Genomic DNA, 51,208 nt, shown 5'->3' on the forward strand with positions numbered 1-51,208 from the left:
TGTAGATTTATGTTGGGAGCTAGGTCGTCACGCCCCTGTCTTACCTCAGCCCAGTGGGACAGCCTGGTGGTTAAAGCGTTCGCTCGTCCCGCCGAAGACCCGGTACAATGGGTACGGCCCATTTCTTATATCCGGCTGTGAATTTGCCGGTATATTGTAACAGCGACGTAAAACCATACTCACTCACCCACACTAACTGAAAACGCGACATAACAGAGAATCGGACAGGCACATCAATAAAGAGCTGACAGTGTCTGGCTGCATTGGTGAGAACCTAATGACCACGGTCATCCGCTTGGTCAGCTGACAGGGATCCGACCAAACTCTACAGTGATATAGCAGTTTATTATAGTCAGCTTTTGTGGTCAGAATAGGTCCCCTGCAAGCTCTGCTGGTCCTAAGCCGCGATTTACTGGACCGGGTGGTCAGGACTTGCTAAGTTGTAGTTCAGGGTAACCCGGCAGCGCTCTTAACATCAATCACGAGTTTGTCTGCTCCAGACTCGATCTTTTACAGGCCGTCGTTATATAGCTGGTATAGTGCGGTGTGTGGCGTGACACAAAAATCAAGCAAATATAACTTATTACTTTTAATTATTATGCATGTCATAAGTCGAAGATTTATTTCTATCACAGACATACAAAGAGAAAGATTCTAAGGAGCTCAAATATGATGTCCACTTCTGGATTGGAAAAGAGAGTACACAGGTAAGTGGGCGGATATGTTTGTCCTGTAGTGTACATCAGTTGAACACACCGTTACTGCTGTTTCGTTTCTCGTGACTCCTACACGAGCATAGCCGAAAGGTATTGTTTTGCGACACAACACTCAATATATTATCACATTGTTATTAACTTGGCGTTTCATGAACATAAATAAACATGAGTTTATTCAGGGCCCCGCTTCACAAGCGCTAAGGCTGTCGTAACTTTCATACTTTAACACAGACTTTTGACACACGTACACGTGGACCTTGTTAACTCGCGTTGTAGTTATATTGGGGTAGCCAAGAGGATAAAGCACTCGCCCGTCACGGCATAGCAGGTGTACGATTCCCACACCAGCACTCTGTGTCCAATTCTTGGTACCCTCTTTCGTGATATTTGTTCTTTTTTCCTTGGGGAGGTGGGGTAGCCTTGTGGTTAAAGCTTTTGTTCGTCACCACGAAGGCCCGGGTTCGATTCTCCACATGGGTACAATGTGTGTAGCTCATTCCTGGTGATATCGCTGGACTATTGCTAAAAGCGGCGTAAAACCCCACTCACTCTTTTAACTTAGCTCAATCATTCTTTCAGGACGAGTACGGCACAGCAGCGTACAAGACGGTGGAACTAGATACCTTTCTCAATGACGCCCCAGTCCAGCACCGAGAAGTGGAAAGACACGAATCCACAATGTTCAAAGGTTACTTCAAGAGCCTCACGTGAGTAGTAGTAGTAGTAGTAGTAGTAGTAGTAGTAATAGTAGTAGTAGTAGTAGTAATAATAATAATAATAATGATGATGATGAAGATAATAATAATAATAATAATAATAATAATAATAATAATAATATAAGGCATATTTCCACGCCACACAGGTGGCATGCTCAAAGCGTTATTATTACCCCGGTCACTGGATGAGTGTGCACTCAAAACTCATTCTGGACTCCTTGGGGAGTAAACAACTCAAGCTGCATGAACTGCATGAACTACAGTGAATTCAGACATCATAGATTTACATATTCCTTGCGATCATACTGAGCGGGCTGTCCCGTCTCCATTACTAGGTTGGTTGCGTGTCATCGTATACATCGATGTGCCGTCACGGTTTAGGTTTCCATTGGGAATTCTGAATGTAAATGGGCGATGTTGTCTTTTCTTCCAACGCTTGGATCATTGTTCCCAAAATACATGTTTTACCAAAGTGTACATTGAACTTGCAGCTACTTGAAAGGTGGCATTGCTTCCGGCTTCCGCCACGTGAAACCAGAGGAATACAAGACCCGGCTCTTGCAGTTCAGGGGAAGCAGAAGACAAGTCCAAGTTACAGAGGTGGGCGTGGTTTCTTGGTGCCAATCTGCGAAAATGGATAATGCTTAAACTTAATACAACAGCATACTTTCATATCAGTTACATCAACAGCATCCTTTACAATTGAAGTGATCGTGAAACTAGTCATGGTCTGGGACACCTATAACCAATATTCAATAGTCACGTTTAATCAAATCACTTATGCTGTATCATTTTGGGGTTATTAAATGAAAATTATGATCTTCCTCATCTAGTGCCATGACAAGAAAATACAGAAAATAACTTCCTTAACATCCTTTGCCAATGTGAGTTTGAGAGAAGACAAAGGACATGCATATATTATTAAAGATGACCTCTTAATTGAGATTAAGAATTAAAAAAACATGTTCTTCGCACGTATCTGAAATAAAACTGAAAATGAAACGTGGTATCAGAAGCAATGAGACTCTTGTTCCTTCTGGACTTGTATTTGGACTTGTCTTCAGTGAACATAATAACATTGTTAATTTTTCGCTTCTAGATGTCAGCATGCAGAACGAAATTAAACTCCAACGATGTCTTCATACTCGACACAGGCAGGAAGGTGTACCAATGGAATGGGAACGGATGTAACAAGGACGAGAAATTGAAGGTTTGAGCATTAAAATTATTGATTTTTTTTAAATGTATTACGCTTCTATCTTGTTTGATGTTTGACCAAGAAGATTAAAATAGTTTTCACCCTATTCGAATGCGAATGTATGTTTGACCAACAACTTGATAATAACGTTTCATCTTGTAAAAATATGTTCAACGCATACGAGTGTTTGACTTGAAATTTCCGAAACAGTTTCCATAATGTTTGACTGTTTATTTGCGAATGCACGTACGAATGCGGGAATCGATAATACATAAGAAGCACATTACGAGCGATAAAACAAACCGTTTCCTTACTAATGAAAACATTCTATAATGTGCTTAACATCATGCTATCGTTGACCATTCTAAGACAGACTTAATTAGAGATATATATGCCCTTTGCAACATGTTTTAGTTCATGTGGGTTGCGGAATATCCACGAGTAATGAATAGCATGTGATAGGAAGTGTTCTTTTTACTGCTATAATGTACCGTACGTAAAGGGCAGTTACCTCAAGTTTTCTCAAAATTAAAGGGAGATAACTAGTTTTTCAATAATGTAATCTCCAGACAGCAAATATGGTTGATCAAAATTAGTTCGTTTTAAAAGAATTTCGTTTTTTCGCATGAAGGGTAATTTTTATTGCAGCTCCCTTGAAAGATATAGTATGCTTTCTTTGCCATATCCGACTTGGTTATAATCGGATTTCATAATAATATTTCAGGCGGTGCAATATATCCAACAGCTGAAGTCGGACAGGCATGGCAAGGCAACCAGCGAATCGGTCGAACAAGGTGATGAAGATGTAAGTGAGGGCAGTTATTTACAAAGTACTTTCTTCTCAAATTCGAGGAGGGAGGTATAATTCCTTTTATTCATTTTTGAAAATGAAAGTGTTGAGAGAGACACTTTTTGTTTTTTCCACACCAAGAATAAACAACACAACTGATCACACATTGAACTCGCCCCTATAATACAATGTCAGTTGTCAAGCTTGTTATTTTAATAATATTCTTATCATGGCAATAATTAACGCTAAGGATTTATCTTAACGCGCTGATGACCGAGTCACATTTTATTGTATTAAGTCCAACTGCTTTGACCTTTCTGAGTTGGGGAGAGCTGCAGCAGTGTTCGTACTAATGCAGTGGGTAGTCAATAGGTCTCCAGTAGTTATCCATAAATTGATGTGATTGTTACAGTAGTCGATAGGTCTCTAATAGTTACCCCTAAATTGATGTGATTGTTACAGTAGTCAATAGGCCTCAAACAGTGACCTCTAACTTCATGAGAATGTTACAGTGGTCAATAGGCCTCGAATAGTTACCCAGAAGTTGATGTGATTGTTACAGTGATCAATAGGTAGCCAACAGTTTCTCCAAAGTTGATGTTATTGTTGCAGGAGGACTTCTGGAACCACTTCACCGACGAGGATGATGATGATGATGATGATGATGATGCAACAGATGACGGCACCAAACGACTTTACAGGTGAGAAGTAAAATATTAGATTTATTACTTACATTCTCGGCAGAAATTCCTTCATATTACTATAGTTAATATGACAGGTTAACGATACTAATATGAAAGTTTTGGGTGATCCTTAACTTTTTTTAGTTGTATATATTGCCTGTTATCGTTCGACTGATCATTCAGGAATAAACACTATGTATGTTGTTCGCCAAGACTCACTGATATTTACAATCCCAAAACACAGAAGCATGATCATGTCTGGATATTGATTATGAAAATGCACAAAATGGATTTCGGCGATTAGAACATCTGGACTTTGCAAATGCCTCCATCAACAGTCGATCATAGCGAGAAATTTGTTGTTTTACTCCTGATATCTTGCCAATGGGAAGATGCGTTTCTCTCCATTCCTGCCATAGTATGGTGGCAAGAAAACCACGTATCTGTATACATTCCGTCTTAAGGGAAACCTTTAGTCACATCGGTATTTTTCTTTTTCTTTCTAGAGTCACAGATGAGGGCGGGTCAATGAAAACGATTCTCGAGAAAGAAGGCCAGATCTTCAACAAAAGCATGTTGGATGTCAAGGTAAAAGTATACTAGATTGTAAATGTACAGTACTGCCCAGAAACCAAGTCCCCTCAATCACAACCAGGACGTTTATTTGTGATTGGTTAGTCAATACAACGTCATCGCGTTCAGGTTAGGTTTGTTTGTTTGTTGTTTAACGCCGCACTCAGCAAAATTCCAGCCATATGAAGGCGGTCTGTCAATAATCAAGTACAGTGATTGACATCATGAGCATCGATCTACGCAATTGTGATCGAGCCTGACCACCGGACCCAGTTAGTCGCCTCTTACGACAAGCATAGTTGTCTCTTACGACAAGCATAGTTGTCTCTTACGACAAGCATAGTTGTCTCTTACGACAAGCATAGTTGTCTCTTACGACAAGCATAGTTGTCTCTTACGGCAAGCATAGTTGTCTCTTACGGCAAGCATGGGTTGCTCAAGGCCTATTCTCAACCCGAATCTTTACGGTCTCGCGTTCAAAGTGTTCTGTCCTATGTATGTTTAGTAAAGTTCCATTTATACCTAAATCCTACAATGTGTAAACTTCTCACCAGAATTACATATATCTTTTATGGACCCAGTCGTCTAAAACGCCGCAATTCTATTTGCAGAGTTGTGTCCCTTAGGCGTTTAAAAAACCTGTAATCACGGATTCGAATCCCAGATTCGTTCTGATTATATTTCTAGGGTTGTCAGTACCATACCCATACTCGTGGGGTTTTACCTACGTCATACGCGTATAAGACCTGCATCACATGACCCGGATGCATTCCTCACACGTGAAGCTGACACGCCATAATATGGCTGTAATAATGTTCAAAGAAGCTTCAGCCTAATCTCACACACATATCGTTTGAGAATACCCGTATAGAGGATAAAACAAGCGAAACCGACACTGATTTGTTTTGCTTTCAGGACGTGTTTATTCTGGATACCTCAAAGGAAGTGTTCCTGTGGGTCGGCAGGAGGGCGTCTAATAACGAGAAGAAGAATGGCATGGGATATGCACATGTAAGTAGACTATGTGGCGTTCGTGGACCGTCACATTGGTAACTTGTGTGATGCGGGGTGTGCAGTCTAAGAGACCAAACCGAAAGAGCCAGTGACTGTCATCCACTATGAGAGATCAGGTCTGGTGGTTAAGGCCTCAATCACAGAAAAAGACGTCGGTTCCATTCCCCAAATTACACTGTGTGAATGCTGGCGGTAGTGATATTCTTAAATGTGTTGAGTGGAACCAGCTGGATGAGAGTATGTGCACGAGTCTGAGTCTGAAGCCTAAAGAAGGCTCACGGTAGATGTTACTGGTAGCAGTCCCTAGCGTCTTAATACCAGAACTCTGTTCTATCGCCGTATTCATGTAGATACAGACACAGATGCTGTTATAGAGCGGCATAAAACAGCATCGCCTCACTGATTTGTACCCGGTTCTTCCCCGGTTGTAACTTTCACATCCCTTCTTTCTCATCCGCCCTTCACCACATACAACAAAATTAAATAGCATGCCACGTGCATAATGTTTGTTTGTTTATTTGTTTGTTGTTTAACGCCGCACTCAGCAATATTCCAGCTAAATGACGGCGGTCTGTAAATAATCGAATCTGGACTAGACAATCCAGTGATTGGTACCATGAGCATCGATCCACGCAATTAGGATCGATGACATGCATCAACCAAGTCAGGGAGCCTGACCACCCGATCCCGTTAGTCGGCTCTTACAACAAGCATATTCACCTTTTATGGCAAGCATGGGATGCTGAAGGCCAATTCTACCCCGGATCTTCACGGATGCATAAGCATAACGAATGTGCTTAATGATTGGTTCGAGATCAGAATTTGACAAAAAACTTGTTTGTTTCAGAAATACCTGCAAACAACATCTCACCCTCTTATCCCTGTCACAGTTATCAAAGAAGGGCAGACGTCACAGGGAACATTCAACAGCCACTTTTCAGCTGCAGCATAAAATGTTAGTATCATCACCTGAACAGCCAGCAAGCGTAGGACCTGATGTGTTAGATACTTACTATGGTCATAGCACTGTGGTATTTACTCACAGAATTTTCTAAATTTCAAAATGACCTTGACCTATATTTTATGTGACCTTTAAATTATGGACATACAGGTCAAGGTCATTAACGGAATCATATCCCACTGCTTTGTCTTCAATTTTGTGTCAAGTCACAAAAATATTTTCAGACCGTTTTGTTGAAGAAGGAAGTGATAATATTGATGAGGAATACAGCTTTTAGTGAAATATAGAGGTAGAACTTGTTTAGTGCAATACTTTATTATTTTACTATGTTTAAATCAGTACACTTGTAATGGTATTCACTGTTATCTCAGCTCATACAGTATATACAAGTGGAAGCAATAACAAAATGAGACCTATTTATAAGGCTCTTGGTGAAACACTTATAATGTAATGGACCGCTTTTTATCTTTCCAATTTGATAGTAACATAACATTTTATTCATTCTTCATTTTGTATGGATTTGGAATTTGCACTTCTTCTGATAATATCACATATCACATCATAGTATATCATAATCAGCGAGTAATATCATAGGAGAATTTAAACTCAAGTAAACATGTTTGTTTTTGCGATGCCTCTGTTAGCTATGGGTCGATTTGAAGGGTTAATAATCTCGAATCTAATAATATATTACGGTACAGACTACTCCATATCATAGTGTTGTTTTTTTCATTGTCTTTATAAGAATTTCCAAGAAAGGCAAAAAGTGAAAATTATGAAAAACTAATAATTAATTGGCCCTCATGAAAATAGGTTTCTGAACATGATTTGTTTTGTGGGTAAGCGACATCCTTCATTTGTGTATTGTTTTCATCGTGCAGTACGGTTTTCCCAATAATGATAACTCTGCTATAGTTACTAGATTGACGCGACTGTTACCATGGATACCTACATGTTGCACGTGCCACAGCAATGTAATAATGTGTATATATTTAACTTTATGATAATATATGCATTTACATGCGAGACTTTTAAATTAGCGATAGAGAAACATCACACAAATGTCTATATATTACAATGGTGCATGCGCTTACAAACTGATATTTTGTCAAAGGTTTACTTGTCTGTCAACATATATTGGGTCAGTAGGGGTTGTGTCAAAGGTTTAAATGGATAAGGGACTTCATATGAACATTCCAATATCAAGACTATATGTCCTTTAACAGTCATGTTTATGGTTTTGATACAACCCCAATGATACTTTGTTATTGTATAATATATCGTTGTTCGCATGGTTTAATAATTAACTGCCTTAAGATTATAGAGCTGTGATATGATATGGGTCTCAACATAATAATTGTAATAAATTAAATTTGTGTATGGCTGATATATTTCATTGATGCGTGACAGACTTCAAATCACCAAATAACAATTTGTTGTGTAATCATTAAACGAAGGCTAAGTTGCTATGTACTTCTGTTGATAGAAATTACTGTTAATCTTCCTTGATATTTCTATTATTAAAACATAATCATCTCATGGCAGTGTGTCTTACTTGTATCACACAATTTTTTTTTTCAAGTTTTTAAAAATACAATTGTTTGGTTCTTGGCCCTGTTGGTGACTTTGTCTGTATTTTTGGTTATAAAATACTTTGTTTATCCTTTCTTGATTAAATCGCATTTTGGTAAGAATGCAAAGACAAGTAATGTGAGATTAGTTTGTGGAGATTTGTGTGATACTGTTCATCTGTTTGTTGCAATTAACACCAAATAAATAATGTAATCCGCATATTTTCATATATCTTCTCAATGATTTCTCATCAATAAAAACATTAAACAGCTACGTATGTTTTATTTTCTGTTGTTAAGATCTGAAGCGATGATGTCGCTAGATTTTAAAGTGGTTATGCCGGGGAACGCATACTCTATATCTTCAGGGCTCGCAGCTCGATAAACCTACACCAACCCTTGAATCCATTACCATGGTTCTCTCAATCTCAAATTACCTGCCCTTGATTTTCATTAGCCCATTTGATTTGCTACACTACCCTGTCTAACGGACCAATCAGAATACGAGTTACAAACCAGCCTCACTGTTTGGTTAGCGATATCAACAACATGGCGGCCGGTCAATGTTTAAGATAGCATTGGAAAAGTGACACGCGAAAGAAAACCCTCTATTATCATTTCGGTTTCTAGGTAGTACGAGTTACCTCCCCTACCCAATTTGTTTTTTCCCTTGTATCGACGTTTGAGAGATCGGTAAAATGTAAATGAACATCAAGGGCAGGTAATCTGAGATCGTGAGAAGCACGGGAATGGATCAGGGGGTTTGTGTACGTTTACCGAAATGCGAGTCCCGGAGATATAGAGGATGAGGGGTGCAATAAAACTGCAGTACTGTGTCCACGTTGACAGACTGACATGTGGACCGTTTGTTTGTTTGTTTGTTGTTCAGCGCCTCAGTCAGCAATAGTCCAGCTATATGACGGCGGTTTGTAAATAATTGAGTCTGGACCAGACAATCCCGTGATTGATATCTTGAGCATCGATCTATGCATTTGGGATACGATGACATGCATCAACCAAGTCAGCGAAGCCGACCACCGGATCCCGTTAGTCGCCTTTTACAACAAGCAAAGTCGCCTCTTACGGCAATCATGGGTTGCTGAAGACCTATTCTCTACCCGGACCTTCACGGGTCTCAAGATAATGAATAACTGAGTGTTTAAACAATAGAATATGACGTAACATGTGTGTTTTAGCTGTGGGAAAACAGACGTTCTCATCTGCAGCAGGATCAGCTATGTAGAGAAAACGTCATCGTGACCCGACGTTCATACTTTCACCCACTTGTTTGTCGGGTCAGGATTCGATAACTTACAGGCTCTGTGATATGCCTGGACTCATTGGATAAAGGGATTCTGGATTTTTCTACTGTAAATTCAAAATGAGACGCTTCTGACTAATTAGAACTATGTACATACACACTGAAGGTAAGAATTCAAATGTGACCACCCTCTAAAAACGTTTTCTTGAAATTATGAATTGTCCATCCAGTAAACTACATTCATTCGTGCAATTATCTCAAAAAAGAAATAACGAAATGATATTCGTTTTCAAGCGGACATAAAATATATTCACAAACAATCGAGTGGAAGTAAGGATAAGAATTTATGGATGGATCACTTGCTTGATAACGGTGTTAGAACCTACACCGAAACGTCGCTCCTAATTGTAATATAGAAGTTGATCACCCATACAATCTTATCCTTACTTAGTACTCCAACTTCTAAATGCCTATCAAAGAAGTTAAATCGAGTGAACGTGTTCCCAGTACAGAGTTCAAATTGATCTAAGAGGTGAGGTGAAATTGGGTTTAACGTCGCGTCCAAGATTACTGCACTTATATAGCGACGTCCTTGCACGTGTGTGTGACTGTTTGCACTAGGAACTAGTAACTAGACTGATAACGAAATATACCATGCCGCAGTTTAACATGAATACCCCATTCAAACACAGTATACTGACTCCGAGCCGACCAGTCCTTGTTTTAGCCCCTTCATGTCGAACGCCAGACAGGGTAACAACAAGTACCATCTTTTAACGTCTTTTTGTATAACGCGGGGGATCGAACCTCGGACCATCCGCTCTCCAGGCGGACACTCTACCTCTAGACTACGGAGGCGGTCCTTGATCTAAGAAATGGCAAAATCCCTTTCACATGGCAACAATGGTATTTCGCTCTGTAACGTTTACTCGATATTTACTGATACTGTGATCGCAAGTTCGATTTTTAGATATTAATAAATATGTTTCGAATTTTGTTATATCTAAAAATGATTTGGTGATAAAACAAAAAACAACTAATGCGTGATATTAATAATTCCTTCTTTATATTACTAAGTATTTATATCTAAAAATAATTCGGTTTTATTGATGTCTAAAGGTCGAATGTGAGATATCAATGAAATAAATATATTTATTGATGTTTATTTAAAAATCGAATTTGTAATAAATTAATTATTGACATCACAAACATAGGGAATAAATAGCAAAACGGCGCCCCAGACACGGCGGGATACACGAGAAATCGGCTTCATACATGGCAGCCATGTGGGGAAGTGAACCCGGACGAACTTGACGAACTAACGCACCAGCTGTTTCATCTTGCTGACCCAACGCATTTTATGAAAATCACATCATGACATTTACATTTTGTAACATTCAAAAACAATAAGTGGTATTCTTAGGGACCAATTCAAAAGTTTGATGTCAAAAGATCTAAATTTCTTAAGTTAATGGACCTGCAAGTTTACCATCCGACAAAACGAACTTAGCTGATTTCTCAATGTTTTATACAGTAACTGAGCTAAGCCGATCCTGCTTTCATTCATAGGCTGCTAGGAGTTGTCATACATCCAGGTTTTCCACCAGGTAGGGTTTATCGTCGCCGGCAATAGTCCACCCAGTGCAGTGCGTAATATATGATGACAGATTTGTCCTATAAAAACCCTACAAATGATTGTCAACACCTAGGAAATAAACTTCGTTCGATAAAAGTTCCGAATAAAACAGATCAAAACACGAGAATGCGTGACAAAAAAGGCTAAAAAAGGCACTAAACATGGGAATTTAACATTTTCAGAATAAAGTTCATTTGGTGGTATGTCTCATATCTAAAGAAATTACGTTTTTTGTAACCGACATGGAACTTTTGAACTATTCCCTAAGATAATGGACAACATTAAGGATCGAAAGACAATCAGGAGAAAATGTCTACAAGAAGCGGAATCCTGGCATATGTGACATTACCATGGAAACGAAGGACACCCATAGTGGCTATGAAATGGATACTGCAGAAATGCGTTGCTGACTCTGCGCTATTCGGCACATCGTGTCCTCGTTATCGAGCAGTACGCAACGCACTGTGTTTCGTCTGGCATTGTTGCTTGTATTCTTTCATATGCATGAAGTGTTCATTTTTTCGATATTAGGAGTATCAAGAATCTGGAAGCTATTCTGGCACGTGTTGCTACACGCTGACACTCCGTCTCATGTCTTTTGAATTTGTCAGAGACCATAGTACTATAGAACCTCGCCAATACGACCCTTGGGTTTGTTTGTTTGTTGTTTAACGCCGCACTCAGCAATATTCCAGCTATAAGGCGACGTTCTGTTAATAATCGAGTCTGGACCAGACAAACCAGTGATTGACATCATGAGCATCGATACTGTATAGTAATTGCGATACGATGACATGCACCCCTGACCATCCAATCCCTTTCGTTGCCTCTTACGACAAGCACAGGTTGCTGAAGATCAATTGCAACCCGGATCTTCATGGGTACGGCTCTTTGGTAAAGTGAGTGAGTGAGTGAGTTGGGTTTAAAGCCGCTTTTAACAGTATACCAGTTATATCGCGGTGTGTCAGCTTAATGTGGGAAGAAAGCCCGAAGTGATGCATGTCTCAGACCTTTACCACTTCGGTGAAACCCACGAGAACTGGTATGGTGCTGACAAACCTAGAAACATAATCGGGGCGAACCAGGATTCGAACCCACAATCATAGGTTTCTGGCGTGCCCAAGGGACGCAACTCTGCACAGCGAATCGCGAAGCCTCCGACGATTGGGCCACGCGTCTAAATTCGGACCGAGTGAATGCCTAATGAATGTCTTGTGAATGTATACGCCAATATATTGTTTTATGTCGCGTTCAGAAATATTACGTACATCTGTTTCGCATCGGCATGCATGTACAGTATTCAATGAAAACTCAGAAATCTGTTTAGTCCTGGCGTCCAATGTGGCATATGCATGGTCCTGTGGTGTAAGTCGACCGCCTCCGTGGTCTAGTGGTAGTGCTTCCGCCCAGATAGCGGAAGGTCCGGGGTTCAATCACCGGCCGCGTCATACCAAAAGACGTTAAAAGATGGTACTTGTTGTTACCCTGTCTGGTGCTCGGCATTTAGGGGCTAAAACAAGGACTGGTCGGCTCGGAGTCAGTATACTGTGTCTGAGTGGGGTATTCATGTTAAACTGCGGCATGGTGTCTCAGTGTGCTAGCACTATAAATCAGCATCAGTCCGGACTAGTACAAGCACCACACACACACACGCACGGACATGGACGTCGCTATATAAGTGCAATAATCTTGGACGCGACGTTAAACCCCATTTCACCTCACCTCACCTGTGGTGTAAGTCGCCACCCTAACCATGCACAGTTCTATGTACCAGAATCCGCTGGCCGTGATTTTCAAAGTCAGACTCGAGCCCTGATCATGATCATTTGTTTGGCAGCACCATCCTATGGTAGTTGTTGTACTTGGATGATAACCATCTTCATCTTGCGTCAGGGGGAACGGGTGGCCCAGCCGTCTTAGGTGCCGCTATTCGCTGTGCAGAGTTGCGTCCCTTGGGCACGCCAGAAACCTATGATTGTGGGTTCGAATCCCGGTTCGCCCCGATTATGTTTCTACGTTTGTCAGCACCATCCCCGTGCTCGTGGGTTTCACCGAAGTGGTAAACGTCTGAGACCTGCATCACTTCGGGCTTTTCTCCCGCATTAAGCTGACACGCCGGGATATAACTGGAATAGTGTTAAAAGCGGCGTTAAACCAAACTTCATCACTCACGCACTCATCTTGCGTCACTCAATATGGACTCTGGGATATAGTTCAATGGATACCATCAACAAGTCAAACTTTTTCTTTTAAATATATGTAAACGGTTTGAGCATGGGCGGCTACAGGGGGGGGGGGGGGGGCACCCCCCCCCCCCCAACACACACACACACCCCACACCCCACACCCCACACCCCACACCCCCACACCCCCACACACACCCTTTTATTTCGAAACAAATCTTTATTTCTGTATAAATTATCACCAAAGACAATAAATAGATCTTAATTGTGCACCCCCACCCCTCCTTTTCAAAAAAGCTGTATCCACCAATGTTGAGTGTTTGTAAAGTTATTAGAACTAGACCTTGGAAAAATATATTCAAACTTCCCGCCACTTGTCAATTTTGTGCTATTTACGTACCACGTGATCTAGCCGATAAAAAGCAGGAAGTATTTCGACATCGACGCGAGCGGCCCGAGAAGATCGTGCGGCTGGTTTGTGTTGCGTTCACTAGACTGATTACACTTCCTCGTTGCGTCGACTCCCCTCAGACACCTTCCAACGTTCTCCTCTGTAAGTAGATGTTCAAACTGACAGCGACACGTTTACACTGTAATTTTACTAGGGCAGCTTATGTTTACAAAATGTGTCATGTTTCACAATCAGGCTTCTGAAACTCTTGTAATGGATGTTAAGAGGAAAACGCCATGCTGGGGCCATTTCTATTGTCTGGAGTAAAGGCCGTTTAAATGTTGGGCCAGTTAAAACACCATTAAGCAATTAAACTGTTAATCTTGTAACAATATTGAGCTAGGTTTTATTATTATTATTATTATTATTATTATTATTATTATTATTCCTGAAATGTTAAGCTTCATGACTTACATGTAGGTAAGCCTTCCATGGTATTGAAACTGAATGTCCACCTACAATTCAATAAGCACTTATGTCTCTTTGAAGATTGTTTATTCTAACATCAGAATACATTAGTTCATACCATTTGGTCAGTGGTGAGTATGTAATACTCTTTAATTTTTGACCCGTGAAGATCCGGGGTAGAATAGATCTTCAGCAACCGATACTAGCCGTAAAAGGCCACTATGCTTGTCGTAAGAGGCGACTAACGGGATCGGGTGGTCAGGCTCGCTGACTTGGTTGATGCATGTCATCGATCCCAATTGCGTGGATCGATTTTCATGATATCAATCACTGGATTGTCTGGTCAAGACTCGATTATTTACAGACCGCCATCATATAGCTGGAATATTGCTGAGTGGGGCGTTAAACAACAAACAACCACCTTTAATTTTGAGCATTGTTTGGGATTAACTGCAGTTATGTGTAGCATCCATCGTCCTCATGTTTTAATGCTAATCCCGGAGATCTATCCAGGAAATACTGATGTCACCTTGTCCCTGGTACATGTCTGATGAGGTATATTACAGTTTACATATATTATACCAACGATTAACACCTTTATGTGAAAGCTTGTTGGTGGTCCCTTCACAAATACAAGTCTGTGGCAAGACTAAGATTACATACAGGAAGGAAACTGTGTGATAGAGCTTCATTCTCTATCCTGCTTTTGGGAGGACAGTTCAAAATGTCTGTATGCTACTCAAATTTGAGTAAAGTTATTCCTTTATGCACAGCCACAATTATGTTATATAATTTATACCCAATTAAACACGGCCCTTTGGAGTTGTGGCTCAGAATTGGTTTTCATTACCTTATGATTGTCACAAGGGTATCGGAGGATCGGAGGATCGGGTGGTCACAATGGCCATCCTGATGCCTTGTGTTGACAGTGTGGGTCATTGATCATGCCACTGGTTTGGACAGGTCCCTACAACTTGATTGCTGGCTGTAAACCTCAGGACCCAGTGGTCAGGCTGTGTGGCCTGGCTGATTGTGTTAGTCCTTCAGATATGTTGCTGACTGTCAAATGAGTTGTTTTGTAACCCATTCTGTATTAACATGATTAAGGAAGCAGTTCAAAAGTTCGATGTCAGATAAAAAACTTCATTTTGAGACATACCCCCACCCACCTCTTCCCCACCCTGTGTGTCTGTGTATAATATATACCCATATTTTTTACCCAAATTTGCCTTTTAGGGGCACTTTTAGATTCCTTGATAAATCCCTGCTCTCCTTCCTGACCCCCCTCTCCCCACCCCCTTCCTGACCCCACTCTCCCCACCCCCTTCCCTACGATAAACATATCCTGTTGACAGTCTTTGTCTGAGAGTCTGGGTCATGAAGCTCTAGTGATGTAGTTATCAATGACATTGAGTCACCATACATAATTGTCAAGGGAGCAATTAGGCTGTACATGCATGTATGGTCATAGCTGTGTCGGTGGTGAATATTGTACTGCTAATAACTCATATCATTACTGCAGTGATTATGAGAAAGTTCAGGTGACGGTTCCATGTGCCTAATATCTGCAGGGCATTGTTCAACGCTATATTTTAGAACTTATTTTAGCACTTGTTTAATTAAGCCTTTTAAGGAAACATGTTTTCAGCAACATTGTCCTTTTTTATCAGCATATTGCACAACACTTTTGAATAAAGAGGAGCATTTAACTTCCTTAGGCTAAACAAACTGGACAGGTATTAACTGACGCATGCATCACAGCTCTGAAATTGTGAATGTTATCAGTGTCAGGAACCCGAGTAGTAACATTCCTAATCACAATGCATTCACAATGACTCAAGTCATGACTAAACGCTTGATCAGGATGTACCTTCAACAGGAAGTATAGTGGAGACTAAGAAGGGCTTAAGTTTTCTTTTCATATAGTTTTTATATAGAACACACAAGAATTAGTGTCCTTCTCACAATGCAAACTTATTTCTGTTTTGTAGGGTTACTAAGTTGTGACAATCCTGACTTCTAGTGTACTTTTTAGAAAAAGGCATTATTATTATTGCTGGAATCATGTGAAGAGCAGTACTGTGTACATCGACATTCACTCAGTGTCAATACAAAATTTGGTGGTTTTGTTTTACAAAACTAAAATAGCACCCCGTTTCCAGGCGTTACTAAACAAAAGTAATAAATATATCATTACTGTAGAAAAACATTATTCATCAAACCATCATGATCAGGCAAACAAAATAATGGAAATGAGAGACAAAAACAATGTGCAACACTGGTTTATTTGTAAGACATCAATTTGTTGAGCAGTTGTCCCTTGGATGTGTCATGATCCTATGATTGTGTTTTCGAATCCTAGAGTCGCCCTGATTCTGATTCTTGGTTTGTCAGCGCCATACCCATGCTCATGGGTTAAAGTGGTAAATGTAAGACCTGCATCAGGTTGGGCTTTCCTCCTACATTAGCAGTCATGCCATGATATAACTGGAATACTGTTACCCAACTAACATACACTGTATGATAGTTTTCTTTGGAAGATGACTAGAACTCTACAGATGACAAGTACACTACAGATCACGAGTGCTCTACATGTCACGAGTACACTACAGATGACGAGTACGCTACAGATGACAAGTACACTACAGATGACGAGTACACTACAGATGACGAGTACACTACAGATGACAAGTACACTACAGATGAGGAGTACACTACAGATCATGAGTGCCCTACAAGTCACAAGTACGCTACAGATGACGAGTACACTACAGATGACGAGTACGCTACAGATCACGAGTGCCCTACACGTCGCAAGTACACTACAGATGACGAGTACGCTACAGATGACGAGTACACTACAGATGACGAGTACGCTACAGATAAGTACACTACAGATCACGAGTGCTCTACAGATGACAAGTACACTACAGATCACGAGTACGCTACAGATGACAAGTACACTACAGATGACGAGTACACTACAGATAACAAGTACACTACAGATGACCAGTACACTACAGATGACGAGTACACTACAGATTACAAGTACTCTACAGATGACAAGTACACTACAGATCACGAGTGCCCTACACGTCACGAGTACACTACAGATGAGGAGTACGCTACAGATGACGAGTACACTACAGATCACGAGTGCTCTACATGTCACGAGTACACTACAGATGAGGAGTAAGCTACAGATGACGAGTACACTACAGATGACGAGTACGCTACAGATGACGAGTACGCTACAGATGACAAGTACACTACAGATGACAAGTACACTACAGATGAGGAGTACGCTACAGATGACAAGTACACTACAGATTACGAGTACGCTACAGATGACGAGTATGCTACAGATGACAAGTACACTACAGATGACAAGTACACTACAGATGACAAGTACACTACAGATCACGAGTGCCCTACACGTCACAAGTACACTACAGATGACAAGTACACTACAGATCAAGAGTGCTCTACATGTCACGAGTACACTACAGATGAGGAGTACGCTACAGATGACGAGTACACTACAGATGAGGAGTACGCTACAGATGACGAGTACGCTACAGATGACAAGTACACTACAGATGACAAGTACACTACAGATGACAAGTACACTACAGATCACGAGTGCCCTACACGTCACAAGTACACTACAGATGAGTACGCTACAGATGACAAGTCGATACAGATGACGAGTACACTACAGATGACGAGTACGCTACAGATGACGAGTACGCCACAGATGACAAGTACACTACAGATCACAAGTGCCCTACACGTCACAAGTACACTACAGATGAGGAGTATGCTACAGATGACGCGTACGCTACTGATGACGAGTACGCTACAGATGACGAGTACGCTACAGATGACGAGTACGCTACAGATGACAAGTACACTACAGATCACGAGTGCCCTACACGTCACAAGTACACTACAGATGACGAGTATGCTACAGATGACAAGTACACTACAGATGACGAGTACACTACAGATGACGAGTACACTACAGATGACGAGTACTCTACAGGTGATGAGTACACTACAGATGGCGAGTACACTACAGATGGCGAGTACGCTACAGATGGCGAGTATGCTACAGATGGCGAGTACACTACAGATGACGAGTACACTACAGATGACGAGTACTCTACAGGTGATGAGTACACTACAGATGGCGAGTACACTACAGATGGCGAGTACACTACAGATGACAAGTACACTACAGATCACAAATAGACTACAGATGGCGAGTACACTACAGATGAAGAGTACACTACAGATGACGAGTACACTACAGATGACGAGTACACTACAGATGACGAGTACACTACAGATGGCGAGTACACTACAGATGACGAGTACTCTACAGGTGACGAGTACACTACAGATGGCGAGTACACTACAGATGACGAGTACACTACAGATGACGAGTTCACTACAGATGGCAAGTACACTACAGATGACGAGTACACTACAGATGACGAGAACTCTACTGATGAAGAGTACACTACTGATGACGAGTGCCCTACAGATGACAAGTACACTACAGATGACGAGTGCACTACAGATGACGAGTACACTCCAGATGACGAGAACTCTACTGATGACAAGTAAACTACAGATGAATAGTACACTACAGATGACGAGTACACTACAGATGACGAGTGCCCTACAGATGACGAGTACACTACAGATGACGAGAACTCTGATGACGAGTACACTACAGATGAATAGTAAACTACAGATGACAAGTACACTACAGATGACGAGTGCCCTACAGATGACGAGTGCCCTACAGATGACGAGTACACTACAGATGTTGAGAACTCTGATGACGAGTACACTACTATGACGAGTACACTGCAGATGGCGAGTACACTACAGATGACGAGTACACTACAGATGACGAGTGCCCTACAGATGACAAGTACACTACAGATGACGAGTGTGCACTATAGATGACACATATACTGAAGATGACGGGTGTGCACTAAAAATGACAGGTACACTACCGATGTGAGAAGAACATTCTACACCAGACCTCCTCTGCTAAATGGCATGATAATGTGACCCAGAAAGGCAGGCCAAGTTTATCTGAAGCTGGCAGATTAGGGTTACAGAGTTTCCAGTGTTTATAGTACTTGACAAACATTGATAGACTCTGGTAGAAGCGCTGCTGCTGTAGTTTCCTGAACATGCAGAAGGAACTCTTCAAGGAAGGAAAGAGTACTTAGTTCTACTGGGGCATTCAGTGTGAGCAAGATAGATATAGTCCTCAGTACAACAGAGTAATGTAAACTGAAGTCCTGTCTGTTGTCTATAGTGGGTTAGGATGGGTACAGAAGACATTTGTATATTGCAAAGAATGCTTGTTTGGAAGCTGATTAGTGTTTTTTTTATGTTTTCTGGCAATGTTTTAGCTATATGGTGCAGGTGTGTGTTCAGTTAAGGGGTCTGGAGCAGGAGCAGTTTCCGGGTTTTTCATCCTATGCGCATAGAAATTGAGATTGGCTTCAATAATCGTAATTGTTTGTCCCTTGGGATGCAGAAAAATATGCCCATTTTTATCATGAAAACCAAATTTGTTGTAGCCATAACAACATTAACATAGATGTTACTCTCGATTTTCTTCACCCAATCACTAAGTTTTGTTTGAACAAAGAAAGTCCTCCTTAAGGCTTCGCATATTTGTAGTTAACAGTTGTCTCCCCTTGGGAATCCCAAAAAGGGCGACTGAGTGTCCAGGAATTACATATAGGAAGGCCTAGACTAATTAGTTGGATGATGTTTCTAGCATCATGTTGGGTACAATCCTTCACCAGCACAGCCAGACTGGAGTGACCTTCATGCACTGTTATTGGGCTTTTTAGTAGCTTCCAGTTTTGAGATTTGATTAACATTTTTCACCTTAGGTCAGTCAGCCATTACCTCCACAGTGATTCTTTGGCAATATAGCTGAACGAGTGCTTTTGGAAGAGCTGACTAGAATGTGTATCTGTTGGTCACAATGGCTGGTGATGAACAACATCCATTAGCATTGATGATCTGGGTGATGGTGAGTCATGAACACTATAGACTACTAGTAGTGTTGATCATTAATCACACTGTTTCATCAGAGGCAGTGGAATTTGTGTGCCATGACCCTTGAAGGCAAGTTTTTAGGGAAAAGCTTTTAAGTTTTTAAATTGCGGAGGTATTTAAACAAAATATTCTCAACATTCCGTTATGTAAACCTAAGTATTCAAGCCTCCTCATCACTGTCATGTCTCTTGGCCCCCATTATCAATGTAGAACAAGGCTGTTACATAAGATCAATTATATTAACATAAATTAGGAATGTCTTAACGGTAATTCCCCAGATGACATTTTACAGTTGCTTCAGACTTGGAGCTGAATAAATCCCTCTTACAGAAGGGTGTGATTGATTGTGACTTCAAATCCTGATTTTCTAGGTTTGTCAGCACCAAACCCGTGCTCGGGGAGGGGGTGTCACAAAGTGATATATGTCTGAGACACGCATCACTTCGGGCCTTCCTCCCACATTAAGCTGACATGGCGTGGTAGAACTGGAATACTGGTAAAAGCGGTGTTAAAACCCAAATCACATACCATATTTTCTTTAGTATAGTGCGCCAGAAACCTATAGATCGTGGGTTCGAACCGTGGTTCGCCACGATTATGTTTCTAGGTTTGTCAGCACCATATCCGTGCTCGTGGGTTTCACCGAAGTGGTAAACGTCTAAGACCTGCATCACTTCAGGCTTTCCTCCCACATTAGGCTGACATGCTGCGATATAACTGGAATACTGTTAAAAGCGGCCTTAAACCCAACTTACTCACTTTAGTATAGTGCACACTTTTTTCCAAAAAAACACAGCTGTGTGGGTGTGTGCATTATACACACCATAATGAGTTTTCATTTTTCCGTTGCTCGTGAGCACGTCACACCGGAAATACCATGTCTACAAATCTGTATTGGAGTATGCAATGTAATCTTGTAATTACACTGTCTGGTTATAAAAAGTGTTCATTGTATACTCAACAACAAAAGTTCCTGTGACACCAATATTTTAGTGTATTTTTCAAACAAGTAAAGTTTGGTTTCCAATATTGTAGTACGTGTATGGAATCAAGTCACAAAAACGCAACTGCTACAGAAAAGCATGCATTCCATCCAAAAGTTGACTTTTATGCAAGCCCCATGCATTTCACTACCCAAGAATGGGTATAAAAACATGTGCATTAACGGGATTCCATATGCATTGTTTATCATCGTGTTGACAACAACCACTCAGAAAAACAACAAAGTTACGCAATTATTCAACATTACGAAATGCCACGCCTGTCCGAAAATGAGCGTCTGCGATCCATTGGTATGCTTGAAGCAGGATCGAGTAAACGTGATGTTGTAAGACAATTTGATGTCCACAGAAACACCATTTGGTGTTTATGGCAACCCACCAGACTTTGTGCGACGCCTGGTCCATTTTGTCGTGTTCATGTTTTTTATGAAATCACACATTTTCTGAAGTCAGATTGGCAAATTAAACCATTTTAACACTTACAGGAGTCTTTTATCTGTTGCAAACCGAAATTGTTTCAGATTAGGTAAAAAACATAACTTTGCATTAAATCTTATTCAATGTCAAAGGAACTTTTGTTGTTCAATATATATATGGACTAATGTTTGTAACCTATTTCATTCATTTTATTAAAGATTCCTTTTAATATTATTTAAATCAATTTCAATGAAATCGTGTGAAAAGAGATCGGAAGATCGCACGACTCGCCGTTATTTACAGCAACCACGGTCAGATTACTGCTATTGACGCCTTGAAACAAACTTTAGTTGACAGAGAATGCTATAAATAACACATAGGTCAACAAATATGAGAATTTGCAGAATTATCCCAGTGAATTTGCAAATCCCAACACAGAAATATTTTGAACTTGACTTGACTTGAAATGCATTGGCTTCTTGCCGAGCGGTTTGTCCAACTTGTAATCGTCCAAGGGTTGGTCCTCTGATCTTTTGTCAATCTTTGGCATGTGGTAGTAATTCAATAACAAATTAATGTTATCCAATCTGGGTGGATTTTTATTAGGGAAGAAATGGGGTAACACAAGTGGATTTCAATTTGCACAGAACTCATGTACATTGGGTTACCATGGCCGTGCCGTGATACGTTTGGGTGATCGCTTTTATTGTCATCTGCTTTGGTTTTTTTATCATCATACTCATTTTTCCGGACAAGGTAATTTTAAATTTTAGAAACTTTAACAAAATTACCCAGATATTTAAATGACAACTTTTCATGCAATGTTACTTGGGGCGATGTTTCTTTTGCAGTTCAGTATATTTGCATCTGACCTAGGTACTCCAGAGATGTTTTGTTGAGACTAGCAGCAGTTATGTGATTGGCGATGTGATTATGTAATGCTTAGGCATGGAATATATCAGGCTGTTTGCGCTGCAGTCTGACGTCAGAATAAAGTGTTTATTGTGCTTAGAGTAAGCATATTCTCAGCTGGAAAACAGAATGTTGTAATTCACTGCATATCTATAAAACAGTTAAAAAATGACAATTTTGACACCAGTATAACAAACGCTGACTGTAGGCGTTAACAGATGTTTGAGTGGAGATATTGATGCACTTTGTACTAGTTGGCCTTGGACAGCAGGGAATTTCAGGTTGCTGGTGTTGCGCAAGTATTACTCATCAAGATTGCGACGTCTATACTGGTAAGTTAGGAGTTGGAAGGTTTTGACTTTGAGCTTGGGATGTTAATGAAGTAGAGTCTGCTGTATTGTGATGACAGGAGGAACATGTACATATAGCTATCATTTGGGATATTTTAGAAATATTCTCACTTTCAGGGTTTGATATGGCTTCTTTGCAGCCAGCAGAAAGAGCAGAGATCAACAATAGTGTGGTTGAAATAGCTGCCTGACTATTATCTCATTAGGCCAAACCTTTTTAATTTTATGTTTAACAGATATATTCCAGCTTTTCCACGCAAAGTCGATTGAAATAAAAATATTAATAAATAGCTATCTCAATCATCTATTTGATGTAGCCATGGAATTTATATATAACATTTTATATTGTATAAGAGAGTCAAAATTACTAGTGGGAGACATAATAAGAATAAATATTGTAATTTATTTCTTTTCAAGCTGCTTTTCAGTCAGAGCGGCGGCCCGTAAAACAAAAAATATATAATGTGTGGCCTTCGTCATGTGATATCCAGGTCCATCATTATATGATCATCAGTTGTATGAAGTTTGTTTGGTAGGGAGTTTTTTTGTTTGGTTTTCCCACAGTTTGAAAAACATAGTATGCATTTAATGTGCCGTTGTTGTAAATGAATAACACAGTACACTGTGTTTTTGGTCACTTCTTTTCTAACAACTACTGGTAGTATGACAAACAATAATATTAAGTACAGGCCAGGCAATTTTTAACCAGTCCCAATTTCAAAACACTAGTCGCTGAAAAGAAAACATCCATCTGCCTTAAGACTGATCTCTTCACTTACAACCTGTGCTTTTGTAACTACAGAAAGAGAGCACCTGTTTATCCATCCCCATTGTTTGTCACATCGCCTCAAATCAGTTGGTTCTCTGCCAACCGGAGAGAATAATAGCTGATGATAGTCCCAGACACTGAATGTCTGACATTCCTGGTCCTAATTATATTTGACCAGGCAGTAAACAGTAATTACTGATAACCCGAAAACACTGATTCAGTGTTCCATGGTGGGAGTGAGGCCTGCTGCTGTATCTACTGGCCTGACAGGCTTGTCCTCACATGATGGAGATATCCTGAGTACCCTGCTGCTCCATGTGAGTTGGAGACATTGTGTCCGGGTTGGGGTACAGAGAGGCTGGATGTGATGTAAATAGCTTATTGATCACCTTATGCAACAGCTGAACAAACAGAGCCAGGAAATAAATCAATTTGTTTACATTATTGATATGATCTCTTGGCTCTGGTATGTTGTTTGTGTTGGGTCTGTTTTCGAATTCTACAGGACTTAGGGGACAGACCATATTCTGAAGGGGTGGTGGTGGGTGCTGGCATTTTGTATCGAGATTAGATATTAATCAGCTACAGCTACAAAACCAGATATTCTTTTTTTTTAAACTATCAGCCAGAATTTTTATTGACAAATATTTCCCTGCAATAATGTAATTTTGTGGCAGGAAATTTCTTTTCCAAAAGTCTTGACACATAATTTTTTTTTTGTTCTTTGTTTTTTTTATATAAAATCCCCACTCCCTGCTGTGCTGATACTGTTTGTCAATGCATTTTCAGTGGGCGATCGATATCAGACCAGGTGGTTGCAATTAAAGAATATAAGTTACGACCCTTAGTGCTCATCTGCTCGGTTAGATCTCCTGTTACAATGTCTTCCAAACAGGGTGAAAATTTACTGACTTGGTTGATGCATGTCATCGTATCCCAATGTAAATCACTGGATTGTCTGGTCCAGACTGGATTATTTACAGACCACCATCACATAGCTGGAATATTGCTGAGTGTGGCATCAAACAACAAACCAGCGAACAAAACAAACAAACACCAACTTTATGAATAACAACTTCTGGTTTATTGCATTGACACATATTTATGTTCTCAATGTTACAGACCGCCTCCGTGGTCTAGTGGTAGAGCGGAAGGTCCGGGGTTCGATCCCCGGCCGCGTCATACCAAAAGACGTTAAAAGATGGTACTTGTTGTTACCCTGTATGGCGCTCCGCATTAAGGGGCAAAAACAAGGACTGGTCGGCTCGGAGTCAGTATACTGTGTCTGAGTGGGGTATTCATGTTAAACTGCGGCATGGTATCTCAGTGAGCTAGGACTATAAATCGGCATCAGTCCGGACTAGTACAAGCAGCCACGCACACACGTGCATGCACGTCGCTATATGAGTGCAATAATCTTGGACGCGACGTTAAACCCCATTTCACCTTCACCCACCATCTCAATGTTACGTGACATTTTCAGCTTAGAGAAGACAGTGAAGATGTCCCTCTTGTTCAGCTCTTGCCTAGCCTCCAGTACATTCTGCTTTTGGGTGGTAGACATTCACCGGCACCATATGGGATGAGGCATGCCCAACTTGTTCTCTGTTCCACTATCAGGAATTGTGTTAATTGAAATGATTTTGGTGCAACTTTCCGATTAACGTCTTCATCCTCCTCTGCCACAAGATGGTTGTTGTTGTTGATGTTGTTTATGTTGTTTACTCCTGTATGGATTCTCGGTTAGAATAGGTCTTCAGCAACCGATGCTTGTCATACGAGATGATTCAGTGGATCAGGTGGTCAGACTCGATGACTTGATTGCATGTCATTGTACCTCTCTTGTATGGGATGTTGTTTATAATATCAATCACTGGTTTGTCTGGCTCAGCCTTGATTGGTCACTAGCAGCTTCATACAGCTGGAACATTGCTGTGTGCAGCATTGATAACAAATAAACAAGCAGACAAACAATATTTTTAGGAGCAGTCTGTTTATGAATAAGTTCTATATGTACTGAACCGCAAAAGAAATGTCACTTCATGAAAATACTTCATTAAAGTTTCCCAATGAAATGCACTTTTTGGAAGAATCTCTATTTTGACATTAGTCTTCATACGTCTTGGCATGGCGCTAGTATAGATACAAGAATGTTGGATCCATGTATTGGGGTGCCGTTTATCAAGTGCAGTTTGATTTTCATGGAAAGTGATCAGGACTTTGTACCATGGTCGTTTGTTAGGCTGCATTTTGGCCGCCTATATATCCATATTTTTGGCACTTTTTGGCCGTTTACCTTTAATATTGATAAAAAAAAATGCATTGAAAGGGAAACTTTTATGAAGTTTGTTCATGAGTTCACTTTTTTACCCTTATTTTGGCTCTAAAGGGTTTAAAAGGGCCCACATTAAGATTACTAATACAGCCTTAGAAATTCACTTTCTAGTCCAAAGACAAGTTTAAACCTAATATCGGTTAGAGTTTGTAGCTAGTCAGTCCTGCTTGAACATTTTGAACAAGACAGAAATGTTTACTATGTGTACATTTTCTGTCAGTTTTATTCAGTTTGTAGCAACATTGAAGCATGAAAACTAGTTCAGAATTACAGCCCTCAAATGCTACAAGTCAATTAGGATTATAATCATTGGATTCTTACTTGTCTTCAGCACATAGTAGTAGGTAGTCTGAGGCTAATGAACCAGTGCGGCGTTAGACATTGGCACTAGTCCTGTAATAGTGAAGGTATCACAAGGACCAGTAGATATTTGCCATTTTTTAGGGGTTTGCTATATGTTGTCATTATAAGGACTAGTGGACTAGAAAGGTTAGTTTCTACCGCTACAGTGTGAATTGTGACTGGTGCCAGTAGGCCATGGATGCCCCCTGGGTGTTACTGCCAGTTGTAGAATGTCACTTCATTCTGTCAACAACAAGAGTGATGGTCTTGAGTGACAGTGGCATTGCATCTTTGATTCAGCAGGCCTTTCATCTTTTAATCAGTATTGGCATGGCTATGTATTCAGTCCTATGTTTGATGTATTGTTATTATTATCTTTCGTTGTTTTCTTTGCAGCCGCTAAAGAATCACAATGTCTGGTAAGTCATGCAACAAATTACATACAACTCAATTCAGTTCTGCTCTGTCCAACCCATCCCAAAAATTTCCATTACCCCCACACATCTCTTCCTCCAACTAAGCTTTGCTTCCCCCCATCCCCACTCCAATTACAACTTAGATGTGGTCTTTGTAAAAACAAAGTGACAGAAGTATCAACAAGTGGATGATACAAGCAAAGATAAGGCCTCCTGGTGACAGGTTTATGACCACTAGCAGATATCTTCAGATCACTCATGGTGAGTGGTTCTGGGACCATTGTTGCCTGGACTGAACTGATGATTCTGAAATGACTAAAATGAAAACATGTTACATCACTGTTAAATGGTTAGTTTTGTCATGTTGTAAGAAAGATATGGTTTAATACATATATCATATATGTATATATACATATACATATATTGTACATATATCAATTTTATGTTGAAGGAATGCGGTAAGTGATTCAATCTCATTAAGATCCGTTCTTTTACTCAGTTTAAGTGACACCCTCTCCACATGAACATCATCAGGGGCGGTGGGGTAGCCTGGTGCTTAAAGTGTTCGCTCATCACACCGAAGGCCCGGGTTCAATTCAATGGGTACAATGTGTGAAGCCCATTTCTGGTGTCCCCCACCGTGATATTGCTGGAACATTGCTAAAAGCGGTGTAAAACCATACTCACTCACTCACTGCATGAACATCTGAGGACTAAGTTAAAGGTTAGATAGGGCCATCCATTCCTCTATTACCTCATTACGATGAAGTACAATTTCATCATTTCTTATGGGTTTTTTTTATAACTAAACGTATACAGTTTCAATATCAATATTTGTGTTGGAATAGTTTGGTTCCTTGTGAACAAAACACCACGAAAATATATCATCCTCACCCACAGCTAATTCTCACCAAGTGACGTGAGTTACAATAAACAATTGCTAAGCATAGCCGAGTTATGCCCCCATTTCTTTGTACGTGTGTAACCTCTCTGTCGCCTTTTGACGTCATAGAGAAAAATCAGTTTCGTCATTTACGGCATGCTATTTTTGGCATTGAATGTATGTTGTTATACATACGCATATAACTCCATTTGATATGTAGTTATGTCGTTCAGATATAAGTCTGTATTTTGTTCGCTCACAGTTTCCATAAAGCTTCTAAATAACAAAAATCGTCGCACAGTATTTTTGTCGGTGTACAATAAAAAGCGGAGAAATTTCCTGTTTTTCAACGCAGAATAAATTCTCGGACAACACTTAGAAGTGTCTTTTTTAAACACCGGTTTAATATTTGCAGTTAAATTTACACCACCAGATAGGAAATTTAATATTCTCCATCTCTGCGTACTTTTATAGCCAGAGGTAGATCCAGTGCCGCGTGAGCGCAATTCTCGCACAACCTTCACTTTTCCGATCTTAGGAAGATGTGTCAGAAAAAAACTCGGCACCCAGAGGGTTAACCTCCCAATTAGAAATATGCCGGTGGCTAAAGTCGGCTAAAGTCAGAGATTTTGGCCAGGCTCTGTGACTCTCATGATGGTGTGTCATTATGCACAGATGACATGGAGCATTGATTGTTGTCAGATTCTGGTTGCTTACATTAGGGTTTATTATTAAAGGCTGCCCTGATATGGCTTGTGTATAAAACAACATTCACTCTCTCACTCACTGAATATCTGCTTGGTCAGGTCTGATCAAGGCAAAGAAGTATGACTGGAAGGACTCCAACTTGGCTCTGTTTGGATCCGACCTGGAGAAGAATGTCAAGAGTAAGTAGAGCTGCAGAGAAACAAGGTGCCCATGGTTCTTAGGAGAAACACAGGAATTTACCTGGGTCCATTTAGTTTTCCCCTGGTTTGAAAACCTGGAGTGATATAGCGATCAGCATGTCTGTCAGTCCATTTTCCATTTCTGGAGCAGAACTCCTAAATCGTTGAATATTTCTTGTTGAAACTTGCTATGCAGATCAGTCTAGTGGTGACCTTGTGCCTTTTGATGATTTGCCATGTATTATATATATCTATATATTCGTTGAATAGTTCTTGATGCAACTTGCTATACAGATCAGTCTATTGATGAACTGGTGCCTTTTGATGGTTTGGGATTTATTTTGTAATTTTGTTTATGGTTTCATGACGACAAGTTGACAGGGGTTGAAAAATACCATTGCCCAAACGCCCGTGCCAAGGAAGGTTTAGATGTCGGGCGAGTAATACACGTTTTCTAGCATGTCCAAGGATAAGTAGAGAATGCAAAATGAACTGGGTCAAGTTTCATGAGAATGTAATCAACCTTTGTCTTGATATGGTTTATCTGCTTTCCAGAGGAATCTGCAGAGACTGAGAAAGCATGGCAAGGGTGTGGCAAGTCTGTAGGCCTCAAGATCTGGAGGATCGTGGTAGGTTGTGACAGCACAGTTAATCTAGTGACATAAATAGAACAAGGTCCATGATTTTCCTTACTGTATAGAAATGATATGAAATATGTATCAGGGAGAGAAATGTATTTTGTCAAAGTGTGTCACACCAAACTCATGACAATGTTTAGATGTATCATTTGGAATTTAGCAGGAGACGTAGTAACAGGCAGTAAAAAGCTATTATTGTATTCGCCCAAACAGTCACTCGCCCATTTATAATACGAAGATATTCTAGCTTCCACCTCCTGATGGAAAACATTAGCTTCTTGGGTTGATGCTGATCCTCCTTTTATATCTGTCTGGAGGATTGGTTGATGTAGATACTGTATGGACGTACAGCACTAGAACCCTTCAATGATGGGGCCGAATAGCCAGATTCATTCTGTGAAATATGAGACTCTGGTGTCTGGCTGGTGTGTGAGTGAAGTGCTGGCTGGCCAGAGCAATGTGACCTTGTGTTTATCTGGGCAGCCAACTCTCTACCATTTCGCCATGCTATCAGACATAGTGGCCTGGGTAGAAGTTATTGATCACATAAGCCTGCATGAATTGAATTGATGGCATCTCGTCACAAATAGTCTTGATTGTGGTAAGATTTTCCAGGTTTTGAACTACACTGAAGTTACCGGTATTTGAGTATTTGTCACATTTTCAAATGGCAAACAATCCTGATTTTACATGTGTAGTGTACTCTTGCAGAAATTTCAAGTAAAGAGCTGGCCTGAGGCTGACTATGGCAAGTTCTATGATGGAGACTCTTACATTATCTTGAACGTGAGTTCTATACTTTGTTAAATCCTGCATTACTTTGAACTTCAACATAGGTTTTATTACTTGTCATAGCAGAAGAAATAAACCCAGAATGTTCCTTTCTCTGTGGAAGCAACCTTTTCATCATGTTATGTTATAGTTTTGATGAAACATGTATTTTAAAAGTTGCAATTTGAATGTATTTTGCCCTTTTCTCAGAATATTAGACCTGTTTTGAAAACCAAAATATTCCACAAGGATAAGTGATAATTTAGACATTACTTTCATTTCTGAAACTGAATCACAGATTTTTGTGTTTTAATTATGTTAAACAGAGAAAAACTGACCAGGCAATCTTAATTAATTAATTAAAACCCTGTTCTTTTCTTAACATTTGACAAGAATGCTTGTTTGTAGTCTTGGGCCACAGTCAGTTATATCCCTGTTATGTCCAGGCAGCCTGTAAATACCTGAGTCTTATAGCACAGTGATTGATGTTGTGAGCAACGTCCCAATGGGGGCTATTGTTTTGCCTTTTTGGATCATTGCTCATGCTATCAACCAGTGGTTTGTCTGACCCTGACCTTGTTCTTCACTAGTGGTCATGATATTTTTAACTGAAGTAAACAACAACAAAATCGATCAAAGAGAACATTCTTTCTAAATTTTGTTTTTGATGTTTTCTAACTGTGTCGTATGTGTTTATAATGGTAAAATAAAGAATTACACAGTGACTATATTAAAAGGGTATAATTCAAATCCATAATATTTAAATCAGGAATTACAAAGCAGACAAGAAATATGTGTAGCACTAAGGGAGATAACTCTTTCCCCACAGACATACAAGGAGGACGACTCAGAGGAGCTGCAGTTTGATGTCCACTTCTGGATTGGCCGACACAGCACTCAGGTACAGATGTCTCCAACACTGGCTGCTTAAAAAAAGTCAGTCATAAGGCTAAAAAAAATATAATAGTGTTGGTTCTCAGGCATCATCATAAAGTTCATTGCACGTTTCGCTTTTGTTTCCATTTTAAAATTATTTCGTGCATTGTGTTTAAGTTTAGGATTTTTATATTTTTTTGTAAATGGAAATAAAAACAAAACATGCGGCAGACTTCATGATGATGCTGGTGGTGCCTGAGAACCAAGACTTTTATTTTTTTTAGCCTAAACCTTCAGTATGTACTGTTGCAATAGGTACACAAACATTCAGGTGAACAACAGATCTTTGTTAATCCACTTCTTCATTTTACGAGCTTATGTAAATACTGTGGGCACCAAATAAGAAACGTTTATGCTCAACAGGATGAGTACGGTACCGCCGCCTACAAGACGGTTGAGTTGGACACATTCCTGAACGATGCCCCGATCCAGCACAGGGAGGTTCAGGGTCATGAGTCAAGTCTGTTCAAGAGCTACTTCAAGACCATCACGTGAGTATACCACTGCAATTTGCCAAATAAGATACTTATATGTGTTGTTGTAATACGTTAATACTGCACTATCTACATTACCCCCAATTTTGCTTTAAAATGCTCACCTCTCTGTACCAGCCCCCAGCATTTGAGTGATGTCATGCATTAAGTGATGCCATGCACTGAGTGATGTTATGCATTGAGTGATGTCATGCACTGAGTTGTGTCGTGCATTGAGTGATGTTGTGCACTGAGTGTTGTCCTGCATTGAGTGTTTTCATGCACTGAGTGATGTCGTGCACTGAGTGATGTCGTGCACTGAGTGATGTCGTGCACGGAGTGGTACAGGCATTGAGTGGTACAGGCATTGAGTGGTACAGGCATTGAGCGGTACAGGCATTGAGCGGTACAGGCATTGTACGGTACAAGCATTGAGTGGTACAGGCATTGAGTGGTACAGGCATTGAGTGGTACAGGCATTGAGTGGTACAGGCATTGAGTGGTACAGGCATTGAACGGTACAAGCATTGAGTGGTACAAGCATTGAGTGGTACAGGCATTGAGTGGTACAGGCATTGAACGGTACAAGCATTGAGTGGTACATGTGCTGAGTGATACAAGCTTTGAGTGATGCCACTTGTTAAGTGATGTCGTGCATTTAGTGATGTCGTGCATCAATATGAACATGGTTTAATACCACACTGGATGGCAATGACATGGCTAGGAGCACATAGCACCCTAATGTAAATCTGGCATGAGGGAGGCTACTCTTTTAAGCAGAGCTTTAGAAGTCCTATCTGTCCAACTAATCGTGATTCTCCATCATTGTCAGTGTGATGCGAGGTGGTGCGGAGACAGGGTTCCGCCAGGTCAAGCCGGAGGAATACACACCACGTCTCCTCCATTTCTCTGGCACCAGGCGCAATGTGGAGGTCAGGGAGGTAAGTGGGACAGTATTTACCAGACAAGGTTGTAACCTGGCAAATTTGGTAAGGGAGATAACACTGTCCACTTTCCAGGATAGTAAACTGCTGGATGATAAATGTTCATTATATAGCTGACAGATTCCTTATCTCTGATGAGAACAATATATGCTGAAGTAGAAATAGTGTAATGGCTGGTGTTTATGATGTTATTGACAATTATTTAAAAAAACCAACCTTTGCCTGCTCCATATTACTGAGTCGTACTTCTGTATGTGGCAACAGGTGATTTTTAATTGTTTTTACGTTTTGTTATGCCATCTCACGCAGGTTCCACTGTGCAAGTCAAAGGTGAATTCTGATGACGTGTTCATCCTTGACCTTGGTCTTAAGATCTTCCAATTCAATGGCAGCAACAGCAGCAAGGATGAAAGATTTAAGGTAACACACAGTGTGTGACATCATTACAAGGACATCTCTTGGTATGACATTACAATTAATGTATTGTGTGACATCGTTACAAGGACATCTCTTGGTATGACATTACAATTAATGTATTGTGTGACGTCGTTACAGGGACATCTCTTGGTATGACATTACAATTAATGTATTGTGTGATGTCGTTACAGGGACATCTCTTGGTATGACATTACAATTAATGTATTGTGTGACATCATTACAAGGACATCTCTTGGTATGACATTACAATTAATGTATTGTGTGACATCATTACAAGGACATCTCTTGGTATGACATTACAATTAATGTATTGTGTGACATCATTACAAGGACATCTCTTTGTATGACATTACAATTAATGTATTGTGTGACATCATTACAAGGACATCTCTTGGTATGACATTACAATTAATGTATTGTGTGACATCGTTACAAGGACATCTCTTGGTATGACATTACAATTAATGTATTGTGTGATGTCGTTACAGGGACATCTCTTGGTATGACATTACAATTAATGTATTGTGTGATGTCGTTACAGGGACATCTCTTGGTATGACATTACAATTAATGTATTGTTTGATGTCGTTTCAGGGACATCTCTTGGTATGACATTACAATTAATGTAATGTGTGATGTCGTTACAGGGACATCTCTTGGTATGACATTACAATTAATGTATTGTGTGATGTCGTTACAGGGACATCTCTTGGTATGACATTACAATTAATGTATTGTGTGACATCATTACAAGGACATCTCTTGGTATGACATTACAATTAATGTATTGTGTGACATCATTACAAGGACATCTCTTGGTATGACATTACAATTAATGTATTGTGTGATGTCGTTACAGGGACATCTCTTGGTATGACATTACAATTAATGTATTGTGTGATGTCGTTACAGGGACATCTCTTGGTATGACATTACAATTAATGTATTGTGTGATGTCGTTACAGGGACATCTCTTGGTATGACATTACAATTAATGTATTGTGTGATGTCGTTACAGGGATCACTTTTGGATGTGGTATTACTGCATAGCATTCTCGCCGTTCTTTCATTGATAAAAATATAATGCGACAAAACTCATCACAATAGTGAACGACATCATACCGATGACATCCATAGTGCATATCATGCAGTAATAGACACAGGTAACTGCTGCAAGGAGTTTTCAATGCCTTGGATCTGTTAGAAACACTGCATGAAAGACCGGTCATTTCATAAACCCACAGCACTTTAACTGACAGTGCTACACTACATAATGAATTTGAAGGTCAAGTTACTTAGTGACTGTCCTACTCCCACTCAACATGCAGAGCATGACTCCTCACTGTACATACACTGTATGAGACCCATGTCTGTTAAACTCAGACATACGTTAGCCACACAACAATATATAACCTTAAACAGAGAGAGAGAGATGTCAGGTCTTCATTTATTTTCCAACGGCAAACAGCCCAAAGTCTCAATTACAATGCGCAACATCTCAGAAATAGTTGACCTAGTGATACTTTTCCTGGAAATATAATGACCTACCTGGTATATGTACTTGAAGCAACTTATGAACTTCAATGTAACTGTATAACAACAACACAATACTGCATGAAAGCTACTGCCGATGCATCAGTCTCAACATTCAAGATGTGTACAATAATCACAATACACACCCGTAACAGGAATATGGTATATAGAATACTACTTGCATAAACAGCCTTCATACATATTATACAAAAATTACTATTTCTATGACAAGTTTTAGCAAGAAAAAACCCCGATTCTCATAATGGAAATAATACATGCAAATAGTCACTTTTACACTCTGCAGTTACTAATTGAATACAATGGAAAAGATTGCATTGAACGGTCATAATTCAATATCAAAACAATAACAGACATGTTCCTCAGTGACTAGGACATGTGCTTTCAGGAACGTAAGAAGATGAGGGTTACTTCCCCTGAATGTAGCTAATGTGGTCATGTGACCCCCGAAAATAGGTGACAACCAGAGTTTAAACAGCGTTGGTGAATATTGAATGTTAAAAGATCAACACAACTATTCTATTCCTGAAGCAAAACTATTAGAATCCTATTCCCATACCTAAAATGGGAATCGCATTCCTTTAATAGTAAAAAAACCTGTGAAACACAATCAGTCAATGACGGAACGTCTAAGGCTAACCATGAGGTTTCTGCTTGGCTCGATAAATCGAAAATACAACAAATATACGATGCTACCTCTGACAGCATACCTTCAACCTATTTCCTAGCATTGTTATCTACAATATGTGATACAAGAAGGTCTCGTTTCGACCAGTATTAATGCATACATACCTAAAACAAAGAGAGAGAGAGAGATATCAGGGGTCTTCATTTATTTTCCAACTGCATACAGCCCAAGTAAACGGGCAATTCTGATTGGTCAGTTGTCCTTTGGGTGGTAGCGCACCAACCCAAAGAGTTACTTCCCTTTGACCATGAAAATTATCATTACCGTATTCGACGTAATAAGCGCCCCCGCTCTAATTAGCGCCCACGGCGATATTTGCTAATATATTGGCAAGTGAACAATCCCAATTAGCACCCCTTCCGATTGATCAATGTACACAAGACTTATCTCTTCGTGTATAATACGCACTCGTGTGTTATATGCACCCTTAATTATGGGCAATTACATTCTTGAAAATATATCTGTCGTATATAAACAGTTCCGGTTGTCAGTATAATCCACGAAATTTAAATTTCAAATCTGTTTTTTTCCACCAAAATAATATTCTAATAAGAGACCCCTATTTCTAATTTTGAGAGCGCCCTGGGCGCTTATTACGTCGAATACGGTATTTCACTTTCTTACACATACTCTGTATGAGACCCATATCTGTTGTTGTTGTTCACTGTATGAGACCCATGTCTGGTGTTGGTCACTGTGTGAGACCCATGTCTGTTGTTGGTCACTGTGTGAGACCCATGTCTGTTGTTGGTCACTGTGTGAGACCCATGTCTGTTGTTGGTCACTGTGTGAGACCCATGTCTGTTGTTGGTCACTGTATGAGACCCATGTCTGTTGTTGGTCACTGTATGAGACCCATGTCTGTTGTTGTTCACTGTATGAGACCCATGTCTGGTGTTGGTCTCTGTATGAGACCCATGTCTGTTGTCGGTCACTGTGTGAGACCCATGTCTGTTGTCGGTCACTGTGTGAGACCCATGTCTGTTGTTGGTCACTGTGTGAGACCCATGTCTGTTGTTCACTGTATGAGACCCATGTCTGTTGTCGGTCACTGTATGAGACCCATGTCTGTTGTTGGTCACTGTGTGAGACCCATGTCTGTCGTTGGTCACTGTATGAGACCCATGTCTGGTGTTGGTCACTGTGTGAGACCCATGTCTGTTGTTCACTGTATGAGACCCATGTCTGTTGTCGGTCACTGTATGAGACCCATGTCTGTTGTTGTTCACCGTATGAGACCCATGTCTGTTGTTGGTCACTGTATGAGACCCATGTCTGTTGTCGGTCACTGTATGAGACCCATGTCTGTTGTTGGTCACTGTATGAGACCCATGTCTGGTGTTGGTCACTGTGTGAGACCCATGTCTGTTGTTGGTCACTGTATGAGACCCATGTCTGGTGTTGGTCACTGTGTGAGACCCATGTCTGTTGTTGGTCACTGTGTGAGACCCATGTCTGTTGTTGGTCACTGTGTGAGACCCATGTCTGTTGTCGGTCACTGTATGAGACCCATGTATGTTGTCTGTCACTGTATGAGACCCATGTCTGTTGTTGGTCACTGTATGAGACCCATGTCTGTTGTTGGTCACTGTATGAGACCCATGTCCGTTGTTGTTCACTGTATGAGACCCATGTCTGTTGTTGTTCACTGTATGAGACCCATGTCTGTTGTCGGTCACTGTGTGAGACCCATGTCTGTTGTTGGTCACTGTGTGAGACCCATGTCTGTTGTTGGTCACTGTGTGAGACCCATGTCTGTTGTTGTTCACTGTATGAGACCCATGTCTGTTGTCGGTCACTGTATGAGACCCATGTCTGTTGTTGGTCACTGTGTGAGACCCATGTCTGTTGTTGTTCACTGTATGAGACCCATGTCTGTTGTTGGTCACTGTATGAGACCCATGTCTGTTGTTGGTCACTGTATGAGGCCCATGTCTGTTGTCGGTCACTGTATGAGACCCATGTCTGTTGTCGGTCACTGTATGAGACCCATGTCTGTTGTTGTTCACCGTATGAGACCCATGTATGTTGTCTGTCACTGTATGAGACCCATGTATGTTGTTGGTCACTGTATGAGACCCATGTCTGTTGTTGGTCACTGTATGAGGCCCATGTATGTTGTCGGTCACTGTATGAGACCCATGTCTGTTGTCTGTCACTGTATGAGACCCATGTCTGTTGATGATGACTATAAACACTACCTGAGACCCATGTCTGTTGTTGGTCACTGTGTGAGACCAATGTCTGTTGTTGGTCACTGTATGAGACCCATGTATGTTGTTGGTCACTGTATGAGACCCATGTCTGTTGTTGGTCACTGTATGAGGCCCATGTATGTTGTCGGTCACTGTATGAGACCCATGTCTGTTGTCTGTCACTGTATGAGACCCATGTCTGTTGATGATGACTATAAACACTACCTGAGACCCATGTCTGTTGTTGGTCACTGTGTGAGACCAATGTCTGTTGTTGGTCACTGTATGAGACCCATGTATGTTGTCTGTCACTGTATGAGACCCATGTCTGTTGTTGGTCACTGTATGAGGCCCATGTATGTTGTCGGTCACTGTATGAGACCCATGTCTGTTGTCTGTCACTGTATGAGACCCATGTCTGTTGTTGGTCACTGTATGAGACCCATGTCTGTTGTTGGTCACTGTATGAGGCCCATGTCTGTTGTCTGTCACTGTATGAGACCCATGTCTGTTGTTGGTCACTGTATGAGACCCATGTCTGTTGTTGGTCACTGTGTGAGACCCATGTCTGTTGTTGGTCACTGTATGAGACCCATGTCTGTTGTTGGTCACTGTATGAGACCCATGTCTGTTGTCTGTCACTGTATGAGACCCATGTCTGTTGATGATGACTATAAACACTACCTGAGACCCACCGCTACATGAGAACTGTGTTTTTTGCTGTAGGCTATGCAGTTCTGTCAGGAGCTGGAGTCTGAGAGGAATGGCCGTGCTAAGGCCGAGGTGATCGAGGATGAATCCACAGACAAGTCGGTGAGTTATTGTTGAGACACCATTTCCTAGGAAGTTATTTTAAGTGCACTAGTTTTAAATATAAACCAGTTTTTCAATGTAACCAGATTGATTGGCAAACACTGTTTTCCTGCACTGACTTCCCCTTGCTGAGACCACTTCGTGGTCTGGTGGTATAGCTTCAGCATGGAGAATGGAAAGACTGGCGTTTGATCCCCGGCCATGTCATACCAAAAGACAGTAAAAATTTGTACTTCTTGTTACCCTGCCTAGCGCCCGGCATTATGGGGTTAAAACAAAGACTAGTAGAGTCAGATAACTGTGTCTGAGTGGGGTATTCATGTTAAACTGCTGCATGGTATTTCAGTAGTCTATAGGGGTGACTATTGGTCTGGACATCACTATTGCGATAACTATTGATATTGAATGAAACTAGTGCGATAACTATTGATATTGCAAACAACTATTGCGATAAATATCAACAGTTTTCAGTGTATCATTTTAGATGGATTTTAGAGTTGAATTAAACCTTGGAACTGAAGTTTCCTTTGAATGTGATAACCATAACAACAAATAAAAAGTAAAGTTTGATATATGACTGATTTGTTTTTTCTTTACCCTAATAATTTAAGAAAAAGGAACTTCCACATTACCATGTGTAAATTACTACCACTCATGATCAAAAGAAAAACAAATTTGAACAGCATTGCATGTATTTTATTGATATGGTAAATACAATCGAAACTATCCTGCACTGAAATCAATACTTTTGATCGGAAACTGATTTAACAATCGATTTATTGACTTTAAGTGCTTACCAATAGTGAAATATGGATATTTCGATTTATCGTGACGCCCCTAGTAGGCTAGTACGATAAAATCAGCATTAGTCCGGACTAGCACAAGCAGCCAAACACACTGAGAGCAGCGTTAAATAAACAAACACACACACTCACACCTGCATGCACATCGCTATATAAGTGCAATAATCTTGGCTACAACGTTAAACCCCATTTCACCACAACCGTGCTGAGGTTTTTGTTTCTGCTGATAGATTCAACCTTTTTCAGGCTTGATTATCTCAACAATAAACAATGTCAACACCCTACTGAAAGAAACGTTTCATAGCCAGTGCTGGTGAGATGCAACAACATTAATTCCACCCAATATTATATTTCATATGTGTAAATATTCATTTTCTTTACATACTATCTGTGATGTGAGATTCTCTAGTCCCAAGTTTATCATGCTTGTTGTACTTGAATGGGGATGACATGGTAAGACTGTGTGTGTTTGTTGTTTAACACTGCAATATTCCAGCTATATCGTTGTGGTACAGGTTATGTAAAGGTTTTCCATGGTTTAAAGTGTTGGCTCATCGTGCCAGAGAACCAGGTTTTATTTTACACATTGGAGCAATGGGTGACGTTCCTTCTATTTCCATAGCCGTGATAGCTGGATCACGGTGGCAAGAAAGATGTTCGTAATATTAGGAATATTCAAGTTTTGTTTGTTGTGTAATGCCGTACAATGCAATATTGCAGCTAGGTATATGACGGTGGTTTGTAAATAATCGAGTCTGGACCAGACAATCCAGTGAATAATATCAGGAGCATCGATCTACACATTTTGGATACAATAACATACATCAACCAAGTCGGGGAGCCTGACCACCCAATCCTATCATTTGCCTCTTATGACAAGCATGGGTTGACCTATTCTAACCCAGATCTTCATGGATCAGTCTGACTGTGACTTGGATGGCGTGTCACTGTACATGGACACCATTGGTTTGTCTGGTCCAGACTCGATTACAGGCAGGCAGTCGTGTAATTGCTGGAATATTGGTGGCTGGTGTTAAACACTTTTCACTCTTTACTTCTGCTCAACCCTGTTAGATATATTTACCTTTTCTGACACAGCACGAGTTCTACAAGGCCCTGACTGGTGAGGATGATTCTGATGATCCCTCGACTGCAGCAGATCCTGCCAAGGAGCTTTACAGGTTCGTAGTAGACCTTCACAGGTTCATAGCAGACCTTCACGGGTTCGTAGCAGACCTTCACGGGTTCGTAGCAGAACTTCACGGGTTCGTAGCAGACCTTCACGGGTTCGTAGCAGACCTTCACGGGTTCGTAGCAGACCTTCACGGGTTCGTAGCAGACCTGCACGGGTTCGTAGCAGACCTGCACGGGTTCGTAGCAGACCTGCACGGGTTCGTAGCAGACCTTCACGGGTTCGTAGCAGACCTGCACGGGTTCGTAGCAGACCTTCACGGGTTCGTAGCAGACCTGCACGGGTTCGTAGCAGACCTGCACGGGTTCGTAGCAGACCTTCACGGGTTCGTAGCAGACCTGCACGGGTTCGTAGCAGACCTGCACGGGTTCGTAGCAGACCTGCACGGGTTCGTAGCAGACCTTCACAGGTTCGTAGCAGACCTGCACAGGTTCGTAGCAGACCTGCACATGTTCATAGCAGACCTTCACGGGTTCATAACAGACCTTCACGGGCTCATAACAGACCAATCTCAATATCAGATTTTAGTTTTCGCTATCGCTAAACAAAGATCTGAGGACATCTAATTACGGGTCACGTCAGAACGACCGTTCATCCAACCAATCAGAGCGTCGCTTACCAGATCATGAAAGTGACAGTCGGAATGTGTTTTCTGATCATGCAACCACGATATATTTAACACAAGGTATTCCGAACGACAGTTATGGGTTTTATGATTATATCCATACAATCTAGGCTAGGCCATCTATGAGCCATTCCAGAATGTTCTTATCAGTTTTAAAATTTTAATCGAGAATACGTCAAAATATGTTTCGAAGTGTAGTCGCCAGTTGGAAACTAGTGTCGTAAAGCTCGAGAAAGCGGCCTTCTGATTGGCCAATGTCGATTTCTTGTCAGTCATTTTATTGGTCGGTCAAAATTCGCGAAAGGTCGTTCTGACGTGACCCGTAATGGGATATCCTCAGATCTTTGTTAAGCGGTAGCAAGAACTAAGATCTGATTTCAATAAGATTGATAGCAGACCTTCACAGATTTGTAGCAGACCTTCACAGGTTCATAGCAGACCTTCACAGGTTCATACCAAAAATTCACAGGTTCATAGCAGACCTTCACAGGTTCAAAGCAGACCTGCACAGGTTCATAGCAGACCTTCACAAGTTCATAGCAAAAATTCACAGGTTCATAGCAGACCTGCATAGGTTCATAGCAGACCTGCATAGGTTCATAGCAGACCTGCATAGGTTCATAGCAAACCTTCACAGGTTCATGGCAAACCTGCATAGGTTCATGGCAGACCTGCATAGGTTCATGGTAGACCTGCACAGGTTCATAGCAGAACTTCACAGGTTCATAGCAAAAATTCACAGGTTCATAGCAAACCTTCACAGGTTCATTGTAGACCTGCACAGGTTCATGATAGGCCTTCACAGGTTCATGATAGGCCTTCACAGGTTCATGGTAGGCAGTCAGACGATGTGTTGCATCATTGATTTCAGTCCTGTACATGTATTATCAGTCAAGATATCAATAATAATTTTTGTAGATTGTCAGATGCTAGTGGCACTATTCAATTCAAACTGGAGAAGAAAGGAGACATCGCCAGGTCTGATCTGGACAGCAAGGTAAGAAGACAAATTTTAATTTTAATAAGATCTGAAGCCATTTGCACACCTGGAGCCAGCACCACCCAATTCTTTATTTTATATATTCCGAAGTGTCTATGGTACCAGTGATACCTGCAGAACAGTTGGCACAGTGGACACTGCAAGAACTGATCAGGGAATGCAACATTAAAAGAGCTGTCAGATCACTATTGACTTGACCCAGTTAAACTTTTAGTTTCTGTATTTTATTGTGAAAAATGTCTTTTGAAATGGCTTTTTTATGTGGATATATATATTTACCGCCAATTTAAATGTGAATACCATACAAGTTGGTTTATTATAAGTGAAGAATTACTCATATCCAAGAGATATCAGATAGCGTTGATGCATTGACGAACAGACTGGAACCCATATTTTAATAATGACTCCCTCAATAGAATCCAACCTTGGTAATGTTGGACAAGTCCATTTAATGCACAGGTGGATATTTCACAATCCTCACGTGAATTACCTGTAACTCATATCTCTCCCGCTTTTGGATGTGATTATTCGGCCATCACGTCTATATGCGTTGCCCTGCTACATCTATAGGGAACAATTCACAAGACACTCCCCTCTTAAAAATAACATTGTCCAATATATGACATCATCAACTTGCGAGTGCATATTTGAATCTCCAGATATAATGTCGTGATAGAAGATGTTTTATCGTGAAATAAGTCGCGCTTCATCCTTCTTTGTTCTTTACGATTTATCACGTAGCTATCTTATATTATTAGTTATGGTGTCTTTAGTTGCCATATATGGTGTCATATTTGGTTAGCAGAAAAATATTGGGCAAGTGGTCAGCGTATACGGTGTCATATTAGGCCGGATATTTTTCTGCTGACCTAATATGTCACCGTTTTCGGCAACTAAAGACAAAATGAACGAATTTATTATGCCGCAATATTTTCACTACCTGGTATCCTTATCGCACATGTCATGTCAAAATGAAAACTTCCCACCTACAACAAATGACTTTAAGGGTCAAAGGGAGACTACTCTTCACACCTTATAGGCTGAACATTGTTGAAACCTTTAGCTATAATCTCTATCAATAAAGTCACAAACATGATTTTTTTTAAATAAATGTCCTTGCACATCACGATTAATATGAAAACACAAACAAATGTCGAATAACTAATCTCTGTACCAAAATTTTCATCTGAAATATGTGAGGTGGGTGTTGGAAATTCAAGCTGGCTGTTACTGATGGTATACGGTCTCATATTAGGTCAGTAACCGCCATCTTGGATTTTTTCAGATGGGAGACGGGCTCATGAGGGGTTAGTTCTGCTCTCTGATTGGTCAATCTCACTTTGAGGCATAGAAACTAACATTAATAGTACATGCCACTTGTCTATAACTTTTCAGCCTTACCTGATGTGTATTGGGCTCAAATACTGTTCAAATTTGGTATTTATGTTACTGCTACTGAGGCAGCCATATTAGATATACAACTGTGATGAAGAAATTTTTACTTTTTGCTTGTTTGACTTCACAATTCTTTCAGGGAGATGTTGTTGTGTAACACAGATGTATCTAACACAGATGGACGAAAGAGATTTCATTTCTTTGTAACTTTGTTAACTTTGCGCACAAAGAAAAAGCTAATAATGTTTGTTTACTCATTAGGATGTGTTTATTCTGGATACGAAATCTGACCTGTTTGTGTGGATCGGTCAGGACACATCCAAGAATGAGAAGAAGACTGCATTGGAGTTTGCACATGTAAGTAGTGTTTGGATGTGCTTGTATAACATTCAAAATTGGTCAAGGTTCAAAACTCCTTGTATTAAAGTGCCAATGTATTGTAGACATAAACTGTGACATGATAAGTGAGGGCTTTCTGATTGGTTGTCATAGGCCCAAACCTATCAATTTGCAAACACTAGAATATTCTAGAAACGATATCGGATAGTTAGGGATGAGAGCCTGGTTCTATTTCTTGCTGACATTTGGTGAAACTTCCAAATCTTGTTTGCAAACAGCTGTATCAGTGTTGCACCTGCAAAGCCCCAAGTAAGTTTCTTACACTGATCTATAGAGGAACATTTCATGCTCATTAATTTTACTTTTGAGCATGGCCAAAATATATTTTCCAGAACTATCTTATGAAGAGTGACCACCCTTTCATCTCTGTGACCTGTGTTGCTGAACGTCAGAGGTCCGCTAGTTTCAACGCAGCAATTGCTGCATAATGGGATAGCCCACTTCCTGTCACCTGACCTGAGGTTGGACATCAGCCCTAGACATTCTACCATAAGTGCTATCTGTTTTCATATATGCATATGTCTATCCATACAACAATTCTTTTCTCATGGGTAAATGTACTTAAGAAATACTGTGCAAGTGACAAAAATTGCTAAAAGAACAAATTCAACACCTAATTAAATGCTTCCATTAAATGATTTACTGATAATGGAAAGTGCATTCCTTGGTTTCTTATCCAGGGGGTATCATTTGTGATAAAACTGTTTTCTCTGAGATATTATGCTGATATTGTTTCAATCAGAAGATTAACTCACTCAGGACTCCATGATCCTTAGCTATTTTTTTAAATAATTCCAAATTTGTAGTATTTACAGCTATATCATGTAAGTCCAGGAACAAGACCCAGACATTTGTACAGAGTGGCGTCCCTTGGCTACCAGGGTCGTTGACTTGCGAGTCAGAATTGCTGTGATCTTCATCCCTGCTTCAGCAGCAATGAAAATTGTGCAGAACACTTTTTTCTTGCATGACCCACCTTGAAATGTCCAAAATATGTTCAAACGAATCACAATCACTCACACGTCTAAGTCTCTGCACTGGTGTTTCTTAGGTATGTTCACCTGATGTTCTGTTTTCTCTAGAAACATTTGTAATGTTGTTACCCCAAAATTTAGGTTTATATCTGTTATGTTGATATGTTTGCCAAAATCATTTTTTTTTTATATGGATATTTAGAATTTACAGGCATTCCTGTCCCTCTCTTGTCTATCATTTTTTCTTATTTTAGTTTGTAGAAGTATTGTGTGAACATGTTTGTTTGTTTATCTCCAAAAAAAGTAAACAATATGAACAATCATTTCATATTTACAACTAAAACCACATGATTACAAATGTCTTAATCTTTGGCTCAAGAAACGTAAGGAAATGTGTATTATATACATGTATGTTTGAAACAGAAAATCTTCAGATAGAAGCTCCACAGGGCACGACAAAAATGTTTTTCATCAAAAACGTATTTTCAAAGCTGTCAAGTCATAAAGGATTTTGTTATGTCAGTAGGCAGTAAGTTCAGTTATACTTATAAGCAGCCCTGGTTGCAAAGCAAGACCAGTTGTCCTATTAAATCATTATAATTTTGACATGCATAGAACTAATGTTAAAACCAGATGATTTTTTGCCAGTCAATCCCGAAATATTCATATTGCCCTGAAAAGTCAAATCCTTCACATGGCCAGTTTGAACATGATCCACATGCTTATTAGAAACATATAATTTAATTTCACGTGTCCTCAAAATCCCCAGAGAATCACTGTGGGAAAGGGGCCAAGGGGCCTATCTGATTCATTTAACAAAAGGTTAAGGGTGGGTTATTTCCAATGAGTGACCACCTGTCCACTGCAATAATATAAACACAAGTATTTGTGGCACCCACTGACTCAATCTAGTCACTCATGATTGTCTCCCTTTGTTGTACCAGGAAACCACCCAATAGCGCCACTGTTGGTATGTTGAGCATTAAAAAAACATTCCCTTCACCAGGCCAATTGGCCAAGCGTTACCAATGCCATGACAGTATTGTTTTCCAGATAGAAATTCAAGCCCTTTACCATTTTAGCGAGTAATTTTTATCATTTGAAAAAGAAGTTTCAATTTTGAATCGATGTGATTTTTAATTTATTAACAATTAATTGTTTGTTTGGTTTATTAACGGCTTCTGAATGCAGATTGTTAAAAATATACTTGTGACATTTCTTCAGGAAAGCCATTTTGTGCCTTCTTTTCAAATGATCAGCCAAAATGCACTTTTTGCAAAATGATTATTCAAGTCATCTTTTATTGTTTTTTTTGTTTTGTTACAATAGATTTGTTAGGTGTTCTAGATAAAGAGATTTTTCTAGTCCAGCCAAGTTAGCTCAAGGTTTGTACCATTCCATCCTAATGTTACACAGAGGTAAAAGAATTGTATTTATGACAGCTTCACCAAAATAGTAGGATGGTGCCAGCTCAAAAAGAGAATGATTGATTATGTACCTTGATTATGAAATTATAATTATTTAATTGAAATTTCGATATTCTGCCTGATACAGCTCATCGATGATACATATCGGGGGGAAAAGAAATATGGTAATATTGGAAATTGGAAACTAAAACAGAAGATTTGTTAATCATGATTTTTTTGTCTTACCTTAATATGTTGTTTACCATCATAAGGAATTAGTCAGCCAAGTGAGCCTTTGGTCTAAAGATTCTACTTGTGTGCTACTGTAGACATATTTTGTTTGAAAAACATTTTACCTTCATGGGTACAATATTGTCTCAAATTTTACGGATTTGATTTGTGTATTGACATTTACACTCAATAGAATAAAGACTTACCATAATGGGTATCTTTCTTATTATTTGATCAGAGTTAGAATAGGTCTTCATCAACCGATGCTTGCCGTAAGAGGAGACTGACGGGATCGGGTGTTCAGGCTCGCTGACTTTGTTGATGCATGTTGTTGTATCTCAATTGTGTGGATCAATGCTCATGATGTCAATCACTAGATTGTCTGGTCCAGATTGGATTATTTACAGACTATAGTCATATAACTCGAATATTGATGAGTGCTCCGGTAAACAACAAACATTTGGAAAATATGGTATTGAATGAGTACTGTATGTATAGCTGTGGTCAGTTGTGTCCGGCTGTATCAGGACAGCCTATGAAAAAATAAATCGGCACCAGGCAAACCAGTGACTGAAAACGTGAGGAACGATCACGGCTATCCACAAGAATGGAATGGTACTTGACAACCAAGGCAATGAGTCTCTCACACCCAAACCTTGTTTGTTTGATTTTTGTTGAACGCCTCACTCAGCAATATTCCAGCTATATGACCAGACATTTCGGTGATTTGAGTTGTCTTCCATAAGCCAGTGGGTGCTGAGGTCATGGGGGTTGGATCTGTGGTGGTTGGAGAGAGGGATGGGGGGTGGGGGTGCCGATGCAACCACTGAACCACTGACTGATTTGTGTGTCACTGAACAACAAGATGCAGGGCCTATCAAGCACAGGTTGGCCTGTTGTTACTTCGTACTGCAGTACATACCATGCTCGTGGGTTTCACCGAAGTGGTTAACGTCTGAGACCTGCATCACTTCGGGCTTTCCTCCCACATTAAGCTGACACGCCGTGATATGACTGGAACACTGTTAAAAGCGGCGTTAAACCCAACTCACTCAGTCACTCACTCGTACTTCAGTGAGGAAACGAGTGGTCTGGGTACTAATTCTATTGATCAGAATGTTTTGGTCCGATTATGACCCCTGTCCTGACATATATCTGGTTCTGTGCTACAAAGTGACCTTGACCCTAAAATTGTTCTAAGTTTAATGTTAAAGTATGGGAGTTACTTTTGTCTTAGGGCTAAGATTGTAGAAGTATTCTTGTCATTGCCTGTACTTGATGGTTTCACAACAGTGGTAAACAGCTATGTTTGTGTGAGTTGTTTTACTCCACTTAATGTGGGATGAAAGCCCCAAGTGATGTAGGCCTTAGACGTTTACAACTTTGATGAAACCAAGGAGCATAGATATGATGCTGAATCAAGAATTATGATCAGAGCGAATTTTGGATTCGAACTGCACAGCAAACCTAAAACTACTGTCATTCACACTTCTTAACAGATATGTAGGCAGGTGTGTCCAGTCAGGTGCTGCAATTCGCTGTGGAGAGTTGCGTTCTTGGGCACGCCAGAAACCAATGATCGTGGGTTTGAATCCTGTTCGCCCTGTGTTTCTCTGTTTGTCAGCAAGTGGTAAAAGCCTGAGACCTGCTCACTTCGGGGTTCCTCCTTCATTAAGCTGATATGGCATGATATGCTTCGCTCGCTCGCTTGCTCTCTCACTGACTCACTCACTCACTCACTCACTCACTCAACCCTCCCTCCCTCACTCACTCACTCACTCACTGAAACTGGCTCACAGCCACCTCCTTGGCAAGTTGTACATCTATCTATGGCCTAGATGGTATAACCTAACTGTACATTATGTAAATGGGCCCATATAATGGTCCTTCAGGCGTTTATAGAACAGATGTTACACGGCTTGTCAGCTTGGATGACGTTACCATCCCACTGCACCTGTTAACAAGAAATGCGTAATAATTTATTGCATTATGGATGAAGTAGTTCGATCTTTCAGCAGCTGATGTTTCTTGGCGTCCACTGATAACATGGAAAATGTCGGCGAAATTTGTTATGTAGACGTTCTCCTATAAAGTTATTGATAACTAAAAATACATTATTGCCTTAATGTTACTCGCTGGTTCCGAAGTTGAAACGGGAAGGTTAGCCCAGACATCGGTATGTACAGAACTAAATTCGAACAATATCAATGAATAATTAACAGATGCTATTGAATAATGCCACAAATCATAATCGCAATATGTACAAATACAGTTACAATATTACACCGTTTTTTTCAACTAACATACCTAAAACTCACAACTCCGCATCTTCTTTTAAATCTGTGATTTTTATGTTTTTTGTTTCAAGCAACAAGTGATTCGGACAACTGTTTAAGGTTCAAGGATGCTCCGCTTGTAGTGGGCCATAGTATGACCTGTCTCTGGTTTCGTTCGACTTCAGGGGGCACGGGTGGCCCAGTCGTCTGAGGAGCCGCGATTCGCTGTGCAGAGTTCCGTCCCTTGGACACGCCAGGAACCTATGATTGGGGGTTCGAATCCCAGTTCATCCCGATTATGTTTCTAGGTTTGTCAGCACCATACCCGCGCTCGTGGGTTTCACCGAAGTGGTAAACGTCTCCGACCTGCATTACTTCGGGCTTTCCTCCCACATTTAACTGACACGCCGTGATATAACTGGAATACTGTTAAAAGCGGCGTTAAACCCAACTCACTCACTCGTTCACCTTCATAACCATAATCCGTCTGTACAGTGTGAAGTGTTGAGATCTGGACTGCGCCGAATGATGTACACGTGCAAACATATCAAGTTTAGTACTCGACGATCTTTTACTACAAAACATACCATGTACAAGTAAAAGGACGTGCAAAATCTGAATTCAAGAGACCGACTTTTGTTAGGATAAAATAAATTAATATCACTGAAATATTGTTCAAAAGTCACTGATACATACGGGACGTCAATACATGACGCTCTGGATTATTGCAGCATAAATCCCGAAATATGACGAAAATATGCGCTAGATATGGGTGTTTTCTGTTTCACACTACCTATACAGAATACACAGAATTTATAACCTTACCTGACCCGTGAAGATCCGGGGTAGAATAGGTCTTAAAAGGCGACTATACTTGTCCTACGATGCGACTAACGTGATCGGGTGGTCAGGCTCGCTGACATGGTTGATGCCTATCTACGTATCCCAATTGCGTGGATCGATGCTCATAATTTCAGTCACTTGATTTTCTGGTTCAGGCTCGATTATTTACAGACCGCCGACATGTAGCTGGAATATTGCTGAGTGTGGCGTTCAACAACGTGAAGTGAAATATAACCTTACCTTCCTTCATTAATGCTCACTCATTGCAATTGTGTCACATCAATGCATCATTCCTTTCCAAGCCGGTAATAGGGGAGTGGGTGGCTGCAATGGACAACCCACCCCCACATCCCCAATCCCACCCCCACCTCCACCCCCTTACAATTCAAAATGTGACCCTCCCATAACCATTGCAGGTATAAATTCAAACACACACACACACACAGGGAGCGGTGAGATAGCCTTGTCGTTAAAGCGTTCGCTCGTCACGCCGAAGGTCTGGGTTCGATCCCCACATGGGTACAATGTGTGAAAGCTATTTCTGGTGTCCCCGACGTGATATTTGAGGAAGATTGCTCAAAGCGACGTAAAACTATACTCACCTACTCACCTAATCATTGCTGGCGTACTGGCGGACTGGCGGACTGCTGATAAAACTCCGTTCATTTCCTCCTACAGACACTGGGGTCTAGCTAGCCTGTTTATCGGAGCTAGACTAACATCCTAACATCCGCTTCATCACTCCATTGTGTTTACAAATATCTATACAGTTAAACATATGTTAATTTGTAAATTTGAGCAAACTTTTGGTTTGGGTTTGGCAGCAATTCGATATACCCAATATTGGGTGATAAATATGGAATACTACAAGGGTCATTGTCGCGTTGTCGCATTGTCGCCCTTCCAAAAACAAGCAAAAAGTGTCAAAATTTACCAAAGCGCAACATTGCGACAACGCGACATTTTGGCCATTTGTGGCGTTGTCGCAGAGTCGCGCTTCGAATAATCTTTTTCATTTTACCAAAGCGCGACAATGCGACAACGCGACAATGGCACTTGTAGAATTCAATGGATAAAGGCTCTGAAACATTCAAAATGTGACAGGTGCAGCGATTCAAACTTGGATAATTAGCATTTAAATTCATATAAAACGCCGAGTTCTTTTTCAAATCCTGGCCAATGTATACCACTTTATACATAGTGTTCATGTGTGATTTTTTTTAAAACTTGATCAAGACATATGTTGTTGAGATATCAGGTTAAAATGACGTCCTGGTTATGCTTGAACCTCCAGGCACAGTGATGTTCTAGCTCTGTAGGGGTTATTTGGGCGTTATTTGTCAGATTGTCTACACTGTCACCATCTCTTGACAACAGACACTTACAGGGTCCATTTTAGGGATTTCTACATTGTCCTCAATGTAATGAGTGAGTGAGTGAGTATGGTTTTACGCCGCTTTTAGCAATATTCCAGCAATATCACGGCGGGGGACACCAGAAATGGGCTTCACACATTGTACCCATGTCGGGAATCGAACCCGGGTCTTCGGCGTGACGAGCGAAGACCTCAATGTAAAGGCCTATACATGTTATGTGATATAGAGCAGTGGCGATACTAGTTTAGTATGCTCATTTTTTCTCGTGTTTCAGCCCACAGATGTCCTACTGTTCAAATAATGAAATGCGCTGTTGTGAATTAAATTTTACAAAATAAACAAAACATCTACGAAAGCATCACAGAGCAAAATGAAACCGCATCAACTAAAACTTGAAAAACTCAATAAACACCAAACAAAAACAAAATCTGTCCCCAAAGCACATTTGAGTTTGAGTCTACTTTTAATAATCTAAATATCATCCCATTACAATTGTTTAAGTTGATCTTTTTAAAATCGACTTTCTGAAGCACGTTCGGTTACGATGTTCGTTGTTTGTTGTTTAACGCCGCACTCAGCAATATTCCAGCTATATGTCGGCGGTGTTGAGTTTGGACCAGACAATCCAGGGATTGAAATTATGAACATCGATCTACGTAATTGGGATAC

At 40.4% G+C, this 51,208-nt stretch overlaps 3 protein-coding genes across 3 annotated transcripts in view; all 3 read left to right on the top strand.

The window, feature by feature from the left end:
• LOC124140129 (gelsolin-like protein 2) overlaps positions 1 to 8,494 on the top strand; it is a 36,175-nt gene extending 27,681 nt beyond the window's left edge. Inside the window, exons 6-14 of the mRNA XM_046507518.2 lie at positions 636 to 707; positions 1,296 to 1,423; positions 1,924 to 2,032; positions 2,532 to 2,642; positions 3,355 to 3,435; positions 4,033 to 4,121; positions 4,610 to 4,691; positions 5,592 to 5,687; positions 6,538 to 8,494. Of these exons, the coding sequence (XP_046363474.1) occupies positions 636 to 707; positions 1,296 to 1,423; positions 1,924 to 2,032; positions 2,532 to 2,642; positions 3,355 to 3,435; positions 4,033 to 4,121; positions 4,610 to 4,691; positions 5,592 to 5,687; positions 6,538 to 6,642 (873 nt within the window). The 3' untranslated portion in view covers positions 6,643 to 8,494. The remainder of the gene's footprint in view (positions 1 to 635; positions 708 to 1,295; positions 1,424 to 1,923; positions 2,033 to 2,531; positions 2,643 to 3,354; positions 3,436 to 4,032; positions 4,122 to 4,609; positions 4,692 to 5,591; positions 5,688 to 6,537) is intronic.
• A 5,213-nt stretch (positions 8,495 to 13,707) lies between these two features.
• On the top strand, positions 13,708 to 46,255 carry LOC124140131 (gelsolin-like protein 2). Its single transcript, XM_046507520.2, has 14 exons — positions 13,708 to 13,855; positions 26,783 to 26,805; positions 28,492 to 28,572; positions 29,128 to 29,201; positions 29,922 to 29,996; positions 30,811 to 30,882; positions 31,281 to 31,408; positions 32,223 to 32,331; positions 32,644 to 32,754; positions 37,933 to 38,019; positions 39,921 to 40,003; positions 41,558 to 41,636; positions 43,296 to 43,391; positions 43,766 to 46,255. The coding sequence occupies exons 2-14, from the start codon at positions 26,799 to 26,801 to the stop codon at positions 43,859 to 43,861; spliced, it is 1,098 nt and encodes a 365-aa protein (XP_046363476.2). The 5' UTR covers positions 13,708 to 13,855; positions 26,783 to 26,798; the 3' UTR covers positions 43,862 to 46,255.
• LOC124140178 (stress protein DDR48-like) lies at positions 15,062 to 18,793 on the top strand. The gene is made up of 5 exons (XM_048401807.1): positions 15,062 to 15,089; positions 16,774 to 17,328; positions 17,383 to 17,889; positions 17,973 to 18,332; positions 18,441 to 18,793. Exons 1-5 carry the CDS (start codon positions 15,062 to 15,064, stop codon positions 18,791 to 18,793), a joined length of 1,803 nt encoding a protein of 600 aa, XP_048257764.1.
• Positions 46,256 to 51,208: the final 4,953 nt, after the last annotated feature.

Source organism: Haliotis rufescens, unplaced genomic scaffold (genome assembly GCF_023055435.1).
Source record: "Haliotis rufescens isolate VD_foot unplaced genomic scaffold, xgHalRufe1.0.p SCAF_23, whole genome shotgun sequence".
Lineage (NCBI taxonomy): Eukaryota > Metazoa > Mollusca > Gastropoda > Lepetellida > Haliotidae > Haliotis > Haliotis rufescens.

Bases quoted from the DNA above. Each gene is read 5' to 3' on its own strand.
- LOC124140178 (XM_048401807.1), top strand. From the start codon at position 15,062: ATGGCCATCCTGATGCCTTGTGTTGACA. The intron at 15,090-16,773 runs GTGTGGGTCATT...AGTACACTACAG, and splicing joins CCTGATGCCTTGTGTTGACA to ATGACGAGTACGCTACAGAT. The intron at 17,890-17,972 runs GTACGCTACAGA...AGTACACTACAG, and splicing joins GAGTACACTACAGATGACGA to ATGAGGAGTATGCTACAGAT.
- LOC124140131 (XM_046507520.2), top strand. The intron at 29,997-30,810 runs GTGAGTTCTATA...CTTTCCCCACAG, and splicing joins ACTCTTACATTATCTTGAAC to ACATACAAGGAGGACGACTC. The intron at 30,883-31,280 runs GTACAGATGTCT...TATGCTCAACAG, and splicing joins TTGGCCGACACAGCACTCAG to GATGAGTACGGTACCGCCGC.